General features: G+C 44.0%; 2 protein-coding genes across 2 annotated transcripts; one reads left to right on the forward strand and one right to left on the reverse strand.

The window, feature by feature from the left end:
* Nucleotides 1-498: 498 nt before the first annotated feature.
* On the reverse strand, nt 499-54,608 carry LOC308129085 (calmodulin-binding transcription activator 1-like; the record flags this gene model as incomplete). Its single annotated transcript, XM_080494858.1, is given in 22 exon segments — nt 499-574; nt 1,378-1,449; nt 1,552-1,697; nt 2,361-2,429; nt 2,572-2,818; nt 2,926-3,074; nt 3,401-3,927; nt 4,648-4,915; nt 5,008-5,086; nt 5,167-5,351; nt 6,250-6,398; nt 10,385-10,519; nt 10,746-10,872; nt 13,182-15,082; nt 16,577-16,730; nt 19,534-19,605; nt 21,978-22,113; nt 24,871-24,938; nt 46,001-46,104; nt 51,981-52,076; nt 54,552-54,564; nt 54,566-54,608. Coding segments are annotated over 22 exon segments (4,785 nt in total). The 5' UTR covers nt 54,578-54,608.
* Nucleotides 54,609-59,249: 4,641 nt separating this feature from the next.
* Nucleotides 59,250-68,152, forward strand: LOC308129094 (dnaJ homolog subfamily C member 11-like). The gene is made up of 16 exons (XM_080494872.1): nt 59,250-59,330; nt 60,084-60,213; nt 61,995-62,068; nt 62,182-62,283; nt 62,528-62,656; nt 62,762-62,884; nt 63,011-63,084; nt 63,189-63,378; nt 63,502-63,587; nt 64,735-64,851; nt 64,965-65,120; nt 65,483-65,552; nt 65,757-65,814; nt 67,559-67,701; nt 67,798-67,927; nt 68,082-68,152. Exons 1-16 carry the CDS (start codon nt 59,256-59,258, stop codon nt 68,105-68,107), a joined length of 1,683 nt encoding a protein of 560 aa, XP_080350998.1. The 5' UTR covers nt 59,250-59,255; the 3' UTR covers nt 68,108-68,152.
* Nucleotides 68,153-72,089: the final 3,937 nt, after the last annotated feature.

The following is a 72,089-nucleotide window of genomic DNA, read 5'->3' on the forward strand; positions in this document are numbered from 1 at the left end:
CTTTCTCTTGAGCCAGCTGGTGGTCGCAGGAGCCTCTCTGTGCACCCGGCCGCTGACGTCGACAGCCGAATGTCGCCGGCGGACGCTTCCTTGCTTCCTCCTGTTCGACTCATCCACTTGCTCTTGCAATGAAAAAAACCCATGAAGAGTGCAAAGAATGCCATGAGGTTAATGTGATGGCCTCCCAGTGGAACTGTGGAGGAGGATCAGTGCTGTGGGCAGAGCCAGGTCCCTGGGCTCTGCCCAGCAGTCTGTCTGTCTGAGCTGCCATGATGGACACCTATCCTGTCCTCAGTCTGTCTGGGAAGAGTTTTTTTTTTTTTTTTTTTTTCCCCCCTCTCTTGATAAGAGAGGGAAGAAGGTGAGAAAAAAGAAGGGAGGGATGAAAAGAAGAGGGTGGGGGGGCAATGTTTTGGGATTGAAAAAAGGAGGAGGTCGGAGGTATGGACAAGGGGAAAAGAAAGGGGAAGATGGAGGAAGGGAGGGAGTATAGAGTGCTCACAGGCTGAGGGGGCTGTGTGTGGGGCCTGACGGAGGGCTCTCAGGACCCCTGGCCTTTCTCTGCTCTCTGGCCCTGAAGAAAACCAAAAAGAAATTAGTGACAGAGTCACACATTTCTGTGTGTATGTGGTGTGTGTCATGACATTTCCCTGTTTGTGTGTTTTTTTTTCTTCACATTTTCATAACCAAAGGCCATACTCAGAGCAAGGAGAAAAGTTAGTCAACAAACCCCCTGCAACCCTGAAATTCACACGCATACACGCACACACGCTTCACTCGTCCAACCCCCCCCCACACCCACCAAGGCACCAAGAAGAAACTGGCAGGCCAAGCAAAACACATAAAAGTCCTCTAGTGATGACAGTCAGAACATGCCCCGAGGAAGACTGTATGCAAGAATCGCTCCACTGTCTTCCTGTCAGTCATGCACAACTACTGACATCATTTGGCAGTCCTCGGAGAGAGAGGGAGAGAGAGGGAGAGAGAGCGAGAGAGCGAGAGAGAGAGAGAGAGAGAGAGAGAGAGAGAGAGAGAGAGAGAGAGAGAGAGAGAGAGAGAGAGAGAGAGAGAGAGAGAGAGAGAGAGATGATAATCGAGGATCTCCTCTCCCCCTCCCTCCGCTGACATGCAAACAAGCATCAGCCACCGGGAGAGAGGGAGAGAGAGAAGAGAGCGAGACAGGACTCACCCGCTTCAGAGGCCTATGGTCCATCAAGGGGCTTCACAGGAACAGTAAAACAATACCAACTATTAGCACCGGTGGCGATGTGTATGTGTGTGTGTGTGTGTGTGTGCGTGTGTGTGTGTGTGTGTGTGTGTGTGTGTGTGTGTGCCTATGTGAATGGTTGAGGATGTTTAAGGGGTTTTGTGCCTCACCTGTGGCGGCATCGGAGCAGAAACCTCAGGATCTTGCGAGCAGCCTGGTTCTGTTTTTTAGTTAGGAGGCTGCTGTAAACAAAGTCACAAGTGTCAGGAGGCTTAATTGCATTGTGGCTTCCTTTACCTGCGTATGTGTGTGTGTGTGTGTGTGTGTGTGTGAGTGTGTACTACCTGAGGGAGTGTCTGTAGGAGCGGTAGTATTGCTGGATGAGGACCGCTGCTCTACGACTCTGCTGGAACTTCCTCTGTTCGTGGAAACTCCGGAAACGACTCTGGATCAGGATGGCTGCCAGGGTCATCCTCTTATAAAGTGCATACTGAAAGAGGAGACAGCAGCAACGTGAGGAGACGTACTTTGGTAATGTTGAATCCTGGGTACTGGAAAACTTCAAACGATGGATAAAAGCTTCAACCACTGAACTCATCCAGCCTGTATATTTACAGAAACTTCATAGCAAATCATTTTCATTGATTAAATTAAACATGATGTTTATAAAGGATGCTACGACATTAAATAACAAATCAGTTCTAAAGTTGGATCTTTAGTTGGATTGAGCTGTGGGATATAACATCCATGCTTATCTTACAGACTGAGAGAAAAAGACTGGGAGCAAGAGTTTTTCTAAAGAAAATGAAAAGCTAGAGCATACACTGTCTACTGCTCCAGATGTAATATTGCCAGTCACAGTGCTTCAAATCCTTTAACAGCATCTGAAATATTTCTTGTGCGACTTATAATTGTTTTTGTTTTTTGGTTTGCTTCTTCACCAATTTAGCTCATAAATCAAGAAAATCCAATAAACAGTTTCTCAAAATATGAGAAGTTCTGCTCTATTTACCAATCAAAACAGATCACGTTAAATATTTTTTTTAAATGTTTGAATTACATTTCTGTGAATGTTGTGTGAATAGAAACAACTGACAAAACAAACTTTTGAGTGTGTTTTCGAACGGTGAATTGATGGCCGTTTAACTCTTACCTGCTTGTATCTCTTATAGCAGCGCTGAATAACTGCTGCGATCTCCTTACGTTGTTCCTGAATGGGACCCTGTGGTAAGCGACACAATGAGTAAACCTTGTCCACGTAAAACGGTTTGTGGTCAGAATGAGTTCTACGCAGAGAAGAATAAAACAAGTCACGGTGGTCTCATAATAAATATTATTGCACTGAAAGTGAAAGCCAGCCTTGCCTTGTGTTTTCTGAGGGAGTGCAGAGCATGCCTGATGGTTTCATACAGCTCTCCCTGCTCTGCATCAGTCATGGCTAGACAGGAGGAGTCAGTTTTCAACCTTTCCTCCTTAATAGCTGCACACAGGAAGGAGCTCCACTCAAAGGGGGAGGGCGGGGCTTGCTTAGCCTGAGGACTCTGCTGATCCTCCGGCCCTGAGAGAGAGTTTGGCTTGGGGCTGGGAGTCTGTGGCTTGGCCTTGAGAAATCTGAAGAAAGCAAAAAAATAATACATCAAAATCATTTGGAGCCTTTTCAGGAGTGAGGTTGAATATGTGGCGTCTTCAAAAAAAAAAAAAAGAAGCATTTTATTCACCTTTCCACCTCACCAAGGTAACCAGACAGTAACCTGACATCACTGCTGATCCCCGCCCTCGCAGACTCAAGTTCAGCCTCCATGGCTCCGTGCTTGAGCCGACCAGATGACGTCTCCATGATGTGGTCAGCCAGCATCGTAATGTCCATCTGTAACACACAATAACATTTAGCTCTGTCAATTTACAATACTTTGAGGAACAACCACTCTAAAGAGTCGTAAATGAGCCAATAAGCCCCCCTCTCACAGAGTTTGGACCACATTGCTCTTCTCTATGCTGGAAAAAAACCAAAACAAAAAAACTGTGTTGCTGATGATGCAGCTTGAAAACAGATCACTTCCTTTCGTACAGCTGCCACTTCTGTTCTTTAATCTTCACATCAAGAATTCAGCTCACATTAAACACAGGTTTAGTTAGTACAAAAAAAGAAAGAAAAATCCTCCCCTGCACCTGCACATAGCCTGCTGATCATACCTGCAGGTCCTCTGTGTTATCTTGGTACGCCAGCAGCTCTGTCTCCTCTCCCCTGTCCGACAGCACTCGTTGACGCAGGTGAATTGCAAGTCGCTCTTTTCCCAGAATCCTCCTTGCAAGGCTACGCTGCCCCAGAGTCTGTCTCAGACTCCACCGGGTGCCCCCTCCTGATCCCCCTATCCTGGCCTGCAGGTGGGAGAAGGGGGCGCTGGGACGCTGAGGCTGGCTGGGGCTGACGAGAGGCGTTGTCTGACAGCTGAGGTTGGAGGGTTGACTTTGTGGGGTCTTGGGGACGAGGGAAGGTTGAGGATTAGGATTTGGGGAGGAGTTGCGGAGGGGGTTGATGGGGTTGGTGCCAGGGATCATGTTAGCTAGCTTTTGCTGTGTGTCAGAGCTGGTTTTGAGTCTTTTGGCTGGGGGAGGACCACTTTGGTCTCCCTGGGCTCCCTGTGGGACTCTGTGTCCTGTTTGGCTCCAGCTCTGGTTCTGGGCGTCTGCCTGACTCTCCGGCCTCGTTCTCCTCAGCTCTGAACAGAGATCGTGGAAAAAAACCATGTCAAAGAATGACAACAATAGAGATTCCCAGAGTGAACATGCAAAAGTAGTCTAACGTTATAACCCGCACTATATTTAAATATGCCTACTATTGGTCATGATTGAATCATCATTTTAAGTCAGGCTATTTGGGAAATACACTTATTTGTTTTATTGCCTCGCGTTCAATAGCAAGGTGGATTCGTCTCTCCTGTCAGCCTTGTTAATACTCTGTGTAACTGAGGCCAGCAACCATTCAGCTTACCGAAGCAGAAGACTGTCTGAAGGGAACACAAACTGCCTAACAGCACCTTTAAAGCTTCCAGTGTGACACGTCAAACACTGTTCAATTTGTTCAAAAAGATGAATGCGGTATAAGAAAAAGGGGCAGAGCAGTTTCGAGGCTACTTCAGGAGAATATTGAACATAATAACACATTGTCTCATGAACAATTTTTTTTTGTACGTGTTTCAAACAAGCCAGATACAAAATAATGTAGTGAGCGTTACACATGCTTGTCGGTGAATTTTGTCACTTGAGCACAGCTACGAGTCTGTACCCTGACCCGGCTGCAAGCTGGCGGTTGGTGGGACGAGTCCCAGAGATTAACCAACCCCATCAAACATATCCTGAGCATTGATGAGAAACTATGCCATGTACATTTATTGAACTTTCATTGAATGAGCTCTTGGTGAAATTAGAAATGTTTGCACCTGAGTTTGGGTTCGGGTTGGCGCTGTTGCTTATTCCACTGGTCTGTGACTCTCCTCTCCATCTGTCCATCCAAGCTTCAGCAGGCAGGCCCTGAGTCTGAGGACTCTGCTGCAGCTGCTCTAAGAGCTCGGCCAGTCGGGTGTGGCCTCGGGATCGGGCAATGTTCAATGGCAGGCGTCCCAGCGAATCGGGAATAGCGAGAGCTCGAGGATCCCACTGATAAAGCACCAACGCTGCTTCAGTGTGGCCGAGAGCACACGCCCACATCTGCAAGGATCAGGAGAAAAGAAAAGGTATCACCGACACAGACACGCAAGGAAGTTAACAGACTTCAACTTGCTAAAGTACTGATCACTCACCAATGGAGTGCAGGAAAAGTGGTCTACGTTTAGTGGGTCCACTTCCAGCTCGAGGTCAATACTGTCAGCGTGCTTTGTGCTGCAGAGCAAGACAACAAAAGTGAAGCTACTGATGCAATCTTTGCTGAGAGACGTGTTTACTGTTTGAGTGTAACTCACCGCCAGCGGATGAGTGTCTGAATGAGCCCTGCATAGCCCTGAGCTGCAGCCAGATGCAGTAAGGTCATTCCTCTGGAGTTCTTACTGTGGACAAGCTGATTGGAAGTCGCCCAGCATGGCTGAGACATCATCTTCTCGCACACCACCACCACACGACCCTCGAACGAACCCTGATCAGGAGAGATCTTGAAGGTTGCGAAGGAAAGAGGGTCAACCTTGAGTGAAGCGGTTTATATTCATTTTTACAGTATATTTCACAGTAGGAAAGGCTTTTGTCAACATATAATTAACTTTCACTCGGAAGTCATAGATCTAGTCAAATTAAAAGATTCAAGAAACAAAGCAAGAACATACAAAAAAATGTTTGTTGACTGGAAGAAGGGTAACCCAGCAGTTGCCAGTGTTTGTGCCTCTAAAGAAATGTGTTTACTTCAGAGTGTGTGCTGGATATGATGGATGGTTTGACGGAGAAAGTAAAAAGTTAAAACAAAATGACAAATGAAAATCTGTAATAGGGACATTTGTATATATTTAACATCACCTGAATAGACAGGTTGAATATTATTTATAATTATAAAGTTTGGGATGCAAGAACATGAGTAATTGTTGCATATTAACCTGAGTAAATAATTGGATTGGTGACCCTAAAATTGCCCCGAGGAGTGAATGTGAGTGTGTGTGGTCTCTCTGTTCACTGAGATTGCAATTTTTGGCACAAAACTGCTTCGTATTTGATAAGGTGTTCTGAAATGACTAATGAATTAACTCTAAAGCTCTCAAACATAAATTAGAAACACCTCGTGCATGCGGTCCTGGATCTTGATCCACATGAAGTGGACTTGGTTATATGTCTCTGAAGGCTTTTTGCCCCGTATCCATAATTGATGAAGCCAGTGGGTGACGGGAAAAAATGACATAAAACAATGTCCAGTTCACCTGATGGCATTTCTTTGGTTTGTCTGCTAAAAGCAATGAACTCATTAACCTTTGAAATATCAGCTTTCAAAGTGTGTCTTTCTTTGTTTGTGTGACAGCATCGCTGGCCAACTGTAAAGGAGCATTTCACCGAATCCGCTGTCTTACTTGTGTCTGCTGATCAGTGGCTCCTCCCCCCTCCACTCCTCCGCCCTTGGTTGCCATGGCTTCAGAGCTGGGGTTCTGATTGGTTATCTCAGCCATCCTCTGTTCCATCTGCTCCAGACGCTCCAAGATGGACATCCTGAACTGGGTATCTGAGGAATAAAAGTTGGGACACATAAAGCTGGGAGCGTGGAGTTTCCCGCCGCATTTTAGCAAATCAACACGATGTTTCAGTAAGTCCTACTTAGAGAGGCTTAAAAAGCGAAGCTCGTCTCAGGGGCTCAATATTGGTGAATAAATCAAAGCTGAAATCCAATAAATCCCTTCACACACAATGGGAAGTAGAGAAACGTGTGAAGTGTGTGAGTGAATGAGCATACAGCTAATATTACATGCAGGTTATATTCCGTGGCCTGGCTGTTTGTGGTTGTGACCCTTTGTTTCATTGCTGCTGCAGTTTTGCTGCAGTGCACATTATGTCATCCCACCTGCTGCTCTCTCACTCAGTCTCTCTATTTTGCTCTCCTCTGACTTCACTCCTATTTCTCTTTATGCTGTCTGCAGCACACAGGCTGAACAAGAAAGGGTGGAGCAGTGACAGTGACACAAAGACACAGGCCCCTCCTTTCCCCTCTGAGCCAACCGGAGAGGGGCATTCACAGTGACACAGCTCAGCTGGCTCCAGAGCAAAACACTCCACTCTCCTTGCTGCCAGCTTCACCAATTAAGAAAGCAAATACAAGAACTCAGCAGCAAACAAGCACAGCTGCATAAAGACACACACGACTGGAAAATAAAGAACACATTTTAATTAGAAACAGAAGAAAATGGGTAATACTAGAGGCTGGCAACTGCTACAGTGTTATTATGCAGTTAATTAAATGGGTTAATTGATTTGTACATTGAAATATCATGAGAGTTAAATATTCATTGACACCAGGCATTTAAATAAAGATGAATGAACTGTTTAATCACCCTTCTTAATTGACAAATTAAGCAAGGATTTTTGAAAAATTGTCTTTTATGTCACATTTTGTAACACATTTATCCGTCTGCCACACAGAGACATGAGTCTGGATGCTGCTGATCTCATTTCTGTGAGGATATGGAGGTTAATGACCACTGACCCATGCTCAATTAGTCCTTTGAAAAAGTTATGTACAACCAACAACCTTTAAGCACCTTAACATAATATGAGTTTAACATACCATTTTACAAAACTGCTTTAGTTTTTCATAAGGACTACACAGAAGACTTGAATGAAAATGCTGTTTAAAAGTATAATACAAATATTGCACTGAAACATTTAAGAAGCAGCTTTGGGCAACTTACCAAACAGTTTGAAGTAACATCAACTAAACTCTATTAACACATTACAGCATTTTAGCCCTATTTCTAAAAGGGCATTTTAGCAGTGCTGTGCCTGTACCTTTACAAAGTTGCTGTTAATCACTAATGTAACACGGATTTGAATTAAATTAGTTGTTGCATCTTAAAATATGTTTTCTCCCGTTTTCTGCTTATTAAGCTTGTGGCAAACCAGTGGTTATTGTCTGCAATGTGTTTGACTGGGAATTGAACCAGCAAACGTCTACAGAAAAATGTGCTTCCCTAATTTCTGTGCAACAACATAGCTTGAAAGAAAATAGATATAAAAAATAAGTTGCCAAACAAAAATACAATTTAATTACATAAAAGTGTATATTTGTAATTCATTCATTTAACCTCTGCTTGGTACACATAAGAGCACTGCATTCGCAACTTGTTTGTGTTGCCGCCAAGTGAACAAAAGGAAACCACTTGGTACAGCTTTAATTAAAGACAAAGGAGCCTCAGATAATCCTGAACCAGAATCTCCTCCCACATTTGCCCCTGCTGAGACAAACCCATTGAATATCAACAATTAGTAATTGCACTTAAAATATCACGAGAATAATAATAATCTAAAAACATAGTAATATTAGATTAAAAAAGCATATACATAATCTGCAATAATCCATGTATGGATGTTGGGCTACGCTTAAAAAATAATGGCATAGAAATAAAAAAACAAACAAAAGTCAAGTAAATTTACACACAATGATTTCCTCAATGTTAATTTGAGAATTATATCCAGCAGATATGTGGCACTAAAGGAACAGTGTGTCTGTGAGCTTCAGGTGATACTCCTCCCCTCTGCTTGTTATGTTGTGGGCCTCTACAGAAGCACCAGCAGTGCTGCTGCTGCTGCTGCTGTTGTTGTTGTTGTTCTGGAGTTCGGTGTCGCTGTCCACTGCCGTGGTGCTGAAACCAGCAGACACACAACCCAGACAGGCTCCAGCGTGTCTCTCAGCTCAACAACCGGGCGTGCAAACGAGACGACGACTTGAGGCATTTCCACCCCCTTTGTTTGACATCGACAAGGCTGGTAACTACATGATTCTCCACACATGCGGATATTTTACCCACACACAATGGGAAGGCTGCTGAAAGTAGACACGGCTCGCACAGCTCTGAATCGGAACAGGCAGCATGTTTACGTCCATCGACAGAAACAGAAACTTAACGCTGGAAAGAAGCAACAACAATAACAACAACAACAACAAAAACCAACAACAACAAAAGCAGACGTGGCCACAGACAGGACACGCTTAAAAGTTGCCATGTGGTTAGAAAAATCAAATACGCTACGAACCCAAACAGCCAGTCTCCCTATGCGCTGCTCTTTGTTCCCGTTCCCGCTTCTGCTCAACCCCGTGAGTTTGAAGTGGTGTGCGACTCACACATTGCTTCACCAACCGTGCAAAACACAACTAAGTGCAGGGAGGGAGGAGAGAGAGAGAGAGAGAGAGAGAGAGAGAGAGAGAGAGAGAGAGAGAGAGAGAGAGAGAGAGAGAGAGAGAGAGAGAGAGATGCCTCCGCCACGTTGTGTCTGGGAGCGCAGCGCTTCAAATCCGCCCGCCAGACTTGGAGCCGCAGGAGTCTCGGTCGTCATCGCCACAACGAGCCCGCACGCACGCTAAATTGGAGCGATGGCATGTGACAAAGCCGTCTGCCTACGGTGACTCGATTTGAACGAATTTATCTTTATTTATCTTGTCTTTTTGTTTTGTTTTGTTTTTCTTTCCCCTTTTCCTCAGACAGAGAGGCTTTTGAGGCCAAACAAAGGAGCGGAGCCAGAATAGCGCAGAGCGCGCCGCTCCGTCTCACCATTCGCGGTCAAAGTCAAACACAGAGCCTATAAATAGCTGGGGGAGAGGGTTGCAAAGCACAATGCCAGTGGTGCCCAACATTTTCCCTGTCACAGAGACCGGGATTGAGGCATTGTGTCCTTGCCCTTCACTCCAGCAGCAAACAGTCAGCCTGCTGTGACTGGAGAGCCGCATTGCCGCATTGCGTAACGCAGAGACGGGGGCGAACGCAGAGTAAACCCAGGACATGCCTCGCCGCGGAGACCCGTGTGTTACAGAGCCGCAATTGCATCAGGGGGATGTATTTGCACACAGAAGCTAACCTCTCCCCCTCCCCGGAGCCATGCGGGCAAACAAACCCTCAAGAAGCACGTGTAATTGTGCTTAAACATCTCACAGTAGGATTGTATTTGATCAAACCAAACAAGAACAACAGCAAGACCTTTAAACAGGCAATGAGCTCTATAAGAAAAGATGGAATTTAAAATTGTTGTGAATGCTTTGCAGTGAGGATAACAGATAATTGTATGTGTATGCTCACACCTTTCAAAGAACAGACAGCCAAACTGTTTAGAAACTTAGATCCCATACAGGCAAACAAAGACACAAGATCAGAAGCTGCTTGCAAGCAAAGAAGACACACGGCAGAAGCATTTACATAATAAGTGGGTACCTGTCGACAAACAAATCTCACAGTATAACAAGAAACCAGGAAATATAAAACAGCAGCAGCACACATTCTCAGGTTCTTCTGAGGTGCAACGGAACAGAAGAATGAAAAGAATTTTTATTTGCTTCATCATTTCAGGTTTATACCCCATATTAAAGCTCCCTACACGCGATGAAGCAGTTACACCCAAATGCCATTGTGTTTATAGGTTTTACGTCCTTGCCTGTGTAAATAACACAGACAACATGATGAGTGTGAACATAAAGTACGCTTGATGCACACAAACGGCTACTCTTACCATCCAGGGAAAGCCAGTCGTGCTGAGAAGAAGGCAGAGCAGGAAGGTCACGTGCCTTGTATTCAAACACCACCGAGGAGGAGATGACCTCACCACCCATAGCTACCTGCAGCATCACCAGTCCAGTGTCATGGGCTGGAAACACACAGACCAGGTAAATAAATAAATAAATAAAATGTTTAGACAACAGACTCCCAGTTTCAAACACCAGAAAAGGAAACCTCTCCTGTCTTGCCATGTTCTTTTTATTTTTTATTTTTTGGGGCATAATCTCATAGAAATGGGATTTCATGTCCTATTAGATTAGATTGTGCAGGCATCACTTTTTGACAAAGGAAAGTGTGTGTGGTGCGAGTGTTACCTGGGCAATAGCACCGCAGCACTCCGGGCTGGATGAGGGCAGCGGGGACGCTGATGTGGTCGAACAGACAACTGTACTCACTGTTTGACTCCAACCACGGCCCTGTGATCAGCACCTTCACTCCACCCTATGGCATATAGACAGAGGCCAACACGCTACGTTACAGTATTGAGTATGTACTGCATGATCACCAGTTAGTATGTTTATGAGTGTGACTGAAGGTAATGAACAAAGAAACAATGCAATGTGTCCCTGTATGTTTATCCACTTGTCTACAGAGGAGCCTACGCTTGAAATGCATCTTTATGAGGGTTTTTAGCCAGAGAACATAAACATGAGATGTGGCAAAAGTATACATATTCTTTATTAAGATAAAGTGTACCTCAAAACATATGCAATATCTTTTATTCAAGTTAAAGTAAAGGCTCAGAAATGTTCTCAAAGGAAGCCTAAAACAGACCAAATATTTTAAGATAATGTGTAAAATGTTGGTAAAATCTGCTCGTCTCACACATCCATATTTTTATTTACAATAGAAATTGTAAAACGTACAAATTGAAGTATTGAAAGAAATTGTTGAAACTATTTGTTAATATAAAATTTCATGGCAGCACCCTGTTTAAAAAATAATGGCATATTGACAACAAAAGGCTAAAAAAGTAGGCGCTACTAATGCAATAAAGAAAAAGGACCATTTTACAACTAATTTGGATATTTAGCAGCTCGACTGTAACACAGCTGAGTATAAAACAGAGAGTCTAAGAAATGAAGGTGGGCAGCGGTTTGCTGATCAGCAAAAATAAGTCTAAAAGACTTAACAAAAAATTGTTCCTTCAAGTGAACTAACAGAAATTTGGAATGTTCTACCATCTGCAGTGTAAAATATCATCAACTTTATTCAGAGAATCTGGAGGCCAGAGTTTTGTATTGTATTCTTGTGGGGTCAAGATCCGTCAGGTAGAACAGCTTTCAGAACAGACATGGCTCTGGATTGGAAACCACTGCATGGACACTTCCAATATTCACTGTGTGATAACAGTTAGCCACGCAAAAAGTCAAAACAATCATACAACTGGAAAAGGCTTCTTTAAAATGGAATGACACAAAATTGTAAGCTGCTCTCTTGTCAGACGGTGGTCATGAATAAAATATCCATGATCAAGAATGACAAAACAAACAAAAAAAGAAATATGTGATGTTTTAGAACATCTGCCATGTCTTAGTTAAACATCTGATATGTTGTAAGTTTTCTCTGTTGATTTAATAATGGGTTTAAGAGATTTGGAATTGCATCCAATAGTGGAATTTGGTTGAAAATATCTCTCGCAGCTGTTACTGTACTGAAAGCGAAAAAAAAATTGAATATTTGTTAAGATGTAAATATGGATCAGGAAAGAGATGTGATGATAGATGAACGGATACACAAATGGGTGATAATTTCTGTGTCTCAGTGTTGTAACAGCATGGAATAAAAAAAAAAAAACACTTTAGAAAAAAAACGTCTTTAGAACTGAAAGACTCGATGCTTCAGACATATACAGTATGTGTAAAAATGTGATGTGTGTATCAAAGTAAAATATTATGAAAAATAGGAGCTGAAAACTGTACAGTGATTACAGTAAGAGAGTATTTGTAGTCTGACACCTGCTCTATCTAAATGGAAACTGATATTCGAATTCACATACTACACTTGCTGAGAAAGTTTTGTGAATGACAAACGTTCTAGAGTGAAAAGATCAGTAGCAGCCTCTAGAGGCCGAGCAGCTTATTACATTCAATAAAATAGGTTGAACAGTGAATATGTCATGAGCTCAAACTAGTGAAGCCAAAAACATAATAATAAATACAGAAAGCACGATTCTCGATAAACAAAGCAGATATGAAGAATCAAACAGTTTTTTTTTTCCAATTTGCCATTTGTACTGTTCAAGACAAACCTGTAAGTTGTTGTTTTTTTTCTTTTTTTTTAGAAGCACAAAACTAAAACTGACATCGTGCTGATGATGCAGGAACAAAGCTGCAGAATAATATTAGCTGAATTTAGAGACCACAAGTTGTTTGTGACAATTTTGTCCAGTAATTGTGCCGACCAATTGGAGCTTGCCCCCGTAATATGAACTGAGGGTAAAAAGGCAGCCTTTCCACAAGTTTCATCATAATCCAGCAGAGCGAGTGTCTGACATATTAAAAGTGGTACATGGGTAAATTAATGAGGCCACCCAGGGGAATCGCTAAAAGATTGAAATTTCATCAAAATCCCATCAGTGGTCTGAAGTATTGGGACCACACAACCATGCTGACGGTAAAAATTGTGCTGAGTGTGATTCCGGCGTAGAACAACAGTACAAGCTCCCGTCACTCATGTGGCGAGAGGTCTAATTTTAATGTAGGGAACAATGATTAATAAATAATGATCATCAAGTTGGGTTTACTAACCTCGGGATAAGACCACTCTGGGGAGTAGTCCGTCACACCGAACAGCCTCCCGGTCTCCTGGAGCAGACCCAGAGCTCCCTGCTCCACCTCCGGTCCCTGCAGGTGACCTGCCCCTGTGCTGGGCTCCTCTCCTGCAGCCCCCTCCTGAGGCATGAGAACCCCAGTGACCGCGGCCCCCACGCCGGCCCCAGAACTCTCCACCGAGATGAAATCATTGATGAGATCAGAGAACTGGCTCCCGAATGAAGCCTCGAAACCTTCAAGACTGATGGCTGCTCCCGCCCCGGCAGTGGTAGCTGACACCCCTCCACCTTGCTGAGGAAGCGGAGAACTGTAGAGCGCCCCTTCAATGTTTGCGCCGGCCGCTATCGACTGAGGACTGGCCACCACAGAACTGCTGGCCCCTGTCAAGCTCACACCGTTACAGAGGATCTCATTTTCCCCTCCTCCTGTCCCCCCACCCGCTCCCCCTCCTCCCCCACCTCCACCTCCACCGCCCCCACCCTCCTCTCCTCCTCCATTGTCATCCGTGGGCTGTAGGTAGTGTTCAGTGTCAACACCTGCATAGGCCTCGTGCGTATCCCCGGCCTTGAGCAGCAACTCCCCTCCGTTCTCAGTCGGCTTGTCTAAGCCCCCGGCGTCCTGATGAGCCCTGCTTCCCGACTGGTCGACAGCAGCCCCCTGCGGCGTCAGGGGAAAAGAGCCTGCCGCCACTCCTTGTCCGTTCCTTGTGCACAGAGCCTGCTGGTCTGTGCTAGCTTGGTGGAGGTGCGAGTGGGGGTCTCCGTTGGTGACGGGAGAGTCTGTTGGCACTGTGGGAAGGCTTATGAAAGCCTGTGATTCACCTGTTTCTTGGGCTGTGTCAGTGCCATTGGTCTGCAGCTGAGGGGGCTGGCTTGTCTGGGGGGACGCCTGGAGGAAGAGGCCTGGGGAAGGGTGGTGTGCAGGTTGGGCCAGACTCTGGACGCAGGCTGATGACATGACAGCGCTGAAGTCCATCTGCTCCAGTGTGGTGCTGGGACTGAGGCCGGTTCCTTCTCCCACATAGCTGCTCTGTGTGGCCAGCGGCTGTTCCAGGGGTGTGGCTTCCGTCTTGATGTTGCTGACCAGCGCCGGGTTATAGACAAAGCCGTTAGAGGAACAGTGGAGTCCTCCGTCATCCCCGTTACAGCCCTCAGCCTTACCGCCGCCTCCCCCATACGTCTGGCCCTGCTTGGGGTTGTTGAGGAAGCAATCGGGGTCAAATGTCATGGTGGTCTCGGGAACGGTGACTCCTCCACTTGAGTCTAAAGAGCTTGACAGAACCAACTCTCCAGCCTCCCCTAAGCCTACCCCACTGGGAAAGGATGCAAACCTCTGATTTTCAGGGGTGACAGCCAGCAGAAGGCCAGCGGTGGTACTTTCATGAGTGGATGCCAGCAGGTGGGTGTGGCCAGCAGAGTAAACCGAATCCCCAGTCAGCGTGGTGACCTCTGACATGAATACAGCTGTGCTCTGTGATAAGCCAGCTCCGATGGCCAGCGCAGGACTGTCAGCCATGTCACTGGCGATAGACAGTGGAGAGCTCTGGGTGGTGTCAGGAACCTCCACCTGATTGGTAGACGTAGAGGAAGACACCTCCATGCTGCTCTGCGGGAGCAAGGAGGGTTTGGTTATCCTCCCGTTCCTCCTTTCTCCCCCACCTGCCCTGCTCCTGCCTCCTCCAGGACTGGGCTCTGTCTGGCCTTCTGACACATCACTGTTCTGGACCTCCGTGCCATCTGCCTCCTCAGCTCTCTGGCCTGCCGCTACGCCGGTGCCCACTGCAGTTCCCCCTCCCGCTGCTCCGCCTGGCTCCTGCTTGGATGAGATGATGCGCTGCTTGACACTGGAACATTTCTGATGCAGGCTGCTCCCAGCACCTGAAAAGCAAACACAAAAATAAAATAAAAAAAATAGAAAAAACAAGAAAGAATGTATCATTTCAGAAAAAGGACACAGCTATTATATTTTATCTGATATTATATATTGTGCTTTTCTCAGTGAAATACCTGACATACATTAGACGGTGTATATAGCGCCCTCCAGTGTTCACAATCAACGTGAGTTCATGAAGAGTAAATTATCACTTGATGAAAAAAATCTTGTGAACTCTCTGGATATGTATGCAAAATTGACACTTAATTCAAAAGTTTATTTTGATTTGATTTAAAGCATCTTGAAGAACAAGTGCCTCAAGCAGAAGACGTTCATTTACTTTTTTAAATTTTTTATTTCAGCTCGTTCATTTTCAGAAAGAAAGCCAAACACCAAAAAGTTGAATCTTTTGGTGCCTGACAGTCATAAAAATCCCAGCGGCTTGGGGGGGGGGGGGGGGGGGGGGGATCAAGCCTGTGATGAAGTCAGAAGAGCAAAGAAAACAAAAAAGCAAAGAGCTGTGTAGACAAATTAGGACATGTGGAGCAAGAGCAAGAAATGAAGGAGTACTTAAGTCAGCAAGCCACTTAATTTTGGGCAGCTGTCCTTATTTGCCCTTCGAAACCAGATCAAAAAGATGGATGAGATGAGATAAGTGTGTGTATGTGTGTTAGTGTGTGTACTGGAGTTCCACTCCCTGATGCTGATTTATGAATAATACATGCTGGATATTTCAGGCATCTCTGTCTACTTTCCCTCAATCCCTCCCTTTCCTAGTTGCAATCTTTATTTCCCTCTAGGTGGCAGCATGGCGTTGACTGTTAAGACTGTTGCATACCAAAAAAAAAAAAAGCATCTGTTTGAAAAGGTATCTATAGTGGATAGTGAATAACCCTAACTATGGCGTTTTTTACAAGAGAAATATATTTTCAAATAGTGACATGTAAAGCTATTATGTAATCCAGATAAAAGCAAATATTTTAAGATTTTCATACACTCATTTAGCTGGATAATAACCGGCGATCACCCTGCGATCACCTTTCGGTAAATCCGTCTTCCTTTTCTATACCTATTAACTACCTTTCCAGGCAGCAGCATGTCAAAGATGTGCTTGAGTAAGATTAGGTATTTTTCTTTAATCCAAGAGGGAAATGCTCATATCACCACCCCTGAACTGCTGTCTGCACCTGTTGTCTCATTTGATAAGAGATGGCTCAGCTCCAGAATATGCACCACTTTGCTGCCAAGCTTACAAAACAACCTGGTGAACCAAATTATCTGGGTTTTAGATGTTCTACACCAACTTCCTACAGATCAATTTGGAAGGCTTGGCTCAGTACTTCAGCGTCTTCTTTTGTCTGATATTAGCATGTCATGACAAGTCGCTTGTTATTGACCCAAGGTGACTGGCATGCTCAGGTTTAGGAGAAGTGTGTGAGGGCTGTGCGAGCTTGAGAGCAGGAGGATAGTGAGTGATTGCTGACGTAGAGACAACTCACACATGGGCTTGAGTTGTCCAATGAGCTCTTCTTTGCTCCACTTGGCCCACTCCTTCCTATCTGTGTTGATGGAGCAGAGGACAGGACCACATGGCTTCCCGCTATCGTCCACTGCTGGTACATTCAGGTAGTGCACCAGCACGATGTCTGGATTCTGGAGTGTACGCACGCACGCACACACACACACACACACACACACACACACACACACACACACACACACACACACACACACACACACACACACACACACACACACACACACACACACACACACACACATACACGCACACGCACGCACACGCGCTATGTTAGCTCAACATGGGGATCGTTCATTAACTCCTTGACATGTTTTTTTTTTTAGCCACATGTGGGAGATAATAAAATGATAGATTCTGTTTACAGAGGGAGTGGGAGTATCGGGACGGGAGAGGAGGAGAGGAAGAGAAAGTGGAGGGCAAGGAGGAGGTCGGACATAGCGTGTCAGATAAGGTTCTCTCACCTGCCCATAAAAGATTTAACAGTGTGAGGCCCACTCATCACTCTCTCTAACCCTGCAGTGTCAACGTGTGTGTGTGTGTGTGTGTGTGTGTGTGTGTGTGTGTGTGTGTGTGTGTGTGTGTGTGTGTGTGTGCGTGCGTGTGGGCACGTGTGTATAAATTTATATTTTGAGAGAGAAAGAGAGAGAGATTCAAAGAAACAGCAGGATAGAGTGGCTTGCACTATACTGCAGGTCACCAGCAACAGACCCATGGAATTTCTGTACCATGAATGATTCAACAAGTATGCTGACACACGTGCACGCGTGTATGTATGTGTACGTGTGTGAGTGTGTGTGTGTGAGAGAGAGAGAGTGAGAGAGAGAGAGAGAGAGAGAGAGAGAGAGAGAGAGAGAGAGAGAGAGAGCGAGAAGCTCCTCTTGATGAAAGATTCAGAAGACAGACTCAGGTGAGGGGGAGGACCTGCTGAGGTGGAACACTTTTCTTTCCAAAAGAGGATAGCACAGTGGGCTACTACAGCACCACACTGTGCAATGCAACAGCACTCATAGACTGATTTATGACCCTATTCACTGATGTGTTTTGATATCTGCGCAAAGAGCAGAAAATGGCACATTATGGATAGCAAGCAAGTCAAATTTTCCCTTAACTCGTCGGGCATGCTGAAAAAGAAAATATATGTGGCAATGGCGCGTTCAATTTACAGTGATGTCTGGAATTTCCCTGTTAATTTCAACCGACAAATTATGCGAAACATTCTGGTGATGAATACAGTAAAGTGCAAGAATTTCCATATTTTACATGTGTATGTCTCGGTGTTTGATTTTTTTTTTCCCCCAGACCAGACAGAAATTATCAGAGGAGGAGTGCAAATGTATGCGGACATGCTTGAGATTCATCATGTAAGCTGTCCTCTTGAGGATGATGAGGTGCTGGTGACCTCTATGGTTCTATAGCATGGACCATAGAGGGAGAGGGGACCTGAACCCGGCTGTGTGTGTGCGGGTTAGTGCAAGCAAACAAGACAGAGAAAGAGAGAGAGAGAGAGAGAGAGAGAGAGAGAGAGAGAGAGAGAGAGAGAGAGAGAGAGAGAGGAAACGAAAGAAAGCAAGAGACCATGTAGTGTGTGTTGTTTGTAGCTCCGGGGTAATTTCTTGGAGAGGACCACATGGAGAGGAGTGAGTCCTTGATGCTCACGATAAGTATTGAGAGTCAGGGTTAGATAACACACCGCGCCTCGGAAGTTACAGTCAACTTCTGGGAAGGTAGTATGAGTATTAGGACTCTGCATGTTGCAAGAGCACTATGCAGCATATTTGAGGTACGTTCAAGCAGTCTGAATGTGTGCAGGACACTTCACGCAATCAGCAGCATAAAGTTTTATTATGAGGCAAGTTTCGTGATAGTATTTTAAGTAGTATGATTGTGCATCATTAATTTGGAAGAGGAGGATTTTTATTGCTGGTTTATGGTTCTGCTTAGAGAAGTGTTCTGACAATTTAACGGGTGAAATTGGGTATAACGCTAATAATAAACTATAACTTTGAGCTGTCCAGTTTTGTGTTAAATGTAGAACATAACATAGCTGAAATAAATGCTAAAGAGCGACATAACGGGTGAGTAGTATAGCCTACAATGACAAAACCATGGTGTACACTTCATTTTCACAACTCACTGGAGGTTCCCACAGTTCGTATATAAGTAGGGAGAGCTTTTAGCTTGCAGGTTCGCCTCCTGTGAAATCAGCTCCTAGTTTCCGTTAGCGAGGCTCACTGTTTGTACTTTTAAGATCAGGCTTAAAACATTTCTATTTCGTAGAGGTTATAGTTTAGGCTCACATCACCCTGGACGATCTTTCCATTTCAGGTGATTTCAGTTTACACTGTTTGGAAAGCTTTTTCAATAAGCTTCTCTACTTTCTCTCTATATATACATCCACATGTTGTCATTGCATGTCACCAATGTCTCTCTCTCTCGCTCTCTCTCTCTCCGGTTGTGTCTGCTCTCTTCTCACTCTCTCTGTATCTTCCTGCAGGATCTGACGGTAGACCTGGGACTTCATGATCTGTGCCTCCATTGAGTTTGTAGTGAGTGGATTAACTTGCTGTTTGATATCAACTCCAGTAGTTTGTTGCCGCTGTGCTCTCCTTTTCCCTCTTACTCTTACCTAACATGAACAGGAGCAGAAGAAAGAGGCCATTTATGAGCCTTGTTCTGCAGAGGTTCCTTTCTGTTAAAAGGGAGTTTAACTTTCCACCAACACCTACATCATGCTGGATTGTCGGGCTTTTCTTTGTGCCATGGGATGGCTTTTTTATATATTTGGTGCAACATAAACAATACAGTATTGACTTGAACTAATGCCAACATATTAGCACAGTGGAAAAAAAAAATCAGGTTTTGTTTTTGTACAAAAGTGTGAGAAAAGGCAAGGCGGGAAAAGGGCGGTGGGCTTACCTGCAGCAGCCAATAGCATCTACGATGAAAGGTGGGGATGATGGAGGAGTGGACGTAGCAGCCATACAGACACTAAAGAGAGGAAAGGAAAGGAAAGGAAAGGAAAGGAAAGGAAAGGAAAGGAAAGGAAAGGAAAGGAAAGGAAAGGAAAGGAAAGGAAAGGAAAGGAAAGGAAAGGAAAGGAAAAGAAAGGAAAGGAAAGGAGTCGCAAATAAAGAAAACAGGGGGAAGCAAGACAAGAGAATGAAAAAGGAGAAGGAGAGGATAGTAAAGGAGAGAACAGGAGAGGAGAACTTAGGTTATACCCACTTAGGTTGTATTGATTGTGGTGCTAAAACTAAATTGCAAACATGCTGTATGCGTTTTTTCCTAATGTCTTTTCTAAAATACAATAAATCTGATGTTGACAATTACAGCACAGGAAGATTGTGAAATTTACTGCCTCTGCAGGACGAGACATAACCCACTTGGAATTCACCAAAAGTTACAGCGTTGTCAGCTCACAGACACAGTGTGAGAGAGATCAGCAACAGTAAAAGGGACAAAGAAGATGAAGGAAAAGGCCAGGAAAGCACACACTGAAAGTGGAGTGTCACTGTGGACAAGATGAAAACGAGGAAGATCAGTGGGGACTCTATTGAGCAGAGGAAACTTATATATGTACAATACAGTGTTTGCTGAAATACCGATTTCCACAGCTTTAGAGAATCTACAATATTGAATGCAGTATAAATTATTAGGATGCTGTGTATTGGTCCCAATACGTTACCTGAATTTAGTTTCTGTACAAACATCAGAGCTCTGTGTTTCTTCAATTACAAAATAACATTTGAAAGCAGTAAATATCTGCGCTCTGAATAACCGATATGAAGTCAACAAACACAGCATTTAAAGAGAGATTTCAGATTTTTAAAAGACCATTGACATTCTGTGCAACTTAAAATAGTTGTTCAGTCCTCAAAATCCATTGCGGTTCAACACCCTGCCTTAAACTGAAGTGTCTGTAGTTTTTTGGGGGAGGAATGATGAAATTATGACAGAAAAACCCTCCATCAAGGTCACCACTGCCACTTCTTCAAAGGCAGTGAAATCAAAACTCGTGCACACCCACACAGTCAAACACACCCGTAAAGAGACTGTTTTGTAAAAGCAAAATTGCAACAAAAACACAAACATATGGCAATCAGGCAATATACAATCTCAACTTAAAACTTGCCCTGTTTCCTTTTTCGAACACACACACACACACACACACACACACACACACACACACACACACACACACACACACACACACACACACACACACACACACACACACACACACACACACACACACACACACACACACACACACACACACACACACACACACACACACACTTATATTTTCTCGCCATTTTGCCTCTTCTCAGAAGTAGCCCGCCCTCTATCTAAAGTGTGTTTTGCCAAAGGCAGAGTGCATTTCCATATATTTCCATTCGATATGAGGAGGCTCTCCATCCAGGGTTATGTTTTTCTCTCGTGCTTCCTGCCTCTCCCCATCCTCCCTCTTTCCCTCTGCTCATCTCGTTGCTCTGCTTGTTCCCTCATTCCCATCCGCTGTTCTACACACTGCATACTTGCTTGCTTGAGGGGTCCTGGGAAGAGGTGACACAAACAATTACTGACCAAGTACCACGGAGACAAACACTTGCCTTTTTATGTGTGCATGTTTGAGCTGTATGCGCCAATGCACTATTGCAAGAAAGTGCTTGAGAGATGAATGTCAATGGGCGTGTGGGGTTGTAAATAATAGAGGTGTAGATGGGAATACTTGATCTCAATTATTCCCTTTACGTCTGTGTCTTATTCGCCTGTCTCCAGCTCACCTTTAATACAAAACTACTAAGCCCTCAGTAAACATCCATGTGCCTCCTCACGGTCTCTCCTTCGCTCCCCTCTCCACCACATTCTTTCTGTTTCTGACACATGCATGCTCACTCCTCTCACCTCTTGGTATATTCCTGCTGAATAATCAATTTCTGAGCTGGCTGATGTGACTCAAACACACACACACACACACACTCACACACAGACGCTGCCTTGAGACTGGATCGATACCCCTCTCTGTTCTGCTGAAGGAGGCATTGACATCATTCCTGGCCTCGGGCCAAACACACTCTTATCCTTCAGAAATAGAGAGAGAGAGAGAGAGCGAGAGAGGGAGGGAAAAGAGGGGAGGCAGGGAAGCAGGGAGGGTGGGAAAGAAAGAGGGGCAACACCACTCGCTCTCAGGTCACAAATTGGCCTGTAGTTTCACAGTGCTGCGTTTGTGTGTTCATTTGTGTTACACATACGTTTCTCCTTGGAAGAAGGAGAGTGAGTTAAGGACAAGATTCACAGCAAAACCATTCCACTCGGTGGCAAACATGACCATCGACTTGTTTTTTTCCCACCCTCACCTCTACTCCCTGGACTTTCAGCTTCATGTGGTCCTCTCGGGTGGTCTTCCCATCTTTCCTCTTCTTCCAGCAGTAGCCATCTTTCCTGTACTTCACTTTTTTACGGTTGTAGAGGATCATGGAGCCATTCTGAGGCCTGATGGGGCAAAAAAAAAATCAAAAACTTAGTGGGACACACAGAAAGACACATTGTTGTATGAATTTGCTGCATTGTACCAATTACACAAACAAAATGTAATGTCCTTCTGCTGGTGTGACCGTAAATTGTTGTCATGTCGAAATCATATATAGAAACAGGCCAAAGTAGGGTTTCCACAGTGACGAGAGCGATACCCTCCCACTGTCGTTATTTGCTCCCATGTGCCCCCTCTCCTCCCTTACATAGACTCCCACTCCTACATGTTAATATTTTAGTAGGGTGATTTATTGGCACAGCAGGAACATCGGCCTCTAAGCTCCCATCCTATACACACCTGGTGGGATGAGCACGCGTGCACACGCACAAACACACAGACACACGCCAGGCGCCACACATGTACAAAGAGAGAGATGCTCTGGTGATATCAGAGATGGCAGGACCTACCGCCGCGTGTTCTTTGGGCTCAATGTCAAAGCTCCAGCTCGGCAATCAATCATTACACTTTAAAACGTTAAGGACAGGTGCGCGTGTGTGCGTGATCGTGTGTGCATGTAGGAGGAGGGTGGGGGAATAAAACGCTCCTCGACCTTATCTCATGACAACAGAAAGAGAAGAGCCCGTGTTAACAATCAATAAACTAACATATACTCACAAGCGCTGCTCCTCTCACACGCAGTCACGTGCATGCGCGTGCACATTCTCACACATTGACACACCTCCTCTTCTATTCTCGATCAACCTCTAGCCTTTATTCTTCTTATCGTAGTATCTCTTCATTTTCTTTTTACTGCTTCTTCAGTCCCATGTTTCTGCTATCCACTTATTTTCATCTTCACATTTGCTCCTTCTACAACCATCCCAACTTGTCTCCTCTCCCCTCCTCTCCTCTCCTCTCCTCTCCTCTCCTCTCTGATGTAGACACATCTATATGGTCTGAGATGATTGCAATTTACTCAGAACACTGTGTGTAGTGAAATTGGATTTACTTTGAGCTGATTTTCTTTGACACCTTAAATCTGTTCTGTTTTGGGGTGAGCCTGCCAGTTTCTTAGTGGAGTGGAGACCCCCACCCACCGATCAAAGCCAAGTTTAGTCTCTGTCTCAAGCAGTGTGAGTCATCTTGGTGCTGCTGATTCTAATTATGTTATGGAGAAGATGGATGAGATCAGATGCGCGTGTATGTGTGCGTGTGTGTGTGTGCGCGCGTGTGTGTGTGTGTGTGTGTGGGCAGCAAATACGGACATGTTCATGTGCGTGTGTGTGTGTGCACGCACGCATTGAGGTGCACGGACGTGGATGATGCCCATGTTTCTTGCAAACCCTCTGATTCAAGCAGACATAAATGCTATTGATTGTTACTGGGCTGTGATGTGTGGGATATAAAAAGCTTTTCCACTGTTCCACAGTGTAGCAGAGCAAAAACAGAGAAGGCAAGGGGAGGAGAGACGGGGGGGGAAAAAGACGGCAAGATAAAAAGACAGAGTGGGTGAGTGAGTGAGTCCGGTAAGGGAGGAGAGAAGGAGGAGTAAGTGAGAGGAGAGGGAGAGAGGAGGTAACAGTCATTACATTGAACTGATGAGGTATTTCAGTGAGGGGAGAAATGAAGGTCACTGATTGTTATCTTAATATTCCAACCCCCCAACACTGTGGCCAAACCACCCACAACCAAGTGTGCAACACACACACACACACACACACACACACACACACACACACACACACACACACACACACACACCACACACACACACACACACACACACACACACACACACACACACACACACACACACACATAAATGTCACTGGCTCCGTGAGCTGAGCTCCTTTCCATCTGATGGGATTAGGTGTAATCTGTTCTAATCGTGCCTCGTGTCATGTGTAAATGGGATTATATCTAACTGCTGCTCAATAACACCAATATGACTGCTGCCGCTGCTGCTGGGAGGCTGAAGCTATACGGCAGCACAACCAATCAATGAGAAATCCATCCACAACATAAACTGTGCTGCTGGCCTCCGGCTGCTCCTGAGAAGAGTCCTTCAGCTTTCACAATAGGAGCGCAGAGGCATCACCTGGGGCTTTCAGTGGTGTCAGTAATCAGAAATGAAGCCACGAGGTGACAGCTTCACTTTCTTTAACTTAACTTTTTCTTTCTTCTTTTCTCTTCTTTCTTCTGTCATTTTCTTCCTTTCATTTTTCATTTTCTCTCTTTTTTTTGGTTATACCTACATCTGTATTAACAAAAGTAAATGCCAATAAGGTGACTTATCAATAATTCACACTGCCCTTTCCTTCAGTCTTTCATTTTTTTTCCCTCCTTCCCTTCCTCCTGCCTTGTTTTCTGGCTCTAACCCCTCTCCATTCTAGGAAAAGAGCTACTTATGGTTCATCCTGATCGATGAATATTCAGTTCTGGCATGTGAATCCCTGTTCACACCGTCTTATACACACATCCCCCTCTCCCTAACCCCCCCACCCTCTCATGTCTGAATTATACATCACTTATTCTAATACATTTACATTCATTAATACTCCATTTCCAGCTGACTAGGTGCTTTACAGTCCAACCATGCTCTAGAGCGTTCTCTACATGTAGAGTGGGCCTTCCGCGAGACCCTTTGGAGACAGTCGGCGTACATCACTAATGTTTTAATCAAACACAGGCACGCAGTCACTGAGATTAAACCAGTATGAGTCAGGAACTGATTGAGCGATGTGATGTTTGTACGTGTGAGGAAATCATCTCCTCACCTGGTTTTTGGTGATGTCGTCAGCCACTCATCATGTTTCTCAAAAGTGATGAGATATGCAGCAATCTCCTAGAGAGACAAAGACAAGAGAGAAAGGTTAGATTGATGTGCGTGTGTGTGTGTGTGTGTGTGTGTGCATTGGTGCGTGTGTCACAGGGAGATAAAACATAACAGGTATTTCCAGATGACCTGCTGATGCCCACAGAGAGTGTGTCACTATCTGATTGCCATGGTGAGGTCCGGGCGTCTGATTGGTCACAGAGCAGCCAGTCAGGAGACAGATAGAGAAGACAGACCCTCAGGGCCAACAACCAATCACGCTCCCCGACACACCGATGTCTTCCTCCACTGGGGAGGAAAAGCTATCTTCTAAACACACACACACACACATGGGGTGGGAGGGTGGGGGGCACAGACCTATACCCTAGCTGAGAGAGTGTGCTGATAGGAAAAGTTTTCTTGTACTTTGCACTTTCACAGCTTCCCGTCAGATAAAGCCTCGCTCCGAACTCCATTCGTAATTCCTCCGGCTCTCTTTTCATCTCCACAACTCTCCACACTGCTCCTATTCTTCTTCCACAACTCGTATGAATCCAATAAGAAGAAAAAAAAAGAAAGGAAAAGTTCAAAAATCACACAGGTGCATTCTACCAAGCGTAAGGAAAAACAAAACGTCCATACGCGCAAACAGACAGCCACACAGAGAAGGAGCAAAAAGAAAGCGTTGTTTATGCGTCCTGCTTTTTAGCGACTCGAGCAACAACCCCCTTTTACCTTTGCGCGGTGAACTCCCTCACCCTTGGCTTCCTTCTTGAAACATCATTCTCCCTCCATCTATGGCTGACTCCGATTTCACCCACTTGTTGTGAAAGACTATGAAATGTAAATTGTCCTCTTAAGGCAATCAGTGTTTGAAATGTGGCACAAAGCAATAGTGAAGAAGACATCAACACTCCAACACTCCAACACTCCTTCATCTGCCCCCTCAGATCAACAGTCTCTTCTCCAGACTTGCTCTCTCTTTTTTTCCTCCGTGTCTCTTCTTCTGTGTGTGTATGTGTGCGTGTGTCTTTTTAGGTATTTGTCCCAGTTTGGCATAAGAGCACTCTAGATCCACACCGATGAGACGAGACGGAGGGACAAAGAGTCGAAATGGGAAGAAAGGCAGGGAGAGACGCAAAGAGAGAGCAGCTGGAGGGTGCTGGCACTTAACTGGATTGTTTTTTTAGTATCCTCCATTGGTCCTCACATCCCAACCCCCCTCTGCCTCATACAGCATTTATATGTGTGTTTGTATTTATGTATGTATGCAAGTCCGTACGTGTGTGTGTGTCTGTGTGTGTGTGTGTGTGTGTGTGTGTGTGTGTGTGTGTGTGTGTGTGTGTGTGTGTGTGTGTGTGTGTGTGTGTGTGTGTGTGTGTGTAGGAGGGACAGCTATCACACCCTTACTAATTATCACTATCAAGCTGGCCACTATTATGTCTGTCTGTCGGAGGCACATAAAATTGCTCTGAGCCGTAGTTCGGTTGGGTACACAGCCACTTTTTTTTTTTTTTTTAGCAATAGCTCGGCGCAACACACACACACGCGCACACACACACACACACACACACACACACACACACACACACACACACACACACACACACACACACACACACACACACACACACACACACACACACACACACACACACACACACACACACACACACACACACACACACACACACACACACACACACGAAGTGCCTCATTCATTTATGCATCTATTCATTAGCTGTGACAGGCAGCCACCTCTCCTCCTCCCAAACCACTCCGCAGCAAGTCAATATCCTATATGGCCTCCACAGCTCTGGCCAGGCACTCGGGCTCCCCTAGTGACTGTCAGCCAGTGGGAGGCATGAGGAGAGAGGAGTAGAAGAGAGGAGACGAGGGGCTGAGAGAGACAGAAGGATGGGAGGATTAAGAAGGAGGGAGAGAGACTTGCAATTAAAGGCCTGCCCCATAAGAGCCATTAAAAAGCCAGAAACAGAGGAGTCAGCTGAAACAGCAGCCTGACACACACTCTAAAACACTCCCACACACACACACACACATTGCTGCTCATTCCCTCACCAGCACACATGAGTCGCAGCAAAGAGTGACAGAAGTGAGATGGTGAAGGTCGATCCTCAGGAAGTCACAGTTACAATCCCGAGGGGAAGTGGTGATGGAGCGCTTTGAGCATGCTTGGTGACACACTGACCCTTCAGGAATACCGTGTGTGTGTGTATGTGTGTGTGTGTGTGTGTGTGTGTGTGTGTGTGTGTGTGTGTGTGTGTGTGTGTGTGTGTGTGTGTGTGTGTGTGTGTGTGTGTGTGTGTGTGTGTGTGTGTGTGTGTGTGTGTGTGTGTGGACAGCGACAAGTACCTTTCTCCAGGGATCTACTCTAGAAACCCAGACGTTCTGCATGTCTGTGTGGGACTGGGTAATAATACATTACAACAGGCCCAGCTTGAATCCATATACACACAATTTTCCCAACTCACACCTATTCCTGTCTGTCTGCACGTGGCAGAGAAAGTGAGAAAGAGAGGGAGTAACTTAAGAAATATCTAACAAAGCAGAGAGCATGAGTGGGAAGTTAGACTGGAGTGAGTGATGCAGTTGGGGAAATCAGCCTCCCACTCACGCATCACTGAGACCACCTCCCTCCAAGAAACCGGTGGCATGTACACACATGCGTGCATGCACAAAACCCATTCAAACACACTCATGGGGCCTCAGGGAGATTTCCACAGGAGGGAAGAGAAAGGGGTTGGTTGGTACTGATGGGGAAGGGAGGGGATGGGGGGGGGGGGGTCGCCTACACTGCAACAGACATATCCGGGAGCTTTCCCAGGGAGATTCCGTTATAGGGTCTGGCCACAGGCTACTGTGTGTGTGCACGGCGCATTTGTGTGTGTGTGTGTGTGTGTGTGCATGCATGTGTGTGTGCGCGCGTATGTTTGAAGTCTAATGATGAGCATCACCCTGACAGAGATCTGGGGGAAACAGAGATGTCTGTAAACTGGAACTGTCACATCCATTCGAAGTGCCTGAAATGAAGGCTGCTGCTGCTGCTGCTGCTGCTTCTGCTTCTGCTTCTGCTTCTACTTCTGCTTCTGCTTCTGCTTCTGCGTCTGCTGCTGCTTCTGCTTCTGCTGCTGCTGCTGCTGCTGCTGCTGCTGCTGCTGCTGCTGCTGCTGCTGCTGCTGCTGCTGCTGCTGCTGCTGCTGCTGCTGCTGGTTCCCACCAACCAGAAATCACTTGGCATTGAAAAAGTTAGTGTTGGCAGACCAGGAGGTAACAAAGCTCAAGCATCCTTTTCAGCTACAGTATCCCCACCTGCCTCTCTCCTTGAGAGCCCTCACAGCCTCATATAAACATACTACGTGTGTGTGTGTGTGTGTGTGTGGGGGGGGGGGGGGGGGGGGGGGGGGGGGGGGGGGGGGGGGGGGACTGCATTAGCATTACCAGGAGAGGTCTGCTGATGCTGTAATTTGTTCCTGAGCAACTCCACTGGCTCTCTTCTTCCAGAACAGCTCTGTCAGTGTCTGATGTTGACACAGATCTGATTCAAAAGTGCCTTGTGTTATTATTGTTATGATTATTTAAAACTAAAGGCCTCTCTGTGGTTTTTATTTTGATGTGGATCACTAATGCAGCCTTTCATTCATCCGACATTGTTGTGTATTTTTACACATCTTCCTCTTCAAAGTCACATCTTGTGCATTCGACAATGTCAGTTTCAAGCCTAACATACACAGTAATACAACCTGGCTTGAACTGCATGATCAATGCATGATTAGTACTCAGTAACAATTGAGAGGGGCATGTGGGTATGTCATTAGCCAAAGTTGTTGACAGAAATGTGACAGGTCTGATCTCTCAGCAGCTCTGTCTGTAACATTTAAAAAGTCCTGGCTGAATTCAGAGAGAAGCGGTTGCTTTTCTGAAGCTTCTTGTCTCCAAGATTACATTGCAATTAGAACGCGAGCAACAAGGATACAGATAAAAACGCGTTCTGTTTCAAGCTGACATAAATGATGTGAAGTCTATTGTAAACTAGACCACTAATGTCTTGTTTGCACTGTGTTCCTCTAACCTGGCTAATTAAAATGTGTAGCTCTCAACCCAGAGCCAGACAATGAGTTATGACAAGGATAATTTTGTTCTGTTCTAGCCACACAATAAAATTTCATCAAGCCTATTGTAAACCAGAGTAATAATGCGTAGTTTGTATTATATTCCCAAACTGCCTCACTCCCCACTGTGTGTTACTTTCAACATCCTTTATATTACCTCCACTGGCTAATACAACTGCTTAATGCTGTTTCCATAACAACTGTTGCAAAGCTCCTGATCAGAATTCCTCTCAAGCTTGCCTTGTGTTTATCATATAAACACCTCATCACACAATGAGCTACACACACACACACACACACACGCACAGCCATGGACATGAAAGACTTGTACGCACATGCATACAAATGGGCCGTTAATACACAAAGTCACTGGCGTGGAAAAATAAATAAATAAAAACAGAACTTGTCGTGTGGGTTTGTCAGTCTCTCTGTCTCTCCTGTCCGTGACACACACACACACACACACACACACACACACACACACACACACACACACACACACACACACACACACACACACACACACACACACACACACACACACACACACACACACACACACACTGCAGGTCTATCATTGGAGGATAAGATCTGACCTTCAGAGGGGATCCACCCCCATCACCTGGTTGGGAAAGAGACATTCATGTCTGTCTCACTGCAACTCTCCCGCTCATAGGAAGAGAAAAAAAAAATCCCATGTCAAAAATAACACATGGCAGGCTGCACAGGCATGAATGAGTATATATACTCACCCACATATACGCAAGCTCAGAGAGGCTTGGTCTCTGAAGAGTCTATGTGGTGGCTGCTGCCTGTGTGAGTGATGGCTTTATAATGAAATAGTCACTCTCCTCTCTCCTTCACTCTTCTTCTCCTTTGCTTTGACCTCTTTACTTTTTCCTCCCTCCCTCTCTCTCCCCTCCCTCAAGCTCATCCACTTCCTCTTTTTTTTTTCCTGTCTCATTTCCCTCTCATCTCCCTTACGCCAATTTACAGAGGTCCAAATGGTGAAGGTGGAAACACACACAAGTACACACATACACAAACTTGCAGTGCGGAAAGTAGCACAAACTCTTTTAGCAGAGACCTGAGAGTGAGGAAGAGTCAGCCTCAATCCACTGGGGGAACATCAATCATATTTTTCTAAGACTTCGCCTCTCTTGCATACCTTACCTGTCCTCTTCCTCCTTCCCTTGTATTTGCATTTGAGGAGACGGCCCCCTCTCTCTCGGCAGGGGGGTGAACACATCAAAGACAGCAACAGGTGTGTGGTGTCAAACACAATGCCAGGACCCCCGCTGTGTCGGGGCGTCTTGGATAAAGCCTGTCAGAGTCCTCAAAAACTCCCACAAAGTTAACCAGGAAAGGGTGCGCATGCACACGCAAACACGCACGCGCATATACGCACACACTCAGATGTATATTTGAAAATTGTAATGAGTGTGTGTGTGTGTGTGTGTGTGTGTGTGTGTGTGTGTGTGTGTGTGTGTGTGTGTGTGTGTGTGTGTGTGTGTGTGTGTGTGTGTGTGTGTGTGTGTGTGTGTGTGTGTGTGTTCCAGTGGGAGGTGGAAGAAGCCAGAGAGACAGAGTGAGAGAGATGGTGGTGGCGGGGGCTCAATGAAAGGGTCTCCAGTGGTTGTTTAACCCCTGATGCCTCATCTTTCTGTGAGTCATTCTGCCCTCTGAGGCTCATCTGGGCTCTGCTATTGTTGATGTTATTGTTATTGAGGAGGCTGAGTATGCTAAAGAGAGCTAGAGAGACATTGAAAGACTGTGGGGGGGTGGGGTGGGGATGGGGGGTGGGGGGGGTGGGGGGGGTGAGTGAAAGAAAGTGTGTGCCACCTCTCATTGGCATAAATACTTGTTTACAACAAGACATAAATTGGCACCCTGTCAGTCAGTCTCTCTATTTCTCTCTCCTCTAACTCCCTGACTCTGTTTTCATCCCTGTCCCCCCTCTCTCTCTCCCTCTCTCTCTCTCTCTCTCTCTCTCTCTCTCTCTCTCTCCCTCTCCCTCTCTCTCCCTCTCTCTCTCTCTCTCTCTCTCTCTCTCTCCCTCTCCCTCTCCTCTCTCTCTCTCTCTCTCTCTCTCTCTCTCTCTCCCTCTGTGCTGCTAAGCGTATTATAACACTCCCTGGTTCAGCCCTCTCTCATTACCATATTCTAATTACATTCGTTAAGGGGAGCATTTGGGAGTTTAATGAATAAATTTGAAAGATGGGTCTTCTGTGGCGATCTTTAGGTTTGTCTCCTCCTCGACCGACTGATGATGGGAGCATATGTGTGTGCATGCGTGTGTGAGTTTGCGCACCTGTTCAGTGGGTGTTCGGTGTGCGTCTGTGCTCTTGGTAAATACAACTGTAGCTCCATTTCAAAAGAAACAAACAGATCAAGTTAACTCCAGGAACTCACGTGGAGTCCTCATATGAGGGGGGGAAAAAAATCAATTTGGTATTCTGTTTGTTTCTGGCAAATAACGATTTCATGTCATTTGTTTGTTGTTTTGAATTAAAAAATGGAGCCACCCATGTTGAAGCCATGCATATTTTATCTCTCCTCAAGCCTCAAAAAACAAACTGGCAAAGATGAGCGTCAATTTATAGACGTACCAATTGTCTGCAATCCCGGGTTTATCTTTTTCACTTGACAACAGACCTGGAGGCGTCATACTGGGAGACGGGCAGGTGGAGTTAAAACAGTCATAAGCAAAAGTAAACATTAAAGGTTATCAACCCAGCTGCTGTGACTGGCTTCCACTGTTGTGCAGTTTAATCTGCCTCTGCCTAGCAAGAAGCCCTGGGCTGTAGACCTGCGCTCACTCTTTCAGGGTATTGCAAAATGTGGTATACCTTTCACATGCTTTAATAAAACAGTCCCAGACGCATTCCCAATTCTGATGATTGCCTGCTTGTGCTTCAAGGAGAGACGAAAAGCGAATGAGCAAAAACCGCCTCTTGCTAAGCAAAATCTAAAAAAAACAACCAAAAAAAAAAACAACAACACTTTTTAAAAGCTAAATGACGTGCTTTTACTTGGCCAAGTGCCAGTGATTACTGACAATTAGGCAAAACCACAAGCAACAGAATAAAGATGGAGAATCTAATTTAACCCCTTCCCAAAAGAATTAATTTTCTACTGCAGCAGCGCATGATTAAAATTATGGGATTTTCTTCTTTGGCTAAAGACATTATTTTTTAAATCCCAGAAAGGGTTTATTCATTTTCTTGTTGACTTAAAGAGAGGCATAACCACAACTGGGGAGTCAGCAGAATTTTGTTGGGCGCTGTCTGGAATTTATTTTATTGCATCTTGTGGTAAAAGAAAAAAAAAGAAAAAAAAAAGGATTTATATCTTTCTGAATTCAGCTTCTCGTAGACGAATCTGCTCCGAAGTCTCTCCAAGACTTTCATACAGCTAAAACCATGGCGTGAAGGACGGACTGTGCTCATCAGTGGCTAACACAATACAGACACTGCAAATATGCTGCTATGGAATGAGATTTTTAGGACAGAAATAGTTTCAAAGTGTACAGTATAGTGTATCGATGGATGTGGAGGGGTTCCTCTTCACTGCATATTTCCAGTGATGATGCACTGTGCAAGGTAGAGCCCGGGGTCATCACCTCCTCTTTAAGCACTGTGAATCATACAGTGGGCGCCAAAGAATGTATGCTATCTTTAACTTTCCCTCCCTACCATGTTACATGCATGCATATAAATAAATAAAAGAAGGCCAGGGAGAAATAAAACGCACATTTTCTCTGTTCAGACGTGATAATGCAGCAGGGAGATTTTAGATGCTTGAAAGTGGCTGCTTTTGTCCATAAATGGATATAATTCTGGCGAAGCGATTTCGCTAAAAGCAGCCACTTTTAGAGATTGAAAAGGAGACAGACATCAGTCATTGGCTTCCAGGCTGTCCTGGTTACTTTCCACCTCATGTGAACTGTAATGGACTGTGACTTCCCGGTTCAACATGCAACAACACCTTCGAGCAGAGTCAGACTGTGGCTTAAAGTCTCACAGAAAAAGTGGAGCTGATGTTGCGTGTTGGACAAAGTTAAGACTTGCGAGTTGGCGAGCTCCCTCTAAACATACTGCCAGAACATATATGCTCCTGCCAACAAGAGGTAATTGTGCAGTTGGGTTAAACACTAGGTAATGCCTGTTTCTGGGCCGGGAAATCTTACAGTTGCCATGTTTCTCCTCTTTGCCGGAGCCGTGCGTGAACACTTCCACTGGGTAATAATCGAGTTTTTGGGGGGCAGAGTGATTTTTGCTCCGTGTGAGCAATTTCAAAGAAGGCTGCAATATTGTTTGCAACTTTCCCTGTCAAGCACACAAAGGAATGAATGGACACCAATTCCAGCCTCTGTCACTCGGCCAAGATGTTAGTGAGACAATTGAGATATTCTGCCATACTAGGTGTTTATGACGCCCCCACTCATTGCTTGAAACTATACACGGAAACAATTAAGTACATGCGCTGCCGGTATGCAAATACAGCATCGGTATCCCATATATAGTTGCCTCCTTAGAGTACAAGATGATGGATGATATATTACAGCTGAGCTGGTCTTAGACTAATGACACAGCTGCATTACAATACACAACTTGGTACACAGCAGCTAATATTGTATATGCAAAGAGACAGAACGCACACACACACACACACACACACACACACACACACACACACACACGCATGCACGCACGCGCGCCATCTTGTTTAATCCCCCAGGAATCAGTGAAATTTGATTAGCATGACTTTTACAAACACACCCCATATGAGAGTCGACGTTCCATACATCAGCGAGAGGGTCGGGGGAGAGGGAGGAAGACGAGGATACAGACGAGGAGACGGAGGAGTACGTGATCCCAAATCGAACTGCGGCTTGAGCTGACCAAAAAAAAAAAAGAAGAAGAAAAAAAAAGAGTGGACTCGTGCTGCGGGTCCCCGAATGGAGCTGCTCAGATATTATAACTCACAATGAAAGTGTGGCGCACGCTGCAAAATATCTCACTCTATAGTACGGTAAATGTGGGAAACTGTATATTTACCAGTAAATGTACAAAACCCGTCCCCGGGTAAATCTTGTCAATGTGTACATTTCCAGGATAATGTTAGTGGAAAATGCGAGTCACAGCAGCGTGAGAATCCCATGTTCTCTCACTGCTGTGGATGTGATGCTGCAGGCAGCCACTTCACTCCTTTGGCAAGACTCCTGTAATAAACTGAGATCTGCGAGTTCATCCGATTGAACAAAATTAGACCATCATACAAACAGCCAAAGGTTAAACGGATGTTTGGTGGAGTTTTTCATCATGCCATCACACTGAGCTACATCCTAGTGGCTTCATTCATGCAAAAAGCAATATTCAAACAAATCCTCTTGGGTTTGTTTTTTTTTATTTTGTAGGTATCTATGATTTGTTTTCGAGTTTTCTTGTTTGTTTCTTTGAGGATTCACCAGTGTCCTCCAACTTTTACTCTTCTCTCAGGTAAAACTATGAGTAAGAAACATGAAACCTCGCCATACGAGGAAAGACCTGTGCCAATATAAAAATTATTATAGTTGACACATTACCATACATTTTTAAATGTTGGACATTTCAAAAGTTATATTTTCGGTACACTGATCCCAAGTAACACCATGACAATCTTTGGATTATACTGTGTACATTCAGCTACTTTAAGCCTACATACTGCTCTCAAAGTTTTAGCCTCCAGGCATGACACACACTTTTTTTTTTTTTTTGGAAAAGATTTCAGTTCTCGTGTGTCTTTCTGTTGACACAACATTTACAGCATCACAATCACTTTGCCAACGCTGGATTTTAGTTTTATAATGCCAGGACTGACCATCTGGAAAATGACATTAATTTAGTTTAGGTTTGTTTATTATTTCAAAAAGTTTTTTGTTTTTTTTGGTTTGTTTGTTTTTCTGCAGATGAAGCTCTTCTTTTCATTGAATCATTTTCTGGTGGCATCTCTCTGACTCAGGGTGCTTGGCATGTGCCAGAGTATTTGCACACTTGCCGAGATGTAGTCTCTCAGAGAGAGAGAGAGAGAGAGAGAGAGAGAGAGACAATCGGTCCTGTTTCCAGCCCGGACGGAGAAGGGTTGATCTTTTAGCTTAACTCGGGGTAAGAGAACATTTGGATCAGGGTTGTCAAACATGCAGCCCATGGGCTAAAATCCATGAAAGCCATGCCATGAGGGGAATTCATGAAAGCATGCAGGCTGCAGATATTTCACAAGGGAGTGAGAGGCTTTTGCGATAAGAATCACTGGCAGATAGTAATTCAGAATGTACTTAATTTAAGGTGGTTCGTACTTTACACTTTAATTATATGCGTTGTACTTTTTGCATTAAAACTGAAAGAACAAATGGAGTCGCCATTATTCATACATGTTTGTATATTATCTATGCTATTCTTTATTTTGCTGCTCGGACCCTGTGAGGTGAGCCTTGACCTTGACGTTACAAAAATGACCCCATGTAGAATTCAGTTCTGCTTTTCTGTCACAGCATTTGGAGGGATTATAAAAGACATTTTAGGCAGGGTTACTTCATGACACTCATTGTCTGAAAGGGAGAAAAAAAAATAACAGAGGACACTTGTTTTGTCTGAAAAGCCGACGAGACTCGTCCTTTGACCAAGAAACCCATGCCTCATTAATTTCACATCCAACAATCACAGAATGGACTTTCACTGAGAGCTGGAATTATGGGCTTCAACATGAAAGTCTTTATTTGCAATTGTAAGGAGTCTGCCGAAAGAAACCTCTATGAGGCCAAAACCTGTTGGCAAGCACTGTTCACAGTGTGCACTAAAACGGCAGGAGAGCTCCACAATTCTCTGATTCCTGAACTCATTAGGAAGAAAATCACAGACATGAACACATTTTAACTTGACAAATCCCTGCAGGTGAATGATAAACATTAACTAACATAGTGGTGGATGCCTCACCTCCACCACTAAACATTCATATTTACCAATTCTCCTCACACAAGCACACTTCATCAAATCAAACAAGCAATGAGCAAATAGATAGTTAAGCGATGATACATAACATGTTCCTAATCCACAGCAGCAATTCCAGATGGATTGTTATGTTACATTTTGGTTCGCCGATGAAAAACATTGATCTTGCACTGAAAATGCAATTTAACGACCGCATTATCTTACAAGTTTTAATTAAAAATAGACCTACAGCCCGCAAGTGGCCATTAGTGGTTGGAGCTTATGAAGCTAACACACCGAGATGCATGCGATTTCACATTAACAGAACTGACAGTTTGACCTCACAGCAACTTCAGAGAACATAAACAAATGTGGTCTGATAAACTTTGCGGCCCCTTTGCAAATAGGTATGCAAAGTTTGATTGCTTTTGTAAAAAATAAATGAGTTTACACAATTTTACTGCCCACTTCTCCTTGGATTAGCTAAAAGATAGGCAGTTAATAATGCATTGGGCTAAATTTATAGAGGCAAGTTGGTTTTTTTTGTTAATGGAAAACACAAGTAGGTACTCCTTGGAAAAACTTCACAAGCATTAATACAAATTGCAGTTTGGATGAATTAAGGCACATGAATGTAGCGGTGCACAATAAGTAAGAGGGCCAGCAATGATCTCTGTCTGTATTCACATGTAACGTAGACAAGTCTGTGGATACCGCATCAAACTAATACGAATAAAAGCAGATTTGTAGCTCGACAAAAATAAAACAAGTCCACAGAATTCACATTGAAGGAAAGAAATTAACATCAAGGCTGCAATTCACAAGTGACTGTTCCATATGTTGCTTTGCTGTGGCATAACTGTCAGCCTGATACATTTTTAGAGGAGCCCGGCTGCGCATTTGGAGGGATTTTAAATATATGGACTGAATATGCGACATTATGAGAAGCACGCTGACCAGTTGGAACAGAAGGTGGGTTACGGTTTCACATATCTATCCTTTATCTTCACACTAACTTACACAGCTCCGGTCCACTTCTGCTGAGTGGACAGCCCCGTAATCCTTACGCAACAATGACGTTGTCTCAAATGGCCATAAAAATTTTTTTGCAAATGACTCATGTTGAACTCATTCATTCTCAGACGTCCACAGTTGCTCAGCGCATACTTATCATGTGAATTTACAATAGATTATTGTTAAGTAATTGTGTGCTTGGAGACCGCCACAGCCAGAGCAACAACAAATTAACATGAGTGAAGATCTGGGCACCAGGGTAGCACTTCCTGTGCTTCAGATCGTAAAAATATACCCACGCCAAGAGTTATATTAAAATGTACAAGTCTGCAAGGAAGGATTTACAGGTGTACTTTCAAATTATTTATATATTCTGATGTTATTTTATGCATTGTTGAGGTTCACACCTCCATTTACATCAAATCTAAGATTATGTCAGACTGAGACCTGCATTCGCAAACAAGAGCAGAGTATGAAATATGTATTGACTTCAGAAATCCTCAACTAGGCACATCCCTACACAAGTCCCGAAGCTCAAGATATTAATAAGTCAGAAAAAGAAGCTGCTAAAGAAAAATCTCATTAAATGCTCAAGGGTTCCAGCACCTGTTGTGCCTGATTTGTGTTGTTCTGTTTACATCATTCTGTTAGTTGGTAAAAGTAAACATGCAAAATTGACTCGTGGTGCTTTAAAGCATCTTGGAAACCTAAAGCCTGTGCAAAGCTCCAAGTTTTTAAAGTTAGATAAAACTATAGACATACGGCACACGTTCTCAAAAAAAAAAAAAAGAGAGAGAGACACGCACGCACACACACACACACACACACACACACGCACACACACACACACACACACACACACACACACACACACACGCACGCACGCACGCACTCACACACACACACACACACACACACACACACACACACACACACACACACACACACACACACACACACACACACACACACACACACACACACACACACACACACACACACACACATTTTAATGCTTTATCTGTCTCCAATGAATTAAATCTAATTTACAAGAGGCTCGGATATTACAGAGGTTCTATGTGGGGACATTTAGGGATACAAAAGTATTGTCTCCGCTGCACAGCCTGGCTTCTTATTACAGACGACAACGTTGGTCATTCAGTTCTTCCTGAAGTTCGGCTCAGAATCGAAGAGGACGTTAAAACTCACTCACACACACACACACACACACACACACACACACACACACACACACACACACACACACACACACACACACACACACACACACACACACACACACACACACACACACACACACACAAACACAAAAGCAGGCACAAACGAGCTCAAGCACGTATACAGCACACAGTCACACATTCCCACTGTTTAATATATTTCTGTGTCTCCAGTTAACAATATTTTGTGTCAAATTATAGTGGGCAAGATAAATAGTGGGTCTGTGCAACTGTGGAGAAAATGGAACAGGAGGAAAATGTGGGGCTTCCAGTTGGGGTAGGAGGAGAGGAGGGGAGAGGGGAGGAGAGGGGAGAAAACACTAACTCCTACCTCAGACACATGGCTTTTGGTGACTAGACTTGCAAAACCTGCTTAATCCCAGCTCCTTCTGAATATCTGCATAACAACCGAGGAAGCATCTTCACACACATCCAGTGTGGCGAGCACAGTGCCGTTTCCAAATGAAAACCCTGCCAGATAATTACATTTATCAACAAGGAAATTACATCTGTGAATGAAATGAATCTAATTAATTCTCTGCATCGCTTTACACTTGGGTTTCTACTGTCATACTTGGTCAGCGGGACAGTATGTATGTCTGGAATTTGACTTGAAAATGGAAGTCACAATAGACACAAAATGACGCTGGGTGTTAATTGGGCTACGCTTGGCTCAGAGAGAGATAGAGAGATAGACAAAGAGGAGGAGAAAAGAAGCGAGGGAGGGAGAGAGAGCCTGGAGGACTAATTAGTGATTATAACTTGGCGCTCTCCAAACATAAAATATTTCTCAACCCAAAAGACAGAGGAATGATTAAAAATAAAAGAATAGGAATCAAACACAAGGAGCTGTGAAACAACCCTCTGGTACCATGTGTGTGCATGACTGCGCACGCGTACACATATATGGGTGTGTGTATGCGTGCGCATGCGTGCGTGCGTGTGTGTGTGTGTGTGTGTGTGTTGGCTTCTTTGCCCCCTCATTAAACTATGCTTTACTCTGGTAAACGGCAACAGCATTGAGCTCAATGTCAGCCGGAGAGGTTACAGCCATGAGCAGGCTCTGGGACACACATGTGTACACGCACACACACACACACACACACACACACACACACACACACACACACACACACACACACACACACACACACACACACACACACACACACACACACACACACACACACACACACACACACACACACACACACACAAAAATAAACCCTCTCGCCACCACATTATCTAATAGTGGTGCTTGATTTGAAAATAAAAGTTTTCCGGGAGTTTCCAGAAGCGCAGTGGTCCTGTGTTTGTTCCGACACGGCCGGCAAAAGGCTGAGTACGAGCCTCCACCAGCTCTGCGCCACTGTGACATTAGCAATTCACACATCAGAGTCATAAATCAAGGGCGCCCTTCAACACAACATAAATGGAACATGGAGCAATGCAACTTGTCGTCTACTAACTGTATTACACTGGCCTTTTCTTTTTTTAAATCACGTAGTAGAGTTAAGTGACCATGAACACTCCTTATTACATATTACAAATCAAATTCTTTATTTAGTTACATGTTCTGAAAAGCATCTTTCCGTGTTACGTTTATATAATGTATTTGCATTATTTCACAACAAACGTGGTTATTGAATGGCCCCGGGTGGCATATGACCCTCTGGCCATCGTTGACCATCCCGCAGGGCTGAACTATGAATCAAATGAAAATTAGAGTGCATAATTCATGCAGGCTAATTGCTTTTCTTTCATTTAGAAGGTGGCAGATTTATTTTTACAGTTCATGCATGTGGATGTAGCTCCAAACATGTTTCTTGTGATGAAAGATTGGTAATGTTAATTTGTTTATTTGATAAAACATGCAAAGAAACAAAGACATGATTGATACCGTGTGTTTCTTCATTTTAGTATTATATTTTGTTCCTATCTATTTTATTTTTCCATCATTTTCAAAACAAGCTTTTACATCACTTTTTATATTTTAACGATCCTTTCTTTATTTGTATTCTCCAAGATACTGAATATTAACCATCATTCTCAGTACATTTTATTCTGTGTGTTTTTCTTTTTATTCTTGTCTTGTTTTTACTGTTTTCTGGACAATACTTATTTTGTTACATTATCAAGCATTTTGAATTTGGTGTAATGCATGAACTGTGCAATATAAATAAAGTTTGTTTGATTGACAGTAACAGAGAAATAGACGCCATCTTTATTTGATCTATTTAGAGAAAATAGTCGACGATCACAAATCTGACAGCCAATAAATTGTTAAAACCAGCTTGGAAGGTAATACAGGGAAAGGCTTTAGTCTTCCTGCACATTTAGAACTATAAAGTCACATTTCTGGTCCTCTTGCTAAACAAAACTGAAGTAATGTCCATATCTTCATGCTCACAGCTGTTAACCAGTCTGTCGTTGTTTTCTTGTCTCTTGCATGAACTCTTGTGAAGCTCATGTGAGGAGAACTCAAGTCATTCATTGTGTAAAATGAGAATGCAGAGAACCTAAGTTTGATCCATTGATGAAGCTGCTCCATGAAGACCCTCTGTCACACAAGCCGTTCGAGGTGAGGCCGGACCCCCATGTGGATTTCAAGAAAAAGGTGTGTTTGTTGGTTTATTTTGAGAGTCAGTTGTATTTTTTTTTTTTTTTTTTTTTTGCATCAAGGCCTGAAACCATTGCTCCTGGTTGTCTTATGGCTTTGAACTATGTTATTGTCATTTTTGTTCTAATTCCATTTAAATTGCAGGGTGTTCTAAAATGCACATTTTCTTTTCCTACAAATAAACATTAATATTCCTTTTTTGATGGAAAATGTATCACATGGGTTGTTGAGAACATGCACTGTTTCTTTCAAAACATTGTTCACTGTAGAATTGCAGCATGACAAACACATGCAATGAGATCATGGTAACATGCTATTTTGTTATAAAAAACACAAGTAGCTTTTTTCACAGACAAATGAGCCTAACGTTTTACCGACACGAAATACCAGGAAATATCTCTTCAAAAACTGAGGAATATTGTGTATGCATATTTCATTCAATGTATCTGTTTAATGGCTCACAAACAACGGTAATGACATGAATAATAAATTGACTATGCACGTACAGACACACACACACACACACACACACACACACACACACACACACACACACACACACACACACACTCACACTCACACTCACTTTGTTTGGTCTGGAAACTGCACCTCCCACACGCTGAAACGCCGTAGCGCTCACACACACACACACACACACACACACACACACACACACACACACACACACACACACACACACACACACACACACACACACACACACAGGTGAATGAGCGAGTGGGTTCCCGACATCGTTTACCTGCAGAGCTTTGTCCTTCAACAATTGCTTTGTAATTTTGGTGGCATCGTCTGACATACCTGCCTGGCATCACAAGTTGCAGACATGCAGTCTTGTCACCTTCAGTGTGCTGCACAATCATGAATGGCATTTGTGCCATATGTGTATCATCGATCATACTATTATACAAAATACACATATGCATGCATACACGCAAATACAATCTGTTGCTATGGTAACACCTATCTTTCACTCACACACACACACACACACACACACACACACACACACACACACACACACACACACACACACACACACACACACACACACACGCACACACACACACACACACACACACACACACACACAGACACACACACACAGACAGACAGCAGGCAGATAAAACAATGGCCTACAACGTATAGGATTTGGGATCTGCTTCTTTTTCAAGCGATCATGTCATTGTCATGCGGCAGTGCGAGCAGACATGAGCGTGTGTGAACTGTCAATCAGTGTGCCTTCACACCATGCAGCTACCAATTTATCACTGTGTAATCACAACAGTGCGCTACAATAAAACACTGCATGTTTCATGGCATTTTATTTCATATCATTAAAAGCAAAACAACACCAGCTTCTCACGTTTTCCTTTCTTCTTCCCCCCCATATAGCCAAGCGGCATGCGGAGGAGAGTCACATGCAGACGCATTGTGGCACAGACGACTGTCGACTGTGTGATGTACTGAAGTCTGTGCCAAGCCGTTTGACAGTTGCAACATTTGAATCATAGTGGGGGAGATGCTCTGAAGTCGGAGCCTTAAAAAATGCACATTAGACCACATGATGGCGCGCATATTCGCACAGCGGGTGTGCATGTATCATCGTTGAAGTTTAAGCTTCCATACGGATTTCACTAAGTATTCAGTTCAGATTGGCTTCCTAAAACATGAGTCAGGATGTCAGCGCCCCCCACAAGAGTAATCACATCTTTTCATGAGCTTGAGTCTCAGGACCAGACTCAAAAGTTTGTCTTTGTCCATTTGAATTTGAAAAAAGTCTCCTTGCCTCCTTATTGTAGTGCTCCAAAGAATTTGCTGAAACCAAACAAGTCCTTCCAGATGGATGGATAACACAGGCTCTACCATCAGTCTGCCCACCTGACTGTGGTTTGTTATCTAAAACTAGTCTATAGTCTATTACCATGGACAGATACACATACACCCCCAATCTATTATTGAACAAAAGGCTCACGCCTCCGCTCAGCCCTTCAGGGAGGAATCCATCCCTCCATCCCAGAATAATTTCACACATCAGTAGATACACAAAAGAGAGAGGGAGAAAGAGAGAGCGGGAAGAGGAGGAAAGGATGGGAGGACTGGACAGAGAGGAGGAGTTGGAGTGTATGGGGGTAAAAATGTATGGGGTCACAGCTCAGTGCTCGTGAGAGACCAAGGTGCCAGGGGGAACCATGCGTGACAAAACAGAGAGCAGAGGATCATATGTGATCACGCGCACATGTGAAGAAACAAGTGCACACACCGAACCGCGTGCGCACACGCAGAGACGTACACGTGCCAAGAAAAAAGGTAAGGCTAAGGACATATCAGATGAAGACTTGTAAAGATTAAGTCTGACTTAATCAGCAGCATTCTCAAGCAAACACAGAATCATAATCTCTTTATCCATCACACTCTTTTCTTCTTAATCTCACACACACACACACACACACACACACACACACACACACACACACACACACACACACACACACACACACACACACACACGGGAAGGATAATCCTATTTCCACATGGTATTTATAAACAATATGAACAAACCCCCCCCCCTCCAAAAAAAAACCAAATAGTCAAGATGAGGAAACACAAACCGAGTATTGAGTTACTTACACACAAGCATGTGGAGATGAAGCATTTCAGTGAAACCCACAAAAGCACACATACAAACACAAACATGATAATGTATTTACACGCTGAGAAATTACAGGATATTTCGACCCAGCGTTTGCCAATAACACACTAGTGAACTTCATAAGCGCCACAAACACACACACCACACACACACACACACACACACACACACACACACACACACACACACACACACACACACACACACACACACACACACACACACACACACACACACACACACACACACACATATACACACACGGTGAGGGGATGTGTCTGAATAAATAAATTGAAAGCTTCAAATTTGACAGCTGACTTGACAGCTGAAGGCTGATTGGCCTGGAAAATCCCACATCTAAAAATGTCTTACACTGCAATCTACATTGGACACAGAAATTCTGCGTGTATATGAAATTTGTCAGCATTGATAATTAAAATTTTCCATAAACGCTACGAATAAAAACAAGTACATCTTCAAATATCTGCAATACAGGCATGGAAATCAAAAACCCGGAAAAAAGAAATATCGTTTTTTTCGTTGCGGCGGCTACAAAAATGATCAATCACAGTAAACTTGATAAAGTTGTGGTCCGTAAAGGATACACGCACACGCACGCATGCACACACACTGAAATACATACATGGACAGCGATCACAAACGTCTCCCACTAAGAAAGCACCAAGCAAGAGGAGCAGCAGACACAATGGAGTGTTTAAGTATGCGGAAAACTTTATGCCTGAGTGGAAGAGGAGCTTTGAAGGAATCCGCTGAGGGACACCCAACCTCCCCCTGAACTGAGCCTGTACCTCCTCATCAGAGGAGAGAAAGCTATGGTGTGTGTGTGTATAAGGAGAGAAGTGGTGTGGATAAGGCGATAAGGAGAGATAGAGAGGAGTAGATGTTTAGATGGAAGGGGAACTGATGAGGAAAAGCCAAGAGTAAAAGCAGGGAAAAGGGGCAGCAACAAGGTGTTCTGGTCTATTCCCCCGGCCTTGGTCACAATTGCTCTTGGTGAGGCAGATGTGGGGAAGTCTCTAACCAGCAGCGGTCATGTTGAGCTAAATCACACACAGACACACACACACGCACACACACACTGCCGAGCCATGTGAACACACTGTTCAGTAGGCACCGTGCTTAACTCCCAGTATGACCTTCATTGAGATGGATTGCATGAAAAATGTAATGACTTTCCTGAGAGAAAAACCACAGGCCAAATCAGCTTTGCATTGCATAATAATGCTGGACTTGGTAATCAATAACACAAACACACATCCATAATGGAGTGCACAGCCTGCACATGGAGAAAATGTCTCAGCAGAGGCCAACCACATCACAATGGATGGAGCAAACCACCAGTGGAGAGCTGTGCAATGCATAAACAAGGAGCTATTGATGATAAATGCCTACATCCATTTCCACCCATCAAACACGTTCCAAAGCTAACAGCTTAAGTCTGGAACAACACGCAACTCTGAAAAGCTATTCAAACCCAAATGTTCAGCTCTGGGTCATCCCTGGCCCTGAATAAAGGCTTGTCCCAGTCTCAGTTGACCCCGTTTTTCAATGTAACTTAAGAACTTAAGTTATCCATTGTTAAAGCCGCAAATACAATGCTAATTCTGCCCCAGAGCACGGCAAGCTGGGCTCTTTAAAAATATTAGCCATACAATTTTGGTTGACATTCATTAAACAGCAAAAAGCCCCGAAGTTGCTTAAACTTGCCACACTTTTAGTCTTGTAAACCATCTGCATGCGTGATCAACACTTTTGTTGTTTACACCTCACAAAAGAAAGCTTTTATTTTTTTCACACTGCTTTATTTTTTTTTTGTGGGTCACCACAGTTAAAATTAAAACACCATTCCCACATTTGACACAAAGAAGGAAAAAAGAAACTCAGAATTGAAATGGGCCACAAATGTAACACCTTTCTTTAGTTGCATAGCAACAATGTTAGGTTCAGCTAACAATCTTTATCTAACTGACCATAGGTTGTTTTGTTGTTTTTTTTTGGACCCAGCAACACCTAGCGGTAGAAACACTCAATCTGGAGTCTCATTTCTTTACTCTTTACCTCGAAGCTCGATTGTTTCAGACTCAGGAGACTGTGATTCCTGCGTCTTAACCCAGGGTGGCTCGGATCACAAAGCAAAAAAGACAACAACCTGCCAAGTGGAATCTATAGTCGCTGAGAGTTTGGCTGCAAGCTGAGGTTGATGGTGGGTTTTTTTTTGTTTTTTTTGTTTTGTTTTGGAGTTGTTTTTTTTGAGTTTGTGTCACAGTTTTAGGGTCCCATAATGAAAAGCTGCCATTGTGTTTGTTTACCTCTACCTCATCTCTCAATGTGACATTAGTTAGAGATGACTCACCAGCAGAAAAAGGAAACAAAAACACTGTTCATCTCACTGCCACGGATATTTCCCTCTTGAGTGTGTCTCATTCTCACCTCATTGGTGTTCCAGCGATGGCGCTCCTTCGGCAGAGAGGAACATTTGGGAAGACACTCCAGCAGCTTCTTAGGAAGGTAGATCTTCAACTGGCCAGGCTCATCTGGAAGGGATGGGGAGGTGTGGAGGAAAGAGAGGTGGAGGATTAAGATAAATGAAGCAAAGAGAGCAAAGAGAAGAGAAATCTCACAGCAGACGCAGAGACACTATGAGATCTGGCTGAATACAATCACAGCATACGTTTGTTGTGTGGTTATTCTAATGGCTTGCTGTGACCTGAAGGAAGTCAATTTGGTTTGGTTCAGGTTTTATTTGTCAAAAATAGATAGAAAAAAAAAAAAACTTTTGGCCGAGCAGTCGAAGAAAAAATGAGGGATTTGCATATTAAGTGTTAAGTCTATTCTAATCTATTCTGCATTATTCAGGAATGAGTGAGTCACACTGATATAGATAGATTTGATTATTTTGTCAATCAAGGGTATAGAAAGTAGTTAAATGTTTTGCACGCTTTCCTTTGGATGGCAGGTGGATGTGCACCTGGGGCACACCCACAAACAGACGTGGATTAAGCTGAATCCATTATCATACATTATCGGAGCATTTGGGGTTGGTAACAATCACAGCCAATCACATGGGTATTACTTATCCCCTTTAAAAGCACTGCTCTCCCCACAGTGGTACAAAGACAGTTTGGTAATGGAGTGGAGAAACCCAAAATAGCTCTTCCTGTGAGGAAACTAAGATTCCTGTACAGGAGTTGGAAATCCGTAAGTGCACATGCTATATTATACAGCTGCCCAAATATTCCTGCGGGAGAGTGGTGTTCAATTCTAAATTTAAATGTTTCTGGCCATACTGAAAGTGCTGGGGGCCAGTAAAGCACTATTTAGTTTAGAATCATCCAGAGCTATGCCACAGGCTTGTAAAAAAAATCAGCTCAATTTTACTCCCTTGGCAGTGCTGGCTTAAAGACTCTGAAAATATTCTACAGTTTCCTTTATTATGAACAAGACCAGTATTGATTTAACACTGCCCACAAGTCAGACCACACTGCATAGACCTCAACGGTTGCCTGAAAACTTTCTAAAATGCATCTGTAAACGAGTGTCTCCTTACGATTAACAGAAGCCTCATATTCACTCATTCAGTTATCAGATAATACACTTGCACACCAATGGCGAAGACTGCCATACACGGCATATGCATTGGGAGCAGCTTGGGGTTGAGTTGATGACCTTGGTGAGAGGAGCCAGACAGGTGGGTGTGCAGGAGGCATTGCTGACAACCTTCATAATGTTGTCGTACGGGGACGGAGCAAGACGCGGGATCAAACCAAAAAAACTGAGTGTGGCATCCGAGAGGCTTTCATTTGGGAGCCACACACACTAATCTAATATCTTTACCAATCAGTCAAAACACAAGGGCCTAGACGGGAGGGTGCAAAACACTGTGTTGAAACCAGTGATTTATATTAGACCTCTGAATGAATGCTAATATTTTGAAACCAGAAGAAATGACACATGCATAGAGGTTGACCTGTGTCAACCTCTATGCATGTGTCAAGTCGGATCCCACTGAAGAAAGTGTCGCTTAAACCCAAATGCTCTCTATGACAAAACGATCATGAATGCAGAAATGCCAGGGCATGCGGCGTATCTCAGCTTTCTGATTTGTGCTGCTGCACAGTTTCAGGGTAGTCCAACAGCCCATGCTGAAGCCAGTCAGATGCCAAAAACTAACAATGGCTGCACAAACATCAGGACTGGACCACCTAGCAATGGAGCAAAACGGCCTGGTCGGATGAATCCACATTAAATTTTTTTTTTTTTTGTACATAATCATCTAGAGGGTCGGGTACATGTGCAAACTTTACCAAGGGAAGATAGCAAGACAGCTGCCAGCTGAGGTGGTGCGACACGGTGCCATGGTCTGCTGATAATGTTTGTGCTTCACATACAGTACATGCCTTCATGGCGTGCTGATGGCATTAGCATCTTTTGGTAAAGTAACGTGTTCTCCCACACTGTAAAGACTACTCTGGAATAGTAAGTAAAATTGCCAAGCCCACCATACACCTGAGATATAAATGATCAAGCCTCCATGGGAGACATATGAGACATAAAGGATTTGAGGAAAACATCTTGGTGTTTAATACAATAAGATATCATCACGTCCATTCCTTGATGGGGTCAGAGCTGTTTTGGCAGCTGTTGGAGAGCATCAGCCGAGGGACTGTAATGTTCTTGCTGATTAGTTTATTTGTAAAAATGTAATGGTGTTACGACTTGTGGTTGAATTTATGTTTTAAAGAGAGCTATAAAAGACCACAAGAAAGGAGCCACTCTTGAAAGCAAAACTGTATGGTTGTGCTGACTTACCAGTGAAACCCCCCACTGTGCCTCTGCTCCTAATCACCAACATATTTAATATAAGGGTTCAGAAAATGTAAAAATGAATTCTGCTACGCCGTAGGAAAATGCCACCTCACCAGTGTGTCCTTACAAAGATACCCCCCCCCTTTAAGTGTGTGTCCCTGTTTGTGAGTGCGTGCCCGGCGGGTGTGCTGCTCAGAAGTCAAAGAGAGTGAGCACTCAAAGGTTATTGATAAGCATTTGAGTAGAGGGCGTCCATTCATGACTCCCCTGGGAAGATAGGAATTATACTCTACCTGAGGGCAGGCGACAGAGCAAGAGAAAAAGAGAGATAGGTGAGGTGGTAAGGAGGGTCAGAGTGTGAGAGAGGCAGGATAGGGAGACAATGAGCCAGAGAGACACATTTAATGAAGAAAGAAAAAAAAAAAAAAGACAGAGAAATTAGGAATTAGAAAGTAAAAACTCTGCAAGGACAAGAGTTGGAGCAAGGTAATGCAAAGAAACAACAGAAAGAGCTGCGGGGCAGGTGTGGGGGTCCATGCATGTGTACGTGTGCTTGTGCGCATAAGTCGGTATCTGAGCATGTGTGTGTTTGTGTCAGTAGGAAGTGTGTTCAGGCACGTATGCTCCCCCTAATCAATTATGCATTTATTAATAGAAGGCCTGAGAAGACAGAATTTCAAACAGCTGAACTGTGCAGCAGCTTAGTTAAACAGCTGAATGGTGCAGCTTAGTTAAAGCCTAATTTCTTTTTTAGCAGCACTCCAGCCTCTCTGCTATGAATGCCAATCAGCGTTTAAACCCCACCCCTCCTGGCTATAACCCCCTCCCTTCCCCTGCTGTTCTGAAGAATTCTCATCAGAGCCTCGCCTTTGAAATATACCAGAACCACCACATCAAACAAGCCCGTTGCACATGCGCAGGCACACACAAACACCCCCCCCCCCCCCCCCCCCACCCCAACACACGCACGCGTGCACACACGCACATATGGATGCTCATGCATAAAAACCCACACACGTGTGCACACGCACTACCTGCCGATCAAAGAACACACATCACAGTATTTGTCCCTGAGTGGCGTTTTTTTTTTTTTTTTTTTTTTTTAGCAGTGACCTTGGCGCTGACATCTCTTTCAAAGCATACCTTCACGGACACCACCATCATCTTAACCAATCCTCACATTTATTCTCCCCCGTTGCTTTAAAGCACAGGAACAACTTTGCTGATTTGTTGAATGCTAATGAGCCTTTTACACCCCCAAAAGAATTGTATCTTGTATTTCCAGCAATCCCGAACCTCCTGTTCCTGTGTCCCTTTAAAAAATAAAGTAAAAAAAAAAAGTAAAAAAAACCCCCCAAAAAACAGCCTGGGTATTGTCGCAATCGTCTTTTCCATCTGTTCCAAATGACTCTCGGTGGCGCTGTGCTGTGGTGTGACATAGGGCAAAAACTTCACTTTTGTTTCTGGTTACGCAGGAAAATGAACCATCCTGGGACGTGAGTGAACACATCTAAATAGGGAGATTCTGAGTTTGCTCACATCGACGTTGGTATTAGAAATAACAAAACGGTAGCTGCATTGCTTCATGTAAATCCCTTCGCCTAATGCCACAAATTGTAGATGAAGGGAGATCACTCACTCACTCAAATGCTAATTTAGTTTTTCTTTTTCTTTTCTTTTTTTTTTTTTTAAAAAGGTCCAAAAGGGTGACAAAGCTTGAATGCAAATGTGAAACTGATGGCTCATTAAGTCACACAGAAATATGTGTTAAAAAGTGAAAATGTTCGGCCAAAGTGAAACATTGCTTTGGTACCCTATCAAATGCCATAATTTAGACTGGAATCACACAGAAGAGCGGCCTCCGACTGATGAATATTTTACCTCATAAAACTGTCATCTCCATATTTAACACAGAAACAAGCCAATGCCCTTGTGAGATGGCTGTCAGTTAATTATAAAACTCTCCTCAGTAAAGAGAGAGAAAAACGCTCCAAATGCAACTCTTAACTCTCCCCCTACTGATATTAGGAGGCGTCAGGGGAAATTTTCACATTTTCCCCCCTTTTCGGGATGAAATTAATGTGACAGAAAGAAAGGCTCATTGCACAGCAGCTAGATAGAGGAATGGGGGGGGGGGGCAGAAGGGGGAGCCAGGGCAAGGAGAGGATGGAGGGGGGGGGGGGGGGGTGCATAGCATGGGATGAGCGAGAGTGCAGGAAGAGGGAGGGAGAGACGAGAAGAAGAGGGAGAGCAGGGGGTGGAGGTGGGAGGGGGTGGGGTAGAGAGATGGGCGTGCATGCTAATTTTATCATTCTGCTGATAAACTTTTCCTCCAGTAATCCTCCAGCTGGGACGTGAGAACAGATAGGAGACAGGGATCGGCTCGACAAGCCTCAGCTTATATTAAACAGCCATTCCAAACAGAACCGTCTATTCTGTTTTATTTTATTCTATTCTGTTTTTCTCTCTAATTCTTTATTTGCTATTTTGTGACAGTCTTGTTTTCTCTCTTCCCATTTAAGGTGATCTGGTGCAGGTATGAGGCCATCTGCTCCTTTAGAAATGAATGAGCAAGTTGGGGAGAGGGAGAGTGAGGGGGTTGGGGAGGGGGGGGTGGGGGGGGGGGGGGGGGGGGGGGGGGACACATATCCCCAACAATAACATCACCGGCACAACCCCATCCTCCTCAGCCCGCCACCCCACTAAACACCATGTTCATACTGCTCCTCCTCACATCTGTTTATTTTTCTTCAATTTGTCCTCCTAATACACTCGCGTACACACAGAGGCACAGACATGCATCTGGGCTACGTCCTCAGGAATCAATGACCAATCAAAGCAATCATTGCCTGATAGTGCCTCTACAACACCACAGCAATCTCACACACACACACACACACACACACACACACACACACACACACACACACACACACACACACACACACACACAAACACACACACACACACACACACACACACACACACACACACACCACACACACACACACACACACACACACACACACACACACATGCCCGCCGCACACTTACACCACCATGCACCGACCCCAGATTACACACTCCATCTCACTTCTAGTTTAACAAGGCCCATTGAGGATTATAGATACATAATGCCATGGTGTACAGATTAGGTACGACAATAAACTACTGATAGGCAAAGTAAGCCCTGCCTTCTGTATGGCTATGTGAAACCGAGTGTGTGCGTGTGCCTGTATCTGTGTGTGTGTGTCCACTAATACTGTACTGGCATGCATGAATAAACATGATGTGTAACGGAGCTGAATTGGAATGACGTCTCTAGCAGAGAGACACACAGTTAGTGTTTTGTGTGTGTGTGTGTGTGCGTGTGTGTGTGTGTAGTGCGTGCGCGCGCGCGCGCACATGAGTGCAAGTGTGATCCGTTACAGAGCAGATGAGAAGGAGACCTCAGTTCCCGCATCACATCATTCTGCCAGAAGGCTTTTATACTTGCTCCCAGAGTCACCCTGCGCTACAGACAAATGTGCGCGTTGCACTTAAACACCCCCGTGCACACTCATACGCACACAAACTGTGCCAAGTGTGTTTGTGCATCTCTTACTGTTGGAGTCAGTGTCGTCACTCTTGGGAGGGGTGTGTCCAGTGTAACCAACAGCAATCCTGACCATCCGCTCTGGATTTCTTATCTTCTTCAGTCCTGCAAAGAATTTCGAAGGAGGGGAGAGAGAGAGCGAGAGAGAGAGAGAAGAAACCACAGGTCATATTTAGGATGCACTCCAGGCTTTGGTTTCCTTGGCAGGCACACGCCTCACCTCCTTCTTCCACCTCTAAAGCCCCGAAACAAAACTCCAAGTGATATGCATGTGGGTTGATGCATTTTCTGATCCACTAACTTGCCTCCATTGTGTCCCCTGATCGATTGGCCACAGTAGATACACTGCCTCCGTGTGTGTGTGTGACTAACTTGTACCCAGGTTTAGTTTCTCCACTCTCTCATCATTTCTCTGTTTCCCTGACCACTGTTGCTATGATACAAAGTAGACCAACCAGCACAGAGGGAGATGGTCTTCCAGGCTATATGGTGGATGTTGTTCTCGTGCCCACTGGTGTTTCACTGCTGCTCGGCGCCACACACATCTGCCAGGGAGTGGAACGAGTGGACGGCTGTCTCCTGCCTCGGTTGCCGCGATTCATTTGGCTTTCATTCAGCAAGGGCTGAGCCTCGTAAATTATTACATCCGTTCTACACATAACACTGAGAGGGCGATGGGCAAAGCTCTTTCATGCTGTGAATGAGTGAGTCCGCTCGCGTGCCGATATGTAGGTAAAGTACAGTATGGGCAGAAGGGGGATAGTTTTATATTTATATGGTACAGTGCCTGCTGATCTGCCCATGGGCCTTCTATCTCATCTCCAGTGATAGTCTTTTCACGCAACGGGACTTCCTTTTGCCTCGAGCAACCATACTGCATGCTCGCTTGCATGCCCATATGTACGTATGTGTCTTTATCTTTATGTGCTGAATGCCTGAAATGTGAAATGCATGATCCTACTTGCCCAATCCGTGGTGCTCCAAAAAGAATTGCCCCACAGAGTAATCTTGCTCTATATTGCTCTCTTGTGGAGAGAGAGTAGAAAGCTCTCCCCGTCCTTCCCATTACAACTTCTTGCAGTAACTAATCAGTTAAAAATAGTCTGCTATTTACACTGATGTCCCGAGCAAGATTTTTATTGCTGTATGACGTGTTCGCTCCTGAGTTGGCCACAAACGGTGTCATCAATCACAGCACAGTCTGCTGTTTTGTTTGTCGGCTTAATGGGCTTCTTTAGGAAATGTAACCCTTCCTGGCATCAGCTGTACTTTAAAGAGGCAAGAAAATGAAAGCGATATTCAGAAGAGAGTCACAACCGGGGGATTTCTATCAACAAATGTCAAGCACGCTGAGTAAAGAACAAAGTCTTCCTTCACCCAGGAGTTGAGATAGAGATAATATTGCCAATCCTAAATAATTCATGAATGAATGAATAGCAGTCTGACTGAGATGGTGACTCTGTGTGTGTGTGTGTGTGTGTGTGTGTGTGAGAGAGAGAGAGAGAGAGAGAGAGAGAGAGAGAGAGAGAGAGAGAGAGAGAGAGAGAGAGAGAGAGCGAGAGAGAGCGAGAGAGAGCGCAAAGACGCTAAAGACCCCCAACAGTTTAGTTAAGGCAGTAATAAATAAATAAATAAATAAATAAATAAATAAATAAATAAATAAACAAACTGGATTCGTGATATGACCTAAAACTGACACACATACCACCAGCCCCCCCCCCCTCCATCCCTCCTCCCTAACCTGCATGCAACCAGATTCTCACCTTCAGTGCCTTAGCAACCATGAGCGCACATCAACGCCAATGAACACAAACATAAACACACACACACACACACACACCACACACACACACACACACACACACACACACACACACACACACACACACACACACACACACACACACACACACACACACACCCACATTAGATTGGGACTAAATAAACACACAGCTGGCGCGTGTCAGGCGGAGAAAACCTGCAATTCGGTGGTGTACTTTATGCTTTAAAGAGAGACACAGAGACAGATAAACACACACACCACACACACACACACACACACACACACACACACACACACACACACACACACACACACACACACACACACACACACAGAGGGAAAGCAAAGCAGCTGAATTCCTTCAGCGTGAACCACTCTCATTCCCTCTCTCTCTCTCTCTCTCTCTCTCTCTCGCTCTCATCTCCATCCCTTTTAATACTAAACGTTTAAAAAACTCCCATAAACCTGCTCCTCATAGGGGGTGGGGGGGGTCGGGGATGGGGGGGGGTCGACGAACATCGGACGGTGAAAGACTACGCTATCCCGTCTCACTCGGATCCTGTACCGACAGGACAACTCTCCCCTCTTGTTATGTATCTGCTGTCGGTTGACCGTGCTCCACACGGTCGCTGTTTCAGCACCAGCCTCCGTGTTTTCGGGGCCGGGCTGGAGGGGAGGGAAAGCCCCGGCTGCGATCGCCGACCCTCCGCCGTGCCGCCGTCCTCGCATCGCCTCGACTCGACCCCGCATCGCGGGACTCTTGCCACCCCGAATAAAAACGGTTATTTCTCTCTTACCTTCCGGCTTGTTTTTCGGCAGCCATTTCCCCTCCACCGCGCGCCTCATCCCTCCTCCTCCTCCTCTTCCTCCTCCTCCTCCTCCTCGACTCGACCTAGTGGTGGTGGGAGGGGGGAGGAGGGGGGGCGGTGATGGTGATGGGTGGTGGTGGTGGTGGTGGTGGAGGTGGTGGTGGAGGGGAGGACCACGCGCGTGCACGACGAGGACAGCTCAAGGAGGGGGGGCGGGGCCGAGGAAAGGGGAGACGAGCCTGCCGCGTCTGAACACACTATTGGTCCCGGATCCGTGATGGAGACCCGGGGAAGATATGGCGAGCCGAACCTGCCACAAATTAGCAACGTGCGACACCGGAGATCCGGCAGGACACTCAGAGGGGGATGGCAATTATAGCACGCGTCTCTCTATATCTGTGTGTGTGTGTGTGTGTGTGTGTGTGTGTGTGTGTGTGTGTGTGTGTGTGTGTGTGTGTTGAATAACATGTCATAAAAATGCCCTTTATTCTTTAGCATGAAGGCGTTGAACTACCAACACTGATTTGATACTTTTGAGTGTTTGTTTAACAAACAAACAAGGATGTTATTTAAAGTTTCCAGCACGTGATCTATGCAGCCGTCATGCAGTTCAGGGTCACAGAGTGATGGAGGAAACACAGTGACAGACGTTCACATTTTACAAATATGGGCAATTTAAGGACACGAATTGACCTTACAGAGATGCAGTGGGACTGTGGAGAAGAAGAAAAAAACAACAACTCATCTTTTTTTACTTAAGAAAAGAAATGCCACCTTGTGATGTTTATAGATCGACATTCTGGTTTGCCTGAGAACTATGCTATAGATAGTTCAAAGATATTCATGACAATTATTCTAACTGACAATGCAATACAAAATCAGGTGGTGAAAAGCACAAAGTTATGTTGGTGGAATTTGTCTGTATTATGATATTGTAAATGCTTTTTGGTTACACAGTTAAAAAAAACTTCTTGCGCACTATGTTTTAAAGTTTCTACAGGAAATTGTTGAGAAAAAAAAAAGCAAGTCATCTCTACACTGAAGACTTTACAGTGGTGAAGATGAGTATTTTTGCCTCACAGTGAGAATGTTGTTGCACGGTATGAGTCTGAATTGGCCTTTTTGTATGGAGCTTCACCATGAGATATTCTTTACAGATTAGTTCAAATCCCATTAGTTTGTATTGGCTATACAAAACAGCGGTTGAACTGGAGGTTGCATTAAACAGCAAATAGAAATACAGTACATGCTGTATTGCTAAGTTAAAATAAAGCATCGATGGTGGAGGAAAAATCAAATAGATGCGTTTGGATATAAATTGCATGACCATAATTATGGCAGCTTTGGCTTGCCATAGAAATCCATCCCTCTGCTTCTTCCCGTTGTACACGCCTCCTGACGTTCACGCGCTCGCTCGCTCTCTCTCTCTCTCTCTCTCTCTCTCTCTCTCTTTCTCTCTCTCTCTCTCTCTCTCTCTCGCTCTCTCTCTCTCAACCCTCTCACGTCACTGAACGACGTCTGTATTCGAGGACACCTTGACAGCCTCCCACAGCATCATCATCATGTTCATCATCATCTTCACTCTCTCTCCCTCTCTCTTTCTTTCTCTCTCTCTCTCTCTCTCTCTCTCTCTCTCTCTCTCTCTCTCTCTCTCTCTCTCTCACACACACACACACACACACACACACACACACACACACACACACACACACACACACACACACACACACACACCAACGCGTGCGCGCGCTCACGTCGTAGGCCTACACTTCCACGAGCTTGAGGCGCGCATAAAAACCCGTGCGCGCTCGTTTATTCCTTCACATGCAAACCCAGTGGACTGTTGAGAAAATGCGATGTAAGGTCGCGTCTCGCCATAAATTATGAACCCTGGCTTGAATTTAAATGAAAGGAAAGAAGTGCCTGAAAGATACTTTTTTCTTTTTTTTTAATGCGCGTGGGCTGAGCGGGTGCTATGGTGCTGAGGCTCGCGGTGCTGAAAGGACAGCTCCACACGCGCCTACACAGCACTGTGCGCTCTCACTACCTGCTTTCTTTGAGCCATGTTATTAAACTGAAGTGATGACATGTCAGATGAAAACTTGTGGGATAAAACGAAAAGCGCCCCCTAACCCCCCCCCCCCCCCCCCCCCCACCCTCCACCCCCCAAACCCACTCCTTATCCACATGCCCCCCCCACCCCCTCCAGTTTTGGCTCAAGCAGGAATATCTGGTATGATACTGTATCCCTGCGGAAAGTTTAGTTCATAACGAGCCTAATATGATCACGAATGGGCTATTTATAATGCGCCCGCTTTATATGAGGTGATCCATCTAAACAGTAGGACTTAACTGGACCATTATGTTCTCGTTTTCCAGCCCACACTGTCACTCTGTGCCTCAGGGTAGAATATCGCCTTTGCACCAAAGCCTTGTGTTTGACAGAGACAATCCTCTCCGTAGACACGCTTCACGGAAAACAGAGGTTTTGAATGGCTCGTCCTCGGCTACGTATGCTGCGCGTACAGCCTCGCAGTGCAGAGGCACGGATCGACAGGATTCAAGTGAGATGAATGACAATGAGGTATCTACTGAGAATGATGTAATAAAACTTAAATCTACAGCGGACCTCTCGAGTCGCGTTTTTTTGTCAATCTTTGCTCCGAGGCGAAAGTGCAATGACAATATGCCATCGTTCAGAGGTGTTTTAAAGTCTTTCAACCCAAGATTATGTTGCATTTATCAATAATGACTGATGTGGAGTGAATGAATTTATGTGACCATTCTCAGAAAGACAAAAAAACCCCCAAAAACACACGCTATCATATCAGAAATTACGACCTGAATTGAAAATATTGCGATTTTCAGAAAAATGTGGTTAAAAAAAAAGAAGCAAAAATCATTATTTTCTATACTGTCAGAAGATGTCATCATGAATGTTAACAATGTAAAATGTGACACAAGGATGCATCTTGTATTTTGTGGCACCTTCTGTATATACACACACACGCACAGGCAAAATCCTCTTGTGATAATGTATCTATCTGAAAATGACATGAGCCCTGGCGGTGCCGTCTTGTAGCAGAACCATGTGTCTAAAATCAGTTTTTGATGATCTTATTTCATATGGTGTGTGTCTTACATACTCCTGAATTAACTTTTGCTTAATCAAATTACCACACAGTATACCAGACATTAAGCAGGTCTGCAATGCACACAAGGAGAAAGCGAGTCTTACTGGGGGGCAATTTTAGCTCATTTTAGCCCCGGGGTCCCCAAGCAGATTACACTGGCAATGAAGTCAAATATCAGGAGACAGCTGGTGCTGAACTAATGCAGTGGATCACTATAGAACACTACTGTGTAGATTCCTTAAATGTGTAGACTGTGGGTGGCACACACACAGACACACACACACACACACACACACACACACACACACACACACACACACACACACACACACACACACACACACACACACACACACACACACACACACACACACACACACACACACACACACACACACTAGATTAGCACTCACATTATTGTAACTGAAAGTATTTAAAAGTTTTTGGAGTTATTGGACTTTTTTTCAGCAGCATTCATCTGATCTGTGTCAGGCCGGTTTCACCGGTATTAAAGAAAAATAACGCCACTACTGTTCCATGCAGAAACTCCTCTGATGCTGTTTGGAGACACACAAGTCCTCTCTTTTAAATTTGATGATACTCATAGAAGACATTTTATGTTCACTTTATTGAAAAAAATATCAATACAACTGCGTACAGAGCTATCCACAATTTGTAAGGCAGACCTAGAAACATATTAACGGAACGTACACAAAAACATAGAAGGTCATGAAAGGAGTTATGAACTGGTGAGCTCTAAAAGAGGGTTTAATAAGAGGTCAACTTATTAGTCAGTGATAGGTTGGGGATAGAGTTCCAGCAGTTAGGTGATGCTGAAGGAAAAAAACTCCATCCTTTCATGTCAGCAACTTATAGGTTGGAATAGAAAGGTAGGATGTCTTTGAATGTGTAGTTTCATCATCGAGAAAATTAACGACAGTAACCCTGACTGAGAGACCTTAATTCAAGGCTTCTCTTCTGAACAGCGGCATGATAGATGTGATGACATAGATATGTCCTTGCATGTTAAAAATGATTGCAATAACACACGCAAGCACATCAGCCATAGCAAGTTAGACACCAATTAACCTTCCCTGCATGCTTTTGGGCAGTGGGAGGCAACCATGGCACCTGGAGAAAATGTTTAGAATGATATGCATGCTCCACACAGACAGGCTCTTCTATTTAAACAGGGGACTTTCTTACTTGATGATTATGACGCAGTGTTGACTGTTCAATATAGCGTTCATTTACTCTGCAGTGTGTTGCAGTGTGTGTGTGTGTGTGTGTGTGTGTGTGTGCGTGTGTGTGTGTGTGTGTGTGTGTGTGTGTGCGTGTGTGTGTGTGTGCGTGTGTGTGTGTGTGTGTGTGTGTGTGTGTGTGTGTGTGTGTGTGTGTGTGTGTGTGTGTGTGTGTGTGTGTGTGTGTGTGTGTGTGTGTGTGTCAGCCGGTAGAGGGCAACAGAACGAGAGCGGCTCGAGCCCTCCTTGCAGCACGGACCAATCAGCTACCAGAACACTGAGGAGGTGGGCGGGACCGAATCGGGCCAAACGCAAACATGGCGGCTTCCTTGGATGATGATTTTGAGTCTAACAACCAGGACTACTACTCTCTGCTCAACGTCAGGAAAGAGGTACGGGTGTTTCCGTGTTTTGCACACACGTCCGAGGACAGCGGAGCCCTTACCGTGACCTTGGAGGCCGATCGTCATTGAGTCAGAGGCGCGCGGTGGATGTATCCGTCCTCCGGTTGGGTAACCCTCCTCTCTGTTCTGCCCCATCGCGGGTCTCGATGGAGACCAAAGGATGCTTCAGAAGGATGCACGAACCAGCAGACTTACTGTGCACGAATGTGCCCGCATTTATGAAGGTTTAGCACCGCTGCGCCAGTAAGCATCCTCACAAATCTCTCAGGATCCCCGCTGTGACTTGGAGTGTCGTTTGTCATTTGACCGCACCAAGATAGGGTCTGTACCAGGCTGCATCGCTACTCTTTACATTTAAACCAAGAAGCCTTGATGTAAGAGCAGTGTCAGCTCTTGAAAGTCAATGGAATACTATGGGCTCTTTAGCTGGTCCCAGCAGGGTACAAAAAAAACCCCCAAACCCATATGTATCTCATAGCCAGTTTAGAGTCATCAATCTAACTCGAATGTTTTTAGCCTTTGGGAGGAGAGTGGGATACCCTGACAAAATCAACATGCATAGACACAGGGAGAGAAACTGCAAGCGCCACACAGAAAGGCCACCGTACTGAGACTTGATCAAGAGATATTTTCAATTTGACACAAGGATGCTTTCTTAAAAGATGGTCTTTTGTCTTGTTCGTGAACAGTTGACCCTGTGTTCAGCACTATCCAGAGTAAACACGTTTCCTCCTCTCACAGGCCACAATAGAAGAGTTGAAGGTGTCTTATCGGAGGCTGTGTATGCTCTACCATCCTGACAAACATCGAGACCCAGAGCTGAAACAACAAGCCGAGCAACTCTTCAACCAGGTCCACCAGGCTTATGAGGGTGAGGATCAGCAAATCAGTTTCAAGCTGTATTTGTGAAGCCCCCTTCGGAAAAGTCAGTGTTTTACAGATAATGGACAAGATGACAACACGCGTGAGAACAAAAGTATTTTTAAGATTTAAAAGGAAACATTAAAGCATTTTATTAAAAAAAATAACTGTCCCAATTAACTGTAATACAATCTTAAGGACAGTAACTTTAAGCAATATAGAAATTGAAAAGAATTTATAAGTAAAAATAATAGCAAGGTGAAAGCTGCTAAATAAAACAAAACAACAACAGATAAAGCTGAATTTTTAATACGGTACAGAGATTTCAATAATTTAGTTGAACTTGAAATGGCTTAAAAAGGAGGTCTTTTCATCTGAAAAAGACTCTGATGTTGTTGCCCTCTTAAACTCATTACCGACTGTAAGTAGTATTTTAAAAAAACAAAAAAACTTACCCATCGTAATGTATGACATAAAAATTAAAAATGTTTTTGTTTTGTTTGTAATTTAGCCCAAATAAAATGACACAACTCACACTCTTGACATAAGCTATTATTTTGTAGGGATAAGACAGCATAACCTGTGTAACTAACGGTGGAGGCTATTTCACCAGAGGCGGGCAGAATTACCAAGAGCTGAGCTGAGCTGAGCTGAGCAAAAAAAGGAATCTTAGTAAAAAAATAAAGGACTCATTCATTTAAGAGGGTGTTTGTTGGACTGGCCTGGTTTATCTGCTTTTGTCATAATGTAGTATACTACTATATTATACTACTCACGGTAGGTTCCTAGTGTCACGACACAGGAGTGTTGCAATCCTTAAAGTAAAAGTTCTGTTGTTAAAAAAATTAAAAGTCACAACAATGTCTCAAAATGTGAGTTACTTGTTTTAACCAGGATTTAGATGCATTGTATCTACATAAAAAAAAGCACATTTGCCAGACAGAGAACAGAGGAATACATTGTGTTTGGTAATTTCTTATTTACGCAAACAGTAGAAATAAAGAAATGAAAAAAAGCCTCATTCTCTTTGAAGAGAATAAAGCTTAATGGCTATCAAAATTTCAAATTGTGGGCAGATTAAGAAGCAACAGATATTTTCAAAATCAGCAAATTAGATTAAATTGTATGAGTTTTATTTGAGTATGAAATTAAAGACAAACTTGGGGGGGGAATAAAATTCTTATGAACGTATAAGTTAGCGCTGCACGAATATGCAATCTTGTAATCATATATACATATAAATAGACTGACTGAACTTTGATAAATTGTGTTTCCATGCGCCGATCCTTCATGCTCTGCAGCCTCAAAATGACAAAATCTGAAATACATAAGAAAAGTGTGATTACTCAAGCTCAATTCATAAAGCCTGCGTGATTTGCTATTTTGATCGACGGCCCTAATCGTTCCCACTCTGGCGGCCACAGCGGAGCAGTGACAAGCACGAAAGTGCCAAAATCATGGAACAATGACCAGAAACAACTCATTTACCAAAGTGCTCTGCTGGTGAAGCACAGGACCTGATTGTGGGGGAGCAAAACACACCAAAAGAAAAAAAAGCAATCACAAAGACATTAACATGCCGTATACATAATATTAATGCAAATCATACAGTTATACTCAACTACAATAGTGCCTATTGCATGTTCACGGAATATTGTGCAGCCCTAAATGCCACTACTTACTTATATTGATGGGGAGTGTCTGTATTTTGTTCCCTCTATACCTGCTTTAAAAACCTCCCAAGCACAATGTATCGGCATGCTCTGAAGTACTTTCCCTCCTTCCCTTCAGTGCTGAGTGATGCTCACACCAGAGCCATCTATGATATCTTTGGAAAGAAAGGGCTGGAGGTGGAAGGCTGGGAGGTATTTCTTCTAACTGACTCTTTTACTCCACGTGTCTTTTGTTTTCGTGAAGTTGCCTCCACACTGTATGTCTTCATCGCCGTCTCACTCTTCTTTATCTCGACAAACGGCAGATAGTGGAGAGGAAGAGGACGCCGGTGGAAATTCGAGAGGAGTACGAGCGGCTGCAGCGAGAGCGAGAAGAAAGGAGGCTGCAGCAGAGAACCAACCCCAAGGTTTGCTCGCGCTCTCCCGTGTTAATCCTCCATCGGCTACTTTCTCCGATTCTCTTGTGCAGGCTGCCAGTTTTAAGCAGATGTTATTAAGCACGTCGGGCGGCACTGCTCTGTTTTGACCGTGGATGCGTTTCACTTTGATTTCATTATGTGACTCACCCTTTTCCTTTTTTCAAAATTAATTCTGTCAATCTCGCTCCTTTTTTTTCTTTTTTTCTTTTTTTCCCACCTCCTCTTTATTCAGGGCACCATCAGCGTTGGTGTGGATGCAACGGACCTGTTTGACCGCTATGATGAGGACTTTGAAGAGATGCCAGGAGGAGGCTTTCCACATATTGAAATCAACAAGATGCATATTTCTCAGTCTATAGAGGTACAGAAAAACACATTTGCTCAGCATTTGCTGTCCACCCACACGTGAACCTGAGCCTGGATTTCTTCGGTGTTCTTTGACATCATTCCGCTGTCTTGTCTTCAGGCCCCTCTGACAAACACTGACACAGCGGTGCTGTCTGGGTCACTATCTACACACAATGGGAACGGCGGGGGCAACATCAACATGACCGTACGCAAAGTTTTGTCGGCCAAAGGCTGGGGAGAGGTAAAATGTGCACACGCACACAGGTAGCGGAGCTCTGGATTAAAGATGCAGGCTGATGGTGTAAGTTTTCTGTGTCTGACCTTCTGCAGTCTCCTCTATCTCCGTGGGTTTGATTCATCTCTGCAGGTGGAGGTTGGCGCAGGAGACATACTGGGACCGCTCATAGGGTTTAAGGTGTTTCGCAATCTCACGCAGCGGTGGTAAGGCCCCACTTATTTTTGTATGTGACTCCAGAATATTTTGTGTCGTACCTGTACGCGAGACTCTCTTCTTCTTTTTTTTTTTTTTTTTCCCGTCTGTGCAGTTTCTTGACAGCACAGTGCGGCTTGCAGTTTTCTCCTCGAGGCCCGCGGCCGAGTTGCTCTCTGATGACAGCGCGTCACCTGGATCAGAACACCATGGGTTATCTGCAGTGGAGGTGGGGGCCCAACAGTGCCATGACGACCAGCCTGGTCCGGGACACGAAGAGCAGTCACTTCACCCTGGCTCTGCAGGTACACACGGGCATAAATGAGCAAGGGAACAAAGTCCGAGCCGCAGTATGTCACGGATATACCTCGTTCAGTTCGTCTTCGTTACCGTGACCTTCATTGGCTTTCCAAAAACCTCCTTTTCAGCTGGGTGTGCCTCACTCCTACCTGATGATGAGTTACCAGTACAAGTTCCAGGATGAAGACCAGACTAAAGTTAAAGGTTCTGTCAAGTACGTAGGCCGAAACATTTGCAGTTCAAAACGGTACATGAAAATTCTCCTGAAAATATCAGTGGAAAAAAAACAAACTGGTTTGGTCATTTGCTGATAGAATCAGGCATCGTACATTCAAAAGTAACGCAATACCACACTGAATTTTTAGGATCGACATCCAGCGTTGTAACTTCAGGGATTGTCTGTATGCCCTGGTTTTACTGTAGGGTGTGGTATATTTTTATCAAACATTATTTGATTGAATATTTAAAGAACAATTTGATTATGTTTGTAACTTTTCATATATGAATAATAGGGGGATAATAGGAGTTTTTACATGTTTTTTTTCTCCCCGTTTCCTAGATTTTCCACACTTAAAAATGTAAAAATAAATAACGGGACCTGAACTTCTTTAAAGTTAACAGCATTAAGATTGTGGCAGGTTTTCTACTTTAGCCTTCCCAGACAATACAACACAGCAGGTGTTGTCATACAAAAACTACAAAATATTCAAACAATCACGGTGTTTGTAAGAGGAGAAACAGAAGAATGAAATCTATTTACAACGAAGTTCTCACAGTGCTTCCGTCAGTGCAGCAGAATATAATCATACACACACTCACTGACTAAATACCCCTCAAGCCCCGCCTACCTAATAAATTCATGGATTTCTATAACTAAAAAGGTGTTAATTATTTTAGAATAGAAAGAAATGAGGAATTTTTTCATTGGTATTTCACCTTCCACTGTGAAATAATAAGTTTTCAAATCAAAGTACATTTCTTTCTCATCACCTCACTCTGTCACATGACTAAGTGCATCATTTTAAAGCAACTACGGACCTGGCGATTGGACTCCAGTGTGGTCCAGGAAGCCCAGAAACACAAAGCGAAGCCCTGAACACTGATCCCAACACCACTTTCAGTCACATTTGTGGATGTTTGGATTCAAACCAAGTCAAACTTGCAGTTTTTAACCTCTCCGACACCACAGTATGAAAATAAATGTCTTGAAATATGCATATCGCAAAAAAAAAAAAAAAAAGCCATTTGATGCCATCTTACGATTTTGCTGCTTGCTTTAGTCTGTCCCACTAAAGGAAGCAGCATGTTATCCCCTTCTTTCAATGGTCTCTGCTCACTTGGTGTGTTTGGTCTCGCTCCAGGACAGGCTGGTTCGGCACTGTGGTGGAATATGGAGCGGAGAGGAAGATCAGCAGACACAGTGTCCTGTCAGCCACTGTCAGCATCGGTGTCCCACAGGGAGTCACGCTCAAGATCAAGTACCGGCCGCTGCGCAAAATACGATCTCGCTGTTATGTGTGTACTTTGTCTCACTGCCTAATTTACTGTGATTGTCTACATTTGTGCTGTTCGTTTCTGTTTTTTTCTGCAGGCTGGCACGTGCAAGTCAGACGTACCTGTTTCCAATCCACCTGACGGATCAGCTGCTGCCCAGTGCCGTCTTCTACGCCACCGCAGGACCCCTGCTGGTCTACATGGCTGTGCACAGACTCATCATCATCCCATATACACAAGCGCAGAAAGAACAGTGAGCATTTCTTTCTCTGCCCCCCCCTTTAGTGGAAAATCTCACACTGAAGTCATGAAGAATTCACTATTATTCAGACAGAATGTTCTTTACCATCCACTTCCATTTATTATATAATAAAAAAAAAAACATTTTTACTTGTCATATACTTAACTTGTGTAAACTAAAAAAAAACAACAACAATTGGATGACAAAATTCTATTAATCTGATGAAAGCAGCTCTCCACCCAAAAGCACAGTCTTTTCAGTTGTGGGTGTCATTAATACTAGAGGGGTTTCTTCCACGCTTGCAGTGTCATCAGAGAGCGTCTCCACAGTGAATCCCAGTGGGTGATCAGAGCTGTCTGCTTTGTGTTTGTCAGAGAGCTCGAGTTGCAGAGGAAAAGCTCTGCCACAGACATTGCCAAGAAGAAGCAGGAGGCAGAGTCTGCTGTGAGTATTCACACACAGGAAACACTCGTTGTGTGTATGTGTGTGCGCACGTGTGTGTACGGGGGATAATTGATCATTGTGTCTGAGTTCAGCTCTTCTCATTATGAACTCATGAGTGAATCCTGTCTGGAAATCTCTCCCCCTTTTACTGTCCTCCTCCTTCTCCTCCTCCTCCTCCTCTTCTCTCCCTCGGCTCCTCTGCAGGTCCTGCTGATGCAGGAGTCTGTGAGGAGAATCATAGAAGCAGAAGAATCCAAGATGGGTGAGGACACACACACACACACACACACACACACACACACACACACACACACACGCGGTGAAAATCTAAAACAAGTTTTCAGTTTTAAACAGTCCAAACTTGGTGAAAAACTTAATTTTTGCCACTTTTGTTCAAATGTCTGTCAAGGTTACGGAATATACTGATGGCTTCTCCCCGTGAGCTTGTACATGAACTACTGCAGTGCAGAAGCGCTTTGATTTGAACGGTTTATTAGGAGTCCGAGCTCATTTGAAGAGTTTGTTCCTGATTGAGTTCACAGCAGCTTCTGATGCTCTGCTGAAAAAAAAAATGTGTGATAAGGGCTTCATGGGTGGCCAGAGAGAATTACGTGGGTGAAAAAGGAGAAAAAATCCTGGGGTCAGAGAGACGTCACCTCCCTTCGTTATATTTCCCTTTAATTTTCAAAATGCTGATCAACAAAAAAGCTTTAGGCTAAATATGAAACTGGGTTATTGTTATTGTTATTGAGAGTAGTTACAAGTTAATTAAGAAGCTTTAGTAATAAGCATGTACAGTTGCAACATTTTGAATATTAAAACTTACCAGGTAATTCATTAAAAGAGTCTAACTGGCATGGAAACAGTTCTGCTTTTTGTTGCCTAATGGATCCCAATTACCATTAACAATCCTATCTTATCACATTGGAATCATTAGGAAGTCTGGCATTCAACCAAAAACGACTACTTGGTATGAGACAGATTATGTGCAGCGTATTATATGATGGCTTGAAGAGTACAGTGTGGTTCTGTCTCCGTGACAAAGGGCTTGGAAAGTGGAAAAACCGCTAAGACACAGTGACGATTACAGTCAAAAAGAATCTAATACTTGCTTTTAGACCTTAGTTTCAAAGTGTTTGCACGGTTATGCAAAGAGTGTGAAGGTCAGTCATTCAGGTTGAACTTCTCTGTAAAGAAAATTATTGTATTAAGTTAAGATTTTGTTGTCCAGGGTCTGGAAATGTTTTAAAAGTATCAGAATTGTGATTCACAGGACATGCAGTTTATTGCAGGATAAAACCAAAGTGTTCAATTTCCCTTTTGCTACCAATTAATAATTTCCCCATGTTTTTATTTATTTATTATTATTATAATACTGGGTGGTTCCACTGTTAAAACCTGATTATAACAGAGGAAGAAGATACATATAACTAATAATCGCTGATGTTTCTCAATGCCTTTTGCTTCATTAGTGCTCATGTTTAAATCATCTTGAAAACATTTTGACAATGAATCAATATAACATTTTATAAATATGACACAGACACGTTGCTGTTTCTTTGATAGAGCTGTATTTAACCAACTGATTAGGAAAATTGTGTTTTTTTTGTGTTTTTTTTAAATCATATTTTAAAAATGTATCTCCTTTGCATGTTTGATGTTATTAGGCAAAAAAAAGTGTTTTTTGAACACCCGACCGACCAGTTCTAAGAGTTCAAATAATAACAGATTTGGACTTTTATACTTAAAAAAAAAAAAAAAAGATGTCAGGGTGATGACCTCTACTCAACTATTTTGCTCCTCACTGTGTAACTATCACAGTGCACGGAGCGAAGGGAGCCAGTCACTCAGCAGGCACACTGAGGGTTCTATGAGCCGTGTCCTTACGCCGGCAAGATTCAAAACACAAGGTTAAATGATGACAAAGAAACAGTTTAGAGTCTGCTTCCAATTTCTAATCTTCACCGAGCACGAAAACACCCAACGCGCTGTGTATTACACCCTAGGTCTGATCGTCTTGAATGCCTGGTACGGAAAGTTTGTGTCAGACACCAGCCAGAAGCAGGAAAAAGCCAAGGTCATCGACGTGACTGTGCCTCTGCAGTGCCTGGTCAAAGACTCCAAACTCATCCTCACAGAGGCTTCTAAGGTGTGTGTGTACTGAGAGGATAGAGTACCGCTCCAGCATTTGAATGCACGCACACACACACATACTTACAAACCTGATTAATTTCCCTGCGTGCAGGCGGGGTTGCCGGGTTTCTACGACCCCTGTGTCGGAGAGGAGAAGAGTCTAAAATTACTGTACCAGTTCAGAGGTGTTATGCATCAAGTCATCTCTGCAGACTCGGAGCCGCTACGGATACCCAAGCAATGTTAGTATGCAGCCACTTTACCCACGAGCCATGTAGCTGCACACTAATTACCACATTACTAAAGTTCACAGCATGTGCTTGTCTCCCCGTTCAATTTGTATATATATATATATATATATATATATTTATTTTTTTATTTTTTTTGTCTTGTCAGCTCACAGAATTGAGTCGGAGTCCTAGAAGCTGTTGGAGCACCAGAAGGCAAACGCAGATAAAAGAGACGTTGTGTAAGCGGGAGGACCCCGGGATGGAGTGAACGCATCAACAAAAAAACAAAAAAAAAGAAGCGTGTTCCTCTCCTCTGGCCCTCTTCTGTCATGGTATTAGTGAATCTGTTTATCAAGTTCCTCCACTCCTTCCTTCTCCTGTAGGGCATTTCCCAGGGTCCGGCAGAATACCGGAGTCAGCTCTGAGTTTCTCCCAAGGTGTTACCCTTTGTGTCCTTGGTTGGCTACACCTGACAGAGCTGCTCAGATATCAGCCCGCTGTAGGAGATCAGACACGGACACAGAGCATGGCTTCATACATGCACAGGGACCGATCATGGCTATCAGTGCAGGTGGTTTTAATGATTTTTTTTTCTCACAAGTAATGAGCTGAGAGTATGCAGTTACACTTAAACCTGTTTCTTGACATCTGCTATGTCAACGTGTATCGAAAGGATCACTAACCTTACCCCTCATCCTCACCCTGCCTGTGTGTCACCCAGATAGTTTTTGACTCTGATAACTGCGTAGTCATTGCAAAATCATTATGCACAACCGCATCTCGGTGATAGCAAGGCGAGCCAGGATTGAGAAATGACGGAGCTCGTGTTTTAGTTTCCGTGTCAAATTGTCTTAAACATACATTTTATTCGTGTGGGTTTTGCTCTGTCTGCTGCTCAGTGCAGCATCAGTCAGACTTAGTGAACCAGTGCTCAAAACCTACATCTGTGAAGGGGCGGGCAGGCGCAAGTTGCACTTTGATAGGAGAGATACAACCGAGGAGAAATTGCCTTGAATTGCCCGTATAGATTTTTAATATTTCATCCTAGGCCACAATTCGAAGGCAGAAATTCAGCTTAGATTTGATTTGCGTCCGTGCTTATTGATTATGTCTGCGCAGTTCGAGTCAAAACAGAGTTTTTTAAAGTGATTTTTAATGCTGTGAAGGTTATGGTTTGTGCTCTGCTGACATGGATCTGGCTCATTGCCGGCAAAAACAGTAAGTACTGGTATAGATTTAAAGCATTTTTTTTTTGGGGGGGGGGATAAAAAAAAAATGTTTTTGTGGTTTAGAGAGCGAAGGCACAGATCAGCACTTTGCCTCAGGTAGAATGTTTGCTGGTGAAGCAGGTTTGGACCTGACTACATCCAATATTCTTAATTATTACGGCACATTTAGACCTTATTCATACTTGGCATTAAGAAGTGGACTGGATGACTGGATAGTGGTAGATCACATGAAAGTATTGATGTGAATGCACTCAGACCCATGCAGTGAGTATCAGTGTGAGCTTGTGTTCCTGATCCACATACTAATACTGACTTATCTAATCTTGACCTGTAAATAAGGTCAACCCAACATTTGTCCATTCACTCTTACAGACAGATTGATGATTACAGCTGCCATCCATGATGCTCGACCTCCATTCGATGTAATCTGGGATTCGGTGTCCCGCCCAGTGGCACTTTGACTTATGATAAGAGAAAGATCATGTGAGTAGCAGAAGTGGTCGCGGCGTTCAATGAGTAAACAGAAAAATGACATGCCTATTAACAGTTTGTTTTCAGAGAGTGAGCAAATCTCAGTCGGATCTTCATGTGGAAATGTAACACGGAGAAATAATGGATTCATTTTCAGATACAACTCTTGAGTTGCATTTAAATACTGTGTGTAACTGTCTTTTCATTACTCCAAATTTACTGTTGGCTGTTCACGTTTTGCTTCACGAACTTGTTCTGTGCTGTATATTTTCAATTCAATGCCATCCTCTCGCCGCCTAATTTCATTATTGCAAACCCCCAAACATGTTGATTTAAAATGCCGTGCCACCTCTTGTATGTGGTTGATATACCGTCTGAGGAGCCAGAACACTCTTATACACAGTGGGATTTTCATTGTTGTCTTTGAGATGATCATTCATGCTGTTATCTCATCAGGTCGCTGAGGTTGACGGTGTGAATGTTAATGTCCTTCGATACAGCTGACTGCTGATGAACAGGTTTCAAAGTTTTATCATATCAACTGCGCAACACAGCTCCCACTTTATGGTTTGAACTCATTACCGTAATATATTCATGGTGCCAGTAGTTGTAATGGGAGAGAGACTGATGCTGTAACTGTAAAAAATTAATTAGTTATACCCTAATTTGTTAAGGGGAAAAAGTTTAAACACTATTATTACAACTAATGTAGGCTACGAACTGGATTTATATTGTTTATGAAAGTCATATTTTGCACAAAATGTACATTACTGAGGACGGTAGTCCTCATCAAAGTGGTGCTGAAGCCTTGAACTGTAGCGACACACTTTCACTCAACAGCAGACGAACTCAAGCAACTTTAAACTGTCTTTCAGTTTCAGATTTTCTTTATTACTGTGATTAGCCTGCATGACCAGAAGATGAAGATTGACTTAAAAATGAAATTCACTGAGGTGATGATACTTTGGTCTTAGAATTGGAAGCAGTCTGTTAGTCTGCAGCAGCCATATTGCACTAAATGTATTTAATGTCTGTCTTATTGTATTATGTTATTTTAAGTGTTTTGACAGATCTCTTGATCCGCTCTGCTTTAGTGCCACCATGAGGCCAGCAGAGGAACTGCTCCCTGTTGTCAATTTCCAACCCCTCGTTGAAATGTGACTCATATTATACTTTATATGTTATGTATGATTGAGGAGCCTTTGTCCTTCCCTGTAAAGACATTAAACATACAACACATTAAACATAAAAACGACATTAAACAACAAGTGTGGGCCTTTTGATATCAAGATGAGTCAGATAGAGCCACCAATGCTGCTTTTGTGAGATCAAATTCAATGATTGAGTGGAGGTTTCCTGAAACATAACATTATCTAAAGCACAATATATGAGGGGGTCACAGTCGTTATAACTTTTGACCTCTAATGTTAGATACATTCCCATTGAAGTGAGAATAGACAGTGCATCCAGAAGGTATTCACAGCATTTCATTTACGTATTTAAAAAAAAAGAAGTCGTTTTGTTATACTACAGCCTTATCCCAAAACTGATTTAATTATTTTTTTCCCTGCAAAATTCTCCACAAAATGCTCCATAATAACAACATGAAAAAAGTATTTCTGAAACGTTTGTAAGTCTATTAGAAATGGAACACTCCACCCCCCCCTTTCAAAAAAACAAAAAGCAGCAATCACATACACATGTACATCTCACAGACTTTGCCCAATACTTTTTTGATTCAAGATTTTCTTTTTCTTTGTCATTTAAATTGTACTGAGTGCAAGAAAAACGAAATAGCGTACTCCTAGGCAGTGTAAAAACTGGGAATAAATCTATAAATATAAAAAAAAAACATTAAATAAAATGCACCTTTGGGAGAAATCGAAGCTTGATTGTGATGCCACAAGCTTGGCACACCTATCTTTGGGCAGTTTGACGCATTCCTCTTTGCACTCGCCTCTCCGACTCCATCAGGTTGGATGGGAGGCGTCGTTCCACAGCCATTTTCAGATCTCTCCAGAGATGTTCAATCACATTTAATCGGCTCTAGCTGAGCCACTCAAGGACATTCACAGATCTGCCCTAAAGCTACCCCCTTTCATATCTTGGGCTGTGCGCTTTGGGTCGTCGTCCTGCTGAAAGATGAACCGTCGTCCCAGTCTGAGGTCAGGAGCGCTCAGCAGCAGGATGCCTCGGTACATTGCTGCATTCATCTTGCAATCTATCTTTATCAATCTTCCTGACGAGTCTCCCGGTTCCTGTGGCTGAAAGACATCCCTACAGCATGATGCTGCCGCTACCATGCTTCACTGCAGGGATGGCATTGGCCTTAATGATGAGAAGTGCCTGTATCCTCCTAACATGATGCCTGGCGTCCACACCAAAAAGTTCAATCTTTGTCTCTTCAGGCCAGAATTGTGTTTCCCAGGGTCTGAGGTTTCCTCGGTTGCATTTATGTCAAACTCCAGGCAGGC

This window comes from Blennius ocellaris (assembly GCF_963422515.1).
Source record: "Blennius ocellaris genome assembly, chromosome: 4".
Classification (NCBI taxonomy): Eukaryota; Metazoa; Chordata; class Actinopteri; order Blenniiformes; family Blenniidae; genus Blennius; species Blennius ocellaris.

Bases quoted from the DNA above. Each gene is read 5' to 3' on its own strand.
- LOC308129094 (XM_080494872.1), top strand. From the start codon at position 59,256: ATGGCGGCTTCCTTGGATGATGATTTTGAGTCTAACAACCAGGACTAC. The intron at 60,214-61,994 runs GTGAGGATCAGC...CCTTCCCTTCAG, and splicing joins GGTCCACCAGGCTTATGAGG to TGCTGAGTGATGCTCACACC. The intron at 65,553-65,756 runs GTGAGTATTCAC...GCTCCTCTGCAG, and splicing joins AGCAGGAGGCAGAGTCTGCT to GTCCTGCTGATGCAGGAGTC.